Source organism: Pseudophryne corroboree, chromosome 3 (assembly GCF_028390025.1).
Source record: "Pseudophryne corroboree isolate aPseCor3 chromosome 3, aPseCor3.hap2, whole genome shotgun sequence".
Lineage (NCBI taxonomy): Eukaryota > Metazoa > Chordata > Amphibia > Anura > Myobatrachidae > Pseudophryne > Pseudophryne corroboree.
In genome coordinates this window covers 680,053,386-680,125,474 of record NC_086446.1, presented here as the reverse complement: position 1 = coordinate 680,125,474, position 72,089 = coordinate 680,053,386, and positions in this window count along the sequence as shown.

Sequence of the window (72,089 nt, the reverse complement as noted above, 5' to 3'; positions counted from 1 at the left end):
ATCTCTTTATCAACCAGTCTATATTAGCAGCAGACACAGTACAGTACGGTAGTTCACGGCTGTGGCTACCTCTGTGTCTGCACTCGGCAGGCAGTCCGTCCATAATTGTATACCACCTAACCGTGGTTTTTTTTTCTTTCTTCTTTATACATATATAGTTACATAGACATCTCTTTATCAACCAGTCTATATTAGCAGCAGACACAGTACAGTACGGTAGTTCACGGCTGTGGCTACCTCTGTGTCTGCACTCGGCAGGCAGTCCATAATTGTATACTAGTATCCATCTCCATTGTTTACCTGAGGTGCCTTTTAGTTGTGCCTATTAAAATATGGAGAACAAAAATGTTGAGGTTCCAAAATTAGGGAAAGATCAAGATCCACTTCCACCTCGTGCTGAAGCTGCTGCCACTAGTCATGGCCGAGACGATGAAATGCCAGCAACGTCGTCTGCCAAGGCCGATGCCCAATGTCATAGTACAGAGCATGTCAAATCCAAAACACCAAATATCAGAAAAAAAAGGACTCCAAAACCTAAAATAAAATTGTCGGAGGAGAAGCGTTAACTTGCCAATATGCCATTTACGACACGGAGTGGCAAGGAACGGCTGAGGCCCTGGCCTATGTTCATGGCTAGTGGTTCAGCTTCACATGAGGATGGAAGCACTCAGCCTCTCGCTAGAAAAATGAAAAGACTCAAGCTGGCAAAAGCAGCACAGCAAAGAACTGTGCATTCTTCGAAATCCCAAATCCACAAGGAGAGTCCAATTGTGTCGGTTGCGATGCCTGACCTTCCCAACACTGGACGTGAAGAGCATGCGCCTTCCACCATTTGCACGCCCCCTGCAAGTGCTGGAAGGAGCACCCGCAGTCCAGTTCCTGATAGTCAGATTGAAGATGTCAGTGTTGAAGTACACCAGGATGAGGAGGATATGGGTGTTGCTGGCGCTGGGGAGGAAATTGACCAGGAGGATTCTGATGGTGAGGTGGTTTGTTTAAGTCAGGCACCCGGGGAGACACCTGTTGTCCGTGGGAGGAATATGGCCGTTGACATGCCAGGTGAAAATACCAAAAAAATCAGCTCTTCGGTGTGGAGGTATTTCACCAGAAATGCGGACAACAGGTGTCAAGCCGTGTGTTCCCTTTGTCAAGCTGTAATAAGTAGGGGTAAGGACGTTAACCACCTCGGAACATCCTCCCTTATACGTCACCTGCAGCGCATTCATAATAAGTCAGTGACAAGTTCAAAAACTTTGGGTGACAGCGGAAGCAGTCCACTGACCAGTAAATCCCTTCCTCTTGTAACCAAGCTCACGCAAACCACCCCACCAACTCCCTCAGTGTCAATTTCCTCCTTCCCCAGGAATGCCAATAGTCCTGCAGGCCATGTCACTGGCAATTCTGACGATTCCTCTCCTGCCTGGGATTCCTCCGATGCATCCTTGCGTGTAACGCCTACTGCTGCTGGCGCTGCTGTTGTTGCTGCTGGGAGTCGATGGTCATCCCAGAGGGGAAGTCGTAAGCCCACTTGTACTACTTCCAGTAAGCAATTGACTGTTCAACAGTCCTTTGCGAGGAAGATGAAATATCACAGCAGTCATCCTGCTGCAAAGCGGATAACTGAGGCCTTGACAACTATGTTGGTGTTAGACGTGCGTCCGGTATCCGCCGTTAGTTCACAGGGAACTAGACAATTTATTGAGGCAGTGTGCCCCCGTTACCAAATACCATCTAGGTTCCACTTCTCTAGGCAGGCGATACCGAGAATGTACACGGACGTCAGAAAAAGACTCACCAGTGTCCTAAAAAATGCAGTTGTACCCAATGTCCACTTAACCACGGACATGTGGACAAGTGGAGCAGGGCAGGGTCAGGACTATATGACTGTGACAGCCCACTGGGTAGATGTATGGACTCCCGCCGCAAGAACAGCAGCGGCGGCACCAGTAGCAGCATCTCGCAAACGCCAACTCTTTCCTAGGCAGGCTACGCTTTGTATCACCGCTTTCCAGAATACGCACACAGCTGAAAACCTCTTACGGCAACTGAGGAAGATCATCGCGGAATGGCTTACCCCAATTGGACTCTCCTGTGGATTTGTGGCATCGGACAACGCCAGCAATATTGTGTGTGCATTAAATATGGGCAAATTCCAGCACGTCCCATGTTTTGCACATACCTTGAATTTGGTGGTGCAGAATTTTTTAAAAAACGACAGGGGCGTGCAAGAGATGCTGTCGGTGGCCAGAAGAATTGCGGGACACTTTCGGCGTACAGGCACCACGTACAGAAGACTGGAGCACCACCAAAAACTACTGAACCTGCCCTGCCATCATCTGAAGCAAGAAGTGGTAACGAGGTGGAATTCAACCCTCTATATGCTTCAGAGGTTGGAGGAGCAGCAAAAGGCCATTCAAGCCTATACAATTGAGCACGATATAGTAGGTGGAATGCACCTGTCTCAAGCGCAGTGGAGAATGATTTCAACGTTGTGCAAGGTTCTGATGCCCTTTGAACTTGCCACACGTGAAGTCAGTTCAGACACTGCCAGCCTGAGTCAGGTCATTCCCCTCATCAGGCTTTTGCAGAAGAAGCTGGAGACATTGAAGGAGGAGCTAACACGGAGCGATTCCGCTAGGCATGTGGGACTTGTGGATGGAGCCCTTAATTCGCTTAACAAGGATTCACGGGTGGTCAATCTGTTGAAATCAGAGCACTACATTTTGGCCACCGTGCTCGATCCTAGATTTAAAGCCTACCTTGGATCTCTCTTTCCGGCAGACACAAGTCTGCTGGGGTTGAAAGACCTGCTGGTGACAAAATTGTCAAGTCAAGCGGAACGCGACCTGTCAACATCTCCTCCTTCACATTCTCCCGCAACTGGGGGTGCGAGGAAAAGGCTCAGAATTCCGAGCCCACCCGCTGGCGGTGATGCAGGGCAGTCTGGAGCGACTGCTGATGCTGACATCTGGTCCGGACTGAAGGACCTGACAACGATTACGGACATGTCGTCTACTGTCACTGCATATGATTCTCTCAACATTGATAGAATGGTGGAGGATTATATGAGTGACCGCATCCAAGTAGGCACGTCACACAGTCCGTACTTATACTGGCAGGAAAAAGAGGCAATTTGGAGGCCCTTGCACAAACTGGCTTTATTCTACCTAAGTTGCCCTCCCACAAGTGTGTACTCCGAAAGAGTGTTTAGTGCCGCCGCTCACCTTGTCAGCAATCGGCGTACGAGGTTACATCCAGAAAATGTGGAGAAGATGATGTTCATTAAAATGAATTATAATCAATTCCTCCGCGGAGACATTGACCAGCAGCAATTGCCTCCACAAAGTACACAGGGAGCTGAGATGGTGGATTCCAGTGGGGACGAATTGATAATCTGTGAGGAGGGGGATGTACACGGTGATATATCGGAGGGTGATGATGAGGTGGACATCTTGCCTCTGTAGAGCCAGTTTGTGCAAGGAGAGATTAATTGCTTCTTTTTTGGGGGGGTCCAAACCAACCCGTCATATCAGTCACAGTCGTGTGGCAGACCCTGTCACTGAAATGATGGGTTGGTTAAAGTGTGCATGTCCTGTTTTGTTTATACAACATAAGGGTGGGTGGGAGGGCCCAAGGACAATTCCATCTTGCACCTCTTTTTTCTTTTCTTTTTCTTTGCATCATGTGCTGATTGGGGAGGGTTTTTTGGAAGGGACATCCTGCGTGACACTGCAGTGCCACTCCTAAATGGGCCCGGTGTTTGTGTCGGCCACTAGGGTCGCTAATCTTACTCACACAGTCAGCTACCTCATTGCGCCTCTTTTTTTCTTTGCGTCATGTGCTGTTTGGGGAGGGTTTTTTGGAAGGGACATCCTGCGTGACACTGCAGTGCCACTCCTAGATGGGCCCGGTGTTTGTGTCGGCCACTAGGGTCGCTAATCTTGCTCACACAGCTACCTCATTGCGCCTCTTTTTTTCTTTGCGTCATGTGCTGTTTGGGGAGGGTTTTTTGGAAGGGACATCCTGCGTGACACTGCAGTGCCACTCCTAGATGGGCCCGGTGTTTGTGTCGGCCACTAGGGTCGCTAATCTTACTCACACAGCTACCTCATTGCGCCTCTTTTTTTCTTTGCGTCATGTGCTGTTTGGGGAGGGTTTTTTGGAAGGGACATCCTGCGTGACACTGCAGTGCCACTCCTAGATGGGCCCGGTGTTTGTGTCGGCCACTAGGGTCGCTTATCTTACTCACACAGCGACCTCGGTGCAAATTTTAGGACTAAAAATAATATTGTGAGGTGTGAGGTATTCAGAATAGACTGAAAATGAGTGTAAATTATGGTTTTTGAGGTTAATAATACTTTGGGATCAAAATGACCCCCAAATTCTATGATTTAAGCTGTTTTTTAGTGTTTTTTGAAAAAAACACCCGAATCCAAAACACACCCGAATCCGACAAAAAAAATTCGGTGAGGTTTTGCCAAAATGCGTTCGAACCCAAAACACGGCCGCGGAACCGAACCCAAAACCAAAACACAAAACCCGAAAAATTTCAGGCGCTCATCTCTACATCACAGTACAGGGAGGGAGCACACACTAAATACAGCACAGTACAGGAAGGGAGCACACACTACATACAGCACAGTACAGGGAGGGGGAGCACACACTACATACAGCACAGTACAGGGAGGGGGAGCACACACTACATACATCACAGTACAGGGAGGGAGCACACTACATACAGCACAGTACAGGGAGGGGGAGCTCACACTGCATACAGCACAGTACAGGGAGGGGGAGCACACACTACATACAGCACAGTACAGGGAGGGGGAGCACACACTACATACAGCACAGTACAGGGAGGGAGCACACACTACATACAGCACAGTATAGGGAGGGGGAGCATACACTACATACAGCACAGTACAGGGAGGGAGCACACACTACATACAGCACAGTATAGGGAGGGGGAGCATACACTACATACAGCACAGTACAGGGAGGGGGAGCACACACTACATACAGCACAGTACAGGGAGGGAGCACACACTACATACAGCACAGTACAGGAAGGGAGCACACACTACATACAGTACAGTACAGGGAGGGGGAGCACACACTACATACAGCACAGTACAGGGAGGGAGCACACAGAAATAGTGAAACACAGACACGGGACCAGTGCAGCTGAATCTGTCCCAGTGGCCAATCCGCCCCTGATTACATACATAGCCACCACATTACACGAATAGCACCATATTGCACGTATAGCACTGCATATGTATCGCACTGCATTACACAAATAGCACCACATAACACGAATAGCACCACAGTACATGTATAGCACTACAAGTATCGCACTGCATTACACAAATAGCACCACATAACACGAATAGCACCACAATAGCACCCGGCACCCGGAAGTGCTCGCTAGCCTAACTTCAGGATTGCCTTCCAATGAACCGCAAGTACTGGAAGCAGTGTGAGCCAGCCCAGCCTGAGTGTGAATTGGCCTGGCTGAGGGGGATATGAGACCGGCCCATCGGAATCTGTCATGGTGTCCTGGTGGGCCAATCCGACCCTGGTACTACATAACCTGTTTCTTAACTAACACTGTCAACAGACATGTAGAATACTGGTGTCCTGTAAAATGCACAGCGCTGATAATGCAGGCGGCTTTACAGAGGAGGCTCTGCCCAAACAGTCCCAAGATCAGCTCAGCATGTGAAGATGGCGCCCAAGCGCTGACAGGGAGTGAGGGAGAGAGAGATGCAGCTCCAGGACGGGAACATTTACTCTAAATGGCGCCCTGGGGCTGGGGGATGGGCTACAGGTCAGAGCCTTATCTTCTTGCTGGACTTCACCACCAGGTACTGTGGGCCATATGAAAACAGTTTTTAGTTAAACCGACCTGTGCCCCTGCCCTGGTAGTCTAGTGGGGTCCCTGTACTGACACAGTCTCCATGCCAGCGCACGTGGCCGCCTCCTAATGGCCGCACCTTATCGCGATTTCCAGCGGGTCCCGCCTGGGGGACCCTCTTACCTCCTCCCTGAATGCGGCCACACGATCCCAGAGAGCTGCAGCTGGTGTGTGTGCCTGAAGTAGAGAATCGGAACCTCCGCTGTAATTACCCGGCAACCAGGGACACGGGAGTATACAGCGCCGCTGGGGGAGGTGAGGCAGCTGCAGCAGATGTCAGAATGACATCTAGCACGGACAGTGCCTCTGCTGCAGCCCTTGAAGTCTTCTATCTTCACTTTTAAAAGCTCTTTTCAGGGCTGCCGGAGCAGCCCTTCCTGTTAGCTGCCTGCACTGCAGGCACCAACTTACAAACTGAGCTCCTGTGCACGGAGGTGGGGTTATAGAGGAGGCGGCGCTGAGCATCTTGGGAACAGTCAAAGCTTTAGCGATGTTATTCCTGTGGAACCCAGTGTACCCTGCTGCAGAAAGCAGGAAGCTGTGCATAGTTTTTAAATAATAAAAGCAGCTGCACCTGAAATTAACACATTGTTTTGTTATATTTTTTGATAGTTTTCACCATCTTAAACCAGATGCAACGTGCAGAAACAATATGGTAGCCTCCAGGGCCGTAACTAGGTGTGGGCGGATGGTGCTTGGCACACAGAGCATTTGCGGTGTGGGCGCACCATCCGCATCCACCCCGACTGGCCGCCGCCAGCTGCAGCGTTGCCCGCTACAGTTTATAACAGTAGCACTGCACTTGGCTTCCTCTCTGCTGGGCACATCGCTGCTGATATACAATAGCCGGCAGCGCTGGGCAGCAGTCTCCCAATGTGATCCGCCCCGCTCCTCCACCACTCGTGCAGCAGCCCATTGTATTTCCAGCATACAGGCTGGTCCAGGGACAAGCCTCCTCCTGGCAGGGAGCTGCACAGTGCACAGGGGATGCTGGGAGGTCGAGTTTGAACCGGGACATCCCCGCCACCACCATGGCCACCTGCACTCCCAGGAAGAGGAAGCTCAGCTCCGCCACCACCGGATGAGTGCACTGCTGCCACCATTATATAGGAGCCTGTGCGCGTGTCTCTCCCCCATGTGCTCAGGCTAGGCTCATGTAAATTAAGCCACACATCTCTATCCCTCTCCCACCCCTTTCTCTCTCTGTCTCCTTCCCATCACTCTCTCTCTGTTTCTCTACCTGCCACCTACCTTTCTTTCTTTCTCCCAACCATATCTCTCCCCCCTCTCTCTATCTCGTGACTCTACCTGCCGTAATTTTTAAAAGGGGACGCTACCTGCTATAATGTGTAAAAGGGGACTCTACCTGGCTTTATGTGTAAAAAGTAGTGGAAATTTTTCGGGGTTTTGTGTTTTGGTTTTGTGTTCGGTTCCGCGGCCGTGTTTTGGATTCGGACGCGTTTTGGCAAAACCTCACCGAAAATGTTTTGTCGGATTCGGGTGTGTTTTGGATCCGGGTGTTTTTTTACAAAAAAACCCTCAAAAACAGCTTAAATCATAGAATTTGGGGGTCATTTTGATCCCATAGTATTATTAACCTCAATAACCATAATTTCCACTCAATTCCAGTCTATTCTGACACCTCACACCTCATAATATTATTTTTAGTCCTAAAATTTGCACCGAGGTCGCTGGATGGCTAAGCTAAGCGACACAAGTGGCCGACACAAACACCTGGCCCATCTAGGAGTGGCACTGCAGTGTCAGGCAGGATGGCCCTTCAAAAAAATTGTCCCCAAACAGCACATGATGCAAAGAAAAAAAGAGGCGCACCAAGGTCGCTGTGTGACTAAGCTAAGCGACACAAGTGGCCGACACAAACACCTGGCCCATCTAGGAGTGGCACTGCAGTGTCAGGCAGGATGGCCCTTCAAAAAAAAAGTCCCCAAACAGCACGTGATGCAAAGAAAAAAAGAGGCGCACCAAGGTCGCTGTGTGACTAAGCTAAGCGACATAAGTGGCCGACACAAACACCTGGCCCATCTAGGAGTGGCACTGCAGTGTCAGGCAGGATGGCCCTTCAAAAAAATTGTCCCCAAACAGCACATGATGCAAAGAAAAAAAGAGGCGCACCAAGGTCGCTGTGTGACTAAGCTAAGCGACACAAGTGGCCGACACAAACACCTGGCCCATCTAGGAGTGGCACTGCAGTGTCAGGCAGGATGGCACTTCCAAAAAATTGTCCCCAAACAGCACATGATGCAAAGAAAAAAAGAGGCGCACCAAGGTGGCTGTTTGACTAAGCTAAGCAACACAAGTGGCCGACACAAACACCTGGCCCATCTAGGAGTGGCACTGCAGTGTCAATCAAGACAGGAAGGCACTTCCAAAAAATTGTCCCCAAACAGCACATGATGCAAAGAAAAATGAAAGAAAAAAGAGGTGCAAGATGGAATTGTCCTTGGGCCCTCCCCCCCACCCTTATGTTGTATAAACAGGACATGCACACTTTAACGAACCCATCATTTCAGCGACAGGGTCTGCCACATGACTGTGACTGAAATGACTGGTTGGTTTGGGCCCCCACCAAAAAAGAAGCAATCAATCTCTCCTTTCACAAACTGGCTCTACAGAGGCAAGATGTCCACCTCATCATCACCCTCCGATTCCTCACCCCTTTCACTGTGTACATCCCCCTCCTCACAGATTATTAATTCGTCCCCACTGGAATCCACCATCTCAGGTCCCCGTGTACTTTCTGCAGGCAATTGCTGCTGGTGAATGTCTCCACGGAGGAATTGATTATAATTCATTTTGATGAACATCATCTTCTCCACATTTTCTGGAAGTAACCTCGTACGCCAATTGCTGACAAGGTGAGCGGCTGCACTAAACACTCTTTCGGAGTACACACTGGAGGGAGGGCAACTTAGGTAGAATAAAGCCAGTTTGTGCAAGGGCCTCCAAATTGCCTCTTTTTCCTGCCAGTATACGTACGGACTGTCTGACGTGCCTACTTGGATGCGGTCACTCATATAATCCTCCACCATTCTTTCCATGGTGAGAGAATCATATGCAGTGACAGTAGACGACATGTCAGTAATCGTTGGCAGGTCCTTCAGTCCGGACCAGATGTCAGCAGTGGCACTCGCTCCAGACTGCCCTGCATCACCGCCAGCGGGTGGGCTAGGAATTCTTAGCCTTTTCCTCGCACCCCCAGTTGCGGGAGAATGTGAAGGAGGAGATGTTGACGGGTCACGTTCCGCTTGACTTGACAATTTTCTCACCAGCAGGTCTTTGAACCTCTGCAGACTTGTGTCTGCTGGAAAGAGAGATACAACGTAGGTTTTAAATCTAGGATCGAGCACGGTGGCCAAAATGTAGTGCTCTGATTTCAACAGATTGACCACCCGTGAATCCTGGTTAAGCGAATTAAGGGCTCCATCCACAAGTCCCACATGCCTAGCGGAATCGCTCTGTTTTAGCTCCTCCTTCAATGTCTCCAGCTTCTTCTGCAAAAGCCTGATGAGGGGAATGACCTGACTCAGGCTGGCAGTGTCTGAACTGACTTCACGTGTGGCAAGTTCAAAAGGTTGCAGAACCTTGCACAACGTTGAAATCATTCTCCACTGCGCTTGAGTCAGGTGCATTCCCCCTCCTTTGCCTATATCGTGGGCAGATGTATAGGCTTGAATGGCCTTTTGCTGCTCCTCCATCCTCTGAAGCATATAGAGGGTTGAATTCCACCTCGTTACCACCTCTTGCTTCAGATGATGGCAGGGCAGGTTCAGGAATGTTTGGTGGTGCTCCAGTCTTCTGTACGCAGTGCCTGAATGCCGAAAGTGGCCCGCAATTCTTCGGGCCACCGACAGCATCTCTTGCACGCCCCTGTCGTTTTTTTAAATAATTCTGCACCACCAAATTCAATGTATGTGCAAAACATGGGACGTGCTGAAATTTGCCCAGATGTAATGCACGCACAATATTGCTGGCGTTGTCCGATGTCACATATCCCCAGGAGAGTCCAATTGGGGTAAGCCATTCTGCGATGATCTTCCTCAGTTGCCGTAAGAGGTTGACAGCTGTGTGCCTATTCTGGAAAGCGGTGTTACAAAGCGTAGCCTGCCTAGGAACGAGTTGGCGTTTGCGAGATGCTGCTACTGATGCCGCCGCTGCTGTTCTTGCTGCGGGAGGCAATACATCTACCCAGTGGGCTGTCATAGTCATATAGTCCTGAGTCTGCCCTGCTCCACTTGTCCACATGTCCGTGGTTAAGTGGACATTGGGTACAACTGCATTTTTTAGGACACTGGTGAGTCTTTTTCTGAGGTCTGTGTACATTTTTGGTATCGCCTGCCTAGAGAAATGGAACCTAGATGGTATTTGGTACCGGGGACACAGTACCTCAATCAAGTCTATAGTTGCCTCTGAATTAACGATGGATACCGGAACCACGTTTCTCACCGCCCAGGCTGCCAAGGCCTGAGTTATCTGCTTTGCAGCAGGATGACTGCTGTCATATTTCATCTTCCTCGCAAAGGACTGTTGGACAGTCAATTGCTTACTGGAAGTAGTACAAGTGGTCTTCCGACTTCCCCTCTTGGATGACGATCAACTCCCAGCAGCAACAACAGCAGCGCCAGCAGCAGTAGGCGTTACACTCAAGGATGCATCGGAGGAATCCCAGGCAGGAGAGGACTCGTCAGACTTGACAGTGACATGGCCTGCAGGACTATTGGCTTTCCTGGGTAAGGAGGAAATTGACACTGAGGGAGTTGGTGGTGTGGTTTGCAGGAGCTTGGTTACAAGAGGAAGCGATTTAGTGGTCAGTGGACTGCTTCCGCTGTCACCCAAAGTTTTTGAACTTGTCACTGACTTATGATGAATGCGCTGAAGGTGACGTATAAGGGAGGATGTTCCGAGGTGGTTAACGTCCTTACCCCTACTTATTACAGCTTGACAAAGGCAACACACGGCTTGACACCTGTTGTCCTTATTTGTGTTGAAATAATTCCACACCGAAGAGCTGATTATTTTTGTATTTTGACCAGGCATGTCAATGGCCATATTCTTCCCACAGACAACAAGTGTCTCCCCGGGTGCCTGACTTAAACAAACCACCTCACCATCAGAATCCTCCTTGTCAATTTCCTCCCCAGCGCCAGCAACACCCAAATCCTCATCCTGGTGTACTTCAACAGTGACATCTTCAATTTGACTATCAGGAACTGGACTGCGGGTGCTCCTTCCAGCACTTGCAGGGGGCGTGCAAATGGTGGAAGGCGCAAGCTCTTCCCGTCCAGTGTTGGGAAGGTCAGGCATCGCAACCGACACAATTGGACTCTCCTTGGGGATTTGTGATTTTAAAGAACGCACAGTTCTTTGCTGTGCTTTTGCCAGCTTGTCTTTTTTTTTTTCTAGCGAGAGGATGAGTGCTTCCATCCTCATGTGAAGCTGAACCACTAGCCATGAAAATAGGCCAGGGCCTCAGCCGTTCCTTGCCACTCCGTGTCGTAAATGGCATATTGGCAAGTTTACGCTTCTCCTCAGACGCTTTTAATTTTGATTTTTGGGTCATTTTACTAAACTTTTGTGTTTTGGATTTTACATGCTCTCTACTATGACATTGGGCATCGGCCTTGGCAGACGACGTTGATGGCATTTCATCGTCTCAGCCATGACTAGTGGCAGCAGCTTCAGCACTAGGTGGAAGTGGATCTTGATCTTTCCCTTTAACCTCCATTAGACTCTCCCCGACCTTGCAAAGCTTCAAACGGGCATTGAAAACCCACCTATTCATCAAAGCGTACCCCTCCAATGCATAACCTAGTCCTTAGGCTGCTCCTCCATCCCCCTGCCCCATGCCTTGGACATCTCTGCTTTGCTCGCATACCACCATCAGGCTTCTACCTGCTTGCACCTCATGTCATCTGTCTGTTGCCCCTCCCCACTAGATTGTTAGCTCTTCAGAGCAGGGCCCTCTTTCCTCTTGTCTAAACCCTCTTCTTGACACATTTCACTCAGCGACCATCTTTACCTGCTTTCTGTCCTGCTGGTTAAGGCTCATCTCTATTTATGGCCGCCAGCCCCAAGTAGTACAATGATTACTCCTTCGCTACTTGCATCTAAGCTGTATTATGTTTTGAGAATTGTGTTGCTCTTTGTTACCTGCACTCCATTTTTGTTATTTATTTACTGTTATGCTAAGTTTTGTCTCCCTGTACTGTCCTTTGTACGGCGCTGCGAAACACTTGTGGCGCCCTATAAATAAAATGTAATAATAATAATAATAATAATAATAATAATAATAATAATAATAACCTCCACATTTTTGTTCTCCATTTTTTAATGTGTGGAATTATATGCCAGTATCAATAGCAATGGCCTACTACTATATTTACTGCGCAAAACTAAAATGCACCACAGGTATAGAATGTAGATGGATAGTATACTTAATGGATGACGAGTGACGACACAGAGGTAGGTACAGCAGTGGCCTACCGTACTGCTATAAGTATATATATAGTATACAGGTGGACACTGTCAGCAAACTGCAAAACGGTCTAAAATGCACCACAGGTATAGAATGTAGATGGATAGTATACTTAATGGATGACGAGTGACGACACAGAGGTAGGTACAGCAGTGGCCTACCGTACTGCTATAAGTATATATATAGTATACTGGTGGACACTGTCAGCAAACTGCAAAACTGTCTAAAATGCACCACAGGTATAGAATGTAGATGGATAGTATACTTAATGGATGACGACACAGAGGTAGGTACAGCAGTGGCCTACCGTACTGCTATAAGTATATATATAGTATACTGGTGGACACTGTCAGCAAACTGCAAAACTGTCTAAAATGCACCACAGGTATAGAATGTAGATGGATAGTATACTTAATGGATGACGACACAGAGGTAGGTACAGCAGTGCACTCTGCACTGTACTCCTCCTATATAATATTAATTATACTGGTGGTCCCCAGTCCCCACAATAAAGCAGCACACTGAGCACAGATATGGAGTGTTTTTCAGGCAGACAACGTATACTGGTGGTCACTGTCAGCAAAACTCTGCACTGTACTCCTGCTATAGCTGCTCCCCAGTCCCCACAATTAAGCAGTGTGAGCACTCAGCACAGATATATTATGCAGCACACTGAGCACAGATATGGTATGGAGCGTTTTTTTCAGGCAGAGAACGGATAAAAAATCTGGTGGTCACTTATCAGCAAAACTCTGCACTGTACTCCTCCTCCTAACAGCTGCTCCCCAATCCTCCCCACAATTAAGCAAAAGCAATAAACCAATCAACTTCTCTAGTTCTACAATAAACGGAGAGGACGCCAGCCACGTCCTCTCCCTATCATCTCCAATGCACGAGTGAGAAAATGGCGGCGACGCGCGGCTGCTTATATAGAATCCGAATCTCGCGAGAATCCGACAGCGGGATGATGACGTTCGGGCGCGCTCGGGTTAGCCGAGCAAGGCGGGAAGGTTCGAACCTGCCTCGGACCCGTGTAAACAAGGTGAAGTTCGGGGGGGTTCGGTTTCCGAGAAACCGAACCCGCTCATCACTAGTAAAAAGTGGACTCTACCTAGCGTTATGTGTAAAAAGGGGTCTCTGTCTGCCATAAAAGGGGACGCTACCTGACGTAATGTGTAAAAGGGGACTCTACCTATCGTAATGTGTAAAAGGGGACTTTACCTGGCGTTATGTGTAAAAAGTAGACTTTACCTGGCGTTATGTGTAAAATGGAATCTATTTCTGCCATAATGTGTAAAAGGAGACTCTACCTGGCGTTATGTGTAAAAAGTGGACTCTACCTGGCGTAATGTTTAAAAGGGGGTCTGTGTCTGCCATAATGTGTAAAAGGGGACTCTACCTGGCGTTACATGTAAAAGGTGACTCTACCTGCGTAATGTGTAAGATGGGGCTCTACCTGGTGTAATGTGTAAAAGGGGACTCTACCTGGCATAATGTGTATAACAGGCTCTACCAGGAATAATGTGTGACATGGGCTCTAGCTGGCGTAATGTATAAAAGGGGCTTTACCTGGTGGCTTGTGTATAAGTGACGCTACTGTGCGGTGTAATTTGAATAATGAATTGGTATTATTTTGTGACCATGCCCCTTCCTCATGAAGTCACGTCCCTATATTTTCAATGCACTTACGGCGCACAAAAGCCCTATTTTAGATATTGGGGGTGGGAACCAATTCTATTTCTGGCACAGGGCACCAAAATGTCTAGTTACGGCTCTGGTAGCCTCACAAGACACCGTTTTTGAAACAAAAAATATGTATGAAATGATGGAATGCCTGTTTTTTTTTTTTAGTATGATGGGAGATCTATTAGATCCTCACCATCTGCATGAAATATTTTGTGCAGTGGCAGCTGCAGCGTCTGGGCTGCAGCTAACAACACATCATGCAGGGGTGTATGTAACATATGTGCTGGCTGCAGGTCTCCGGGGATCGGCAGCGCTGAATGTCTTACAGCCGCTGCTGAACCCTGGACTCAGCATTCAGCATAACTCCTCCTTCTTTAACTTTCCTTCTTGTAGGTTTTGTTGAGAACAAGCCATCCAAAATGCCTGAACTAAGGTCACATTGAGGATTGTGTCAACAGCAGAAATGTAATTCACTGGTCACAGGAAATGAAAACCCAGCATTTGTTTTCTTTGTTCCCCCCCCAACTAATTAACTGTAGATGACAGTTATAAAAAAACATTTTGTTGCTGGATTTCGGTCCAGTTCCCTTGAAAAAGTAAAATTCCTTTCTGCATCCTCTGTAGCAGAGCCGTAACTAGACATACACTAATAGTGGCCCTGGGCGAGAAAGAGTATCACCCCTTCCCCTACATCTTGAAATTTGTCATAGTTTGCACCACTAAACGGACCATGTGTGTGTGTGTGTGTGTGTGTGTGTGTGTGTGTGTGTGTGTGTGTGTGTGTGTGTGTATATATATATATATATTAGAGATGTGCGGCGGAAACTTTTCGTGTTTTGTCGTGTTTTGGTTCTAATTCCCCGCTCATGTTTTGGTTTTGGATTAATTTGGCCAAAACCACCCTTTCGTGTTTTGGTTTTGGTTTTGGATCTGGATGATTTGTGAAAGAAAAAAAAAAGATTTTACTTACCGGTAAATCTATTTCTCGCAGTCCGTAGTGGATGCTGGGGACTCCGTAAGGACCATGGGGAATAGACGGGCTCCGCAGGAGACAGGGCACTTTAAGAAAGAATTAGGATACTGGTGTGCACTGGCTCCTCCCTCTATGTCCCTCCTCCAGACCTCAGTTAAGGAAACTGTGCCCGGAAGAGCTGACAGTACAAGGAAAGGATTTTGGAATCCAGGGCAAGACTCATACCAGCCACACCAATCACACCGTATAACTTGTGATAAACTACCCAGTTAACAGTATGAACAACAACAGAGCATCAGATAACCCTGATGCAACCATAACATAACCCTTATTTAAGCAATAACTATATACAAGTATTGCAGAAGAAGTCCGCACTTGGGACGGGCGCCCAGCATCCACTACGGACTATGAGAAATAGATTTACCGGTAAGTAAAATCTTATTTTCTCTAACGTCCTAGTGGATGCTGGGGACTCCGTAAGGACCATGGGGATTATACCAAAGCTCCCAAACGGGCGGGAGAGTGCGGATGACTCTGCAGCACCGAATGAGCAAACACAAGGTCCTCCTCAGCCAGGATATCAAACTTGTAGAACTTTGCAAAAGTGTTTGAACCTGACCAAGTAGCCGCTCGGCAAAGCTGTAATGCCGAGACCCCTCGGGCAGCCGCCCAAGAAAAGCCCACCTTCCTTGTGGAGTGGGCTTTTACTGATTTTGGAAGCGGCAATCCAGCTGCAGAATGAGCCTGCTGAATCGTGTTACAGATCCAGCGAGCAATAGTTTGCTTTGAAGCAGGAGCACCCAGCTTGTTGGATGCATACAGGATAAACAGCGACTCAGTTTTCCTGACTCTAGCCGTTCTGGCTACATAAATCTTCAAAGCCCTGACTACATCCAGTAACTCGGAATCCTCCAAGTCACGAGTAGCCACAGGCACCACAATAGGTTGGTTCATATGAAAAGATGACACCACTTTTGGCAGAAATTGCGGACGAGTCCGCAATTCTGCCCTGTCCATATGGAAAACCAGATAGGGGCTTTTATATGACAAAGCCGCCAATTCTGACACACGCCTAGCCGAAGCCAAGGCTAATAGCATGACCACCTTCCACATGAGATATTTTAACTCCACGGTTTTAAGTGGCTCAAACCAGTGTGATTTCAGGAAACTCAACACCACGTTAAGATCCCAAGGTGCCACTGGAGGCACAAACGTGGGCTGAATATACAGTACTCCCTTTACAAACGTCTGAGCTTCAGGAAGAGAAGCCAGTTCTTTTTGAAAGAAAATGGATAGGGCCGAAATCTGGACCTTAATGGACCCCCATTTTAGGCCCAAAGTCACTCCTGACTGTAGGAAGAGAAGGAAACGGCCCAGCTGGAATTCCTCCGTAGGGGCATTCCTGGCCTCACACCAAGCAACATATTTTCGCCATATACGGTGATAATGTTTAGCCGTCACGTCCTTCCTAGCCTTTATCAGCGTAGGAATAACCTCATCCGGAATGCCTTTTTCTGCTAGGATCCGGCGTTCAACCGCCATGCCGTCAAACGCAGCCGCGGTAAGTCTTGGAACAGACAGGGCCCCTGTTGTAACAGATCCTGTCTTAGAGGTAGAGGCCATGGGTCCTCTGTGAGCATTTCTTGTAGCTCTGGATACCAAGTCCTTCTTAACCAATCCAGAACAATGAGTATTGTTCTCACTCCTCTTTTTCTTATGATTCTCAGCACCTTGGGTATGAGAGGAAGAGGAGGAAACACTTAAACCGACTGGAACACCCACGGTGTCACTAGTGCGTCTACAGCTATCGCCGGAGGATCTTTTGACCTGGCACAATACTTCTGTAGCTTTTTGTTGAGGCGGGATGCCATCATGTCCACCTGTGGCAGTTCCCATCGCCTTGCAATCTGCGTGAAGACTTCTTGATGAAGTCCCCACTCTCCCGGGTGGAGGTCGTGTCTGCTGAGGAAGTCTGCTTCCCAGTTGTCCACTCCCGGAATGAACACTGCTGACAGTGCTCGTACGCGATTCTCCGCCCATCAAAGCATTCTGGTGGCTTCCGCCATCGCCACCCTGCTCCTTGTGCCGCCTTGGCGGTTTACATGAGCCACTGCGGTGATGTGGTCTGGTTGCGAAGCAGGGTCTCCGCTTGACTTAGGGCGTTGTATATGGCCCTTAGTTCCAGGATATTGATGTGAAGGCAAGTCTCCTGACTTGACCACAGACCCTGGAAATTTCTTCCCTGTGTGACTGCCCCCCACCCTCGGAGACTTGCGTCCGTGGTCACCAGGACCCAGTCCTGAATGCCGAATCTGTGGCCCTCGAGAAGGTGAGCACTCTGCAGCCACCACATAAGAGACACCCTGGCCCTGGGGGATAGGGTGATCAGCCGATGCATCTGTAGATGCGATCCGGACCACTTGTCCAACAGATCCCATTGAAAGGTCCTCGCATGGAACCTGCCGAAGGGAATGGCCTCGTATGACGCCACCATCTTTCCCAGGACTCGCGTGCAGTGATGCACCGACACCTGTTTTGGTTTTAAGAGGTCTCTGACCAGTGTCATGAGTTCCTGAGCCTTCTCCGTCGGGAGAAAAACCTTCTTCTGGTCTGTGTCCAAAATCATGCCCAGGAAGGGCAGACGCGTCGCAGGAATCAGCTGCGACTTTGGAATATTCAGAATCCAGCCGTACTGTTGTAACACTTCCAGAGAGCGTGCTACGCTGATCAGCAACTGCTCTCTGGACCTCGCCTTTATGAGGAGATCGTCCAAGTATGGGATAATTGTGACTCCCTGCTTTCGCAGGAGCACCATCATTTCTGCCATTACCTTTGTAAATATTCTCGGTGCCGTGGATAGACCAAACGGCAACGTCTGGAATTGGTAATGACAATCCTGTACCACAAATCTGAGGTACTCCTGAGGAGGTGGATAAATGGGGACATGAAGGTAAGCATCCTTTATGTCCAGAGACACCATAAAATCCCCTTCCTCCAGACTTGCGATGACCGCTCTTAGCGATTCCATCTTGAACTTGAACCTTTTCAGGTATATGTTCAGGGATTTTAAATTCAATATGGGTCTGACCGAACCGTCCGGTTTCGGTACCACAAACATTGTCGAATAGTAACCCCTTCCCTGTTGAAGGAGGGGAACCTTTACCACCACCTGCTGGAGATACAATTTTTGAATTGCTGCTAACACTATTTCCCTCTCTATGGGGGAAGCTGGCAGGGCCGATTTGAGGTAACGGTGAGGGGGCATCACTTCGAATTCCAGCTTGTATCCCTGAGACACAATCTCTATAGCCCAGGGATCCACCTGTGAGTGAACCCACTTGTGGCTGAAATTTCGGAGACACGCCCCCACCGGGACTGGCTCCGCCTGTGGAGCCCCAGCGTCATGCGGCGGATTTAGAGGAAGCCGTGGAGGACTTCTGTTCCTGGGAACTAGCTGTATTGTGCAGCTTCTTTCCTCTACCCCTGCCTCTGGCAAGAAAGGACGCACCTCGGACTTTCTTGCCTCTATGTGATCGAAAGGACTGCATTTGGTAATACGGTGCTCTCTTAGGTTGTGAGGGAATATATGGCAAAAAATTTTACTTTCCAGCCGTAGCTGTGGAGACCAGGTCCGAGAGACCGTCCCCAAACAACTCCTCACCTCTGTAAGGTAAAACCTCCATGTGCCTTTTTGAGTCGGCATCGCCTGTCCATTGCCGAGTCCACAGGACCCTTCTGGCGGAAATCGACATTGCATTTATTCTAGAGCCCAGTAGGCTAATGTCTCTTTGGGCATCTCTCATATATAGGACAGCGTCTTTTATATGCCCCAGGGTCAGTACTATAGTATCCTTGTCCAGGGTATCAAGTTCCTCAGATAAGGTATCTGTCCATGCTGCTACAGCACTACACATCCAGGCCGACGCAATCGCCGGCCTTAGTAGGGTACCTGAATGTGTATAAATGGACTTCAGGATACCCTCCTGCTTTCTATCCCCAGCATCTTTTAGGGTGGCCGTATCCTGTGACGGCAGGGCTACCCTCTTGGATAAGCGTGTTAAAGCTTTGTCTACCCTAGGGGAGGATTCCCAGCGTAACCTGTCCGTTGGCGGGAAAGGATACGCCATAAGCATCCGTTTGGAAATCTGCAGTTTTCTATCTGGAGATTCCCAAGCCTTTTCACATAACTCATTTAACTCATGTGAAGGGGGAAAGGTCACCTCTTGCCTTTTCTCCCCATACATATAAACCCTCTTGTCAGGGACTGGGGTTTCCTCTGTGATGTGTAACACATCTTTCATTGCTATAATCACGTAGCGGATGGCTTTAGCCATTTTAGGCTGCAACTTTGCATCATCGCCATCGACACTGGAGTCGGAATCCGTGTCGATATCTGTGTCAACAACTTGGGATAGTGGGCGCTTCTGAGACCCTGACGGCCTCTGCGCTGTAGGATCAGGCATGGGTTGAGACCCTGACTGTCCCAAGGCTTCAGCTTTATCCAACCTTTTATGCAAGGAATTAACATTATCATTTAAGACCTTCCACATATCCATCCAATCGGGTGTCGGCGGCGACCCCACATTCATTTGTACCCGCTCTGTTTCCACATAGCCTTCCTCGTCAAACATGCCGACACAAGCGTACCGACACACCACACACACAGGGGATGATCTATTTGAAGACAGTTCCCCCACAAGGCCTTTTGGAGAGACAGAGAGAGGGTATGGCAGCACACACCCCAGCGCTATATTACCCAGGAGTCACACAGTAACTTAGTGTTAACCCAGTAGCTGCTGTATAACTGTTTTTGCGCCAAATTTATGTGCCCCCCCTCTCTTTTTACCCTCTTTCTACCGTGATTCTGCAGAGGAGAGCCTGGGGAGCGTCCTCTCAGCGGAGCTGTGGAGAGAAAATGGCGCTGGTGAGTGCTGAGGAAGAAGCCCCGCCCCCTCAGCGGCGGGCTTCTGTCCCGCGTTTTGTGTAAAAATAATGGCGGGGGCTCATGCATATATACAGTGCCCAACTGTATATATGCTGCTTTTGCCAAGAGGTACCTAATTGCTGCCCAGGGCGCCCCCCCCCTGCGCCCTGCACCCTACAGTGACCGGAGTGTGTGGGTTTAGTGTGGGAGCAATGGCGCACAGCTGCAGTGCTGTGCGCTACCTCATATGAAGACTGGAGTCTTCTGCCGCCGATTTCGAAGTCTTCTTGCTTCTCACGCCGGCTTCTGTCTTCTGGCTCTGCGAGGGGGACGGCGGCGCGGCTCCGGGATCGGACGACCAAGGGTGCGTTCCTGTGTACGATCCCTCTGGAGCCAATGGTGTCCAGTAGCCTAAGAAGCAGGACCTATCTTCTAGTGAGTAGGGCTGCTTCTCTCCCCTCAGTCCCACGTAGCAGAGAGTCTGTTGCCAGCAGATCTCTCTGAAAATAAAAAATCCTAACAAAATACTTTCTTTTTTAGCAAGCTCAGGAGAGCTCACTAAGGTGCACCCAGCTCGTCCGGGCACAGATTCAAACTGAGGTCTGGAGGAGGGACATAGAGGGAGGAGCCAGTGCACACCAGTATCCTAATTCTTTCTTAAAGTGCCCTGTCTCCTGCGGAGCCCGTCTATTCCCATGGTCCTTACGGAGTCCCCAGCATCCACTAGGACGTTAGAGAAACATACAAACGGCTAAAATCACAGAATTTGGGGGTAATTTTGATCCTACTGTATTATTAACCTCAATAACATTCATTTCCACTCATTTCCAGTCTATTCTGAACACCTCACACCTCACAATATTGTTTTTAGGCCAAAAGGTTGCACTGAGGTGGCTGTATGACTAAGCTAAGCGACACAAGTGTGCAGCACAAACACCTGGCCCATCTAGGAGTGGCACTGCAGTGGCAGACAGGATGGTAGATATAAAAAAGGCCCAAAAACAGCACATCATGCAAAGATGTAAAAGAGGTGCAATGAGGTAGCTGTATGACTAAGCTTAGCGACACAAACAATTTGCCCATCTAGGAGTGGCACTGCAGTGTCAGACAGGATGGCACTTAAAAAACTAGGCCCCAAACAGCACATGATGCAAAGAAGAAATAGAAGTGCAATGAGGTTGCTGTATGACTAAGCTAACCGACACAAGTGTGCGGCATAAACACCTGGACAAAAGGTTGCACTGAGGTGGCTGTATGACTAAGCTAAGCGACACAAGTATGCAGCACAAACACCTGGCCCATCTAGGAGTGGCACTGCAGTGGCAGAGAGGATGGCAGATATAAAAAAAAGTCCCAAAACAGCTGTCACAACTGAGGGCTGGTGCTGACCAGGGGGAAGCCTCAGTTGTAGGGGCTGAGGTATATGTGTACCTGGGAGGCAGTACAGGGTTCTTAGACATGCAGGGAACCTTTAGAACAAATGCCCGAAGGCGTGACCAAGACAACGAAGGAAAGTTCAAAGGTTTATTAAACACAGTTCAGAGGAATACTGATGACTTGGTACAGGTAACAGGAATCACAGTTCAGATAAATACTTGGGATCGATGGCGGAACACCGATGGTGACTTGGGATCGATGGCGGAACACCGATGGTGACTTGGGATCGATGGCGGAACACCGATGGTGACTTGGGATCGATGGCGGAACACCGATGGATACTTGGGATCGATGGCGGAACACCGATGGAGACTTGGGATCGATGGCGGAACACCGATGGAGACTTGGGATCGATGGCGGAACACCGATGGATACTTGGGATCGATGGCGGAACACCGATGGAGACTTGGGATCGATGGCGGAACACCGATGGAGACTTGGGATCGATGGCGGAACACCGATGGTTACTGGGGATCGATGTTGGAACACCGATGGTTACTGGGGATCGATGGCGGAACACCGATGGTTACTGGGGATCGATGGCGGAACACCGATGGTTACTGGGGATCGATGTTGGAACACCGATGGTGACTTGGGATCGATGGCGGAACACCGATGGTCACTGGGGATCGATGGCGGAACACCGATGGTCACTGGGGATCGATGGCGGAACACCGATGGTTACTGGCAGGGCAGAGCACTGCTGGAAGCTGGTGTCGGTAACTGCCAGTCACAGGATGCAATGATGAGACACTGCAGAGTCAGGCTGCACTGCAGAGAAAGTCCATGGGAGGACTACACACTGGGATCACTGAAGACAATTGAAGCACTGACCAACTTTCCAGCCCAGGAACAAGATATTTATACCAGCTGGGAAACAGGGATTGGCTGGCTGATTAAGCAGAGTCTAGAGTGCAGCTGCTGGGTAATTAGGCTGAGAGCAGAGTACAGCTGATAGGCTGAAAGGTAACATGTGATTAGGAAAACATGGCTGCGCCCATGTTAGCTTTTGGAGGGAAAGATTGTTTGTAACTTGCATGTGAAACTTAACCCTGATGCTGCCAGAATCACAGTAAAGAGATTATAAACAATGAGATGCAGCGTGCTGCACACAGACAGTGCAGATGGAATCCAGGCTTGGAACGCTGGGACAGTCTCAGGAGACATTTGGAAGGTAAATACTGATAAGGAATTACCTGGATCGTGACAGCACCCCCTCCTTTAGGAGTGGCCCCAGGACACTTCTTATAAATTCTTTACCTGAACAAATGGAAGAATCTAGATTGAATCCTGATGAACTTGAACTGGCTGGAACCAGAGGAGACTGTACTGGACCTATGGACGAGACCAGATTGAGTCCAGACAAACTTGAACCGGCTGAGACCGGCGGAGACTTTGGGCCGACGGATAGGACAGGATTGAGTTTGGAGACCGTTGAATCAGCTGGAACTGAAGGAGTCTTTGGACCTACGGATGGAACCGGATTGGGTCCAGAGATATTGGAATCGGCTGGAACCGAAGGAGTCTTTGGACCAGGGCCGTAACTATGTGTGTGCAAAGGGGGCTTGGCACACAGCGCAGTTGCCCTGAGGGCGCAACGGCCAGCGGCATGTAATGAGTCAAATTGACTCATTACTAGAGATGTGCACTTGAAATTTTTCGGGTTTTGTGTTTTGGTTTTGGGTTCGGTTCCGCGGCCGTGTTTTGGGTTCGACCGCGTTTTGGCAAAACCTCACCGAATTTTTTTTGTCGGATTCGGGTGTTTTTTTAAAAAAACACTAAAAAACAGCTTAAATCATAGAATTTGGGGGTCATTTTGATCCCAAAGTATTATTAACCTCAAAAACCATAATTTACACTCATTTTCAGTCTATTCTGAATACCTCACACCTCACAATATTATTTTTAGTCCTAAAATTTGCACCTAGGTCGCTGGATGACTAAGCTAAGCGACCCTAGTGGCCGACACAAACACCGGGCCCATCTAGGAGTGGCACTGCAGTGTCACGCAGGATGGCCCTTCCAAAAAACCCTCCCCAAACAGCACATGACGCAAAGAAAAAAAGAGGCGCAATGAGGTAGCGGTGTGAGTAAGATAAGCGACCCTAGTGGCCGACACAAACACCGGGCCCATCTAGGAGTGGCACTGCAGTGTCACGCAGGATGGCCCTTCCAAAAAACCCTCCCCAAACAGCACATGACGCAAAGAAAAAAAGAGGCGCAATGAGGTAGCTGTGTGAGTAAGATAAGCGACCCTAGTGGCCTACACAAACACCGGGCCCATCTAGGAGTGGCACTGCAGTGTCACGCAGGATGTCCCTTCCAAAAAACCCTCCCCAAACAGCACATGACGCAAAGAAAAAAAGAGGCGCAATGAGGTAGCTGTGTGAGTAAGATAAGCGACCCTAGTGGCCGACACAAACACCGGGCCCATCTAGGAGTGGCACTGCAGTGTCACGCAGGATGTCCCTTCCAAAAAACCCTCCCCAAACAGCACATGACGCAAAGAAAAAAAGAGGCGCAATGAGGTAGCTGTGTGAGTAAGATAAGCGACCCTAGTGGCCGACACAAACACCGGGCCCATCTAGGAGTGGCACTGCAGTGTCACGCAGGATGTCCCTTCCAAAAAACCCTCCCCAAACAGCACATGACGCAAAGAAAAAAAGAGGCGCAATGAGGTAGCTGTGTGAGTAAGATAAGCGACCCTAGTGGCCGACACAAACACCGGGCCCATCTAGGAGTGGCACTGCAGTGTCACGCAGGATGGCCCTTCCAAAAAACCCTCCCCAAACAGCACATGACGCAAAGAAAAAAAGAGGCGCAATGAGGTAGCTGTGTGAGTAAGATAAGCGACCCTAGTGGCCGACACAAACACCGGGCCCATCTAGGAGTGGCACTGCAGTGTCACGCAGGATGGCCCTTCCAAAAAACCCTCCCCAAACAGCACATGACGCAAAGAAAAAAAGAGGCGCAATGAGGTAGCTGTGTGAGTAAGATAAGCGACCCTAGTGGCCGACACAAACACCGGGCCCATCTAGGAGTGGCACTGCAGTGTCACGCAGGATGTCCCTTCCAAAAAACCCTCCCCAAACAGCACATGACGCAAAGAAAAAAAGAGGCGCAATGAGGTAGCTGTGTGAGTAAGATAAGCGACCCTAGTGGCCGACACAAACACCGGGCCCATCTAGGAGTTGCACTGCAGTGTCACGCAGGATGGCCCTTCCAAAAAACATTCCACAAACAGCACATGACGCAAAGAAAAATTAAAGAAAAAAGAGGTGCAAGATGGAATTGTCCTTGGGCCCTCCCACCCACCCTTATGTTGTATAAACAGGACATGCACACTTTAACCAACCCATCATTTCAGTGACAGGGTCTGCCACACGACTGTGACTGAAATGACGGGTTGGTTTGGACCCCCACCAAAAAAGAAGCAATTAATCTCTCCTTGCACAAACTGGCTCTACAGAGGCAAGATGTCCACCTCATCATCATCCTCCGATATATCATCGTGTACATCCCCCTCCTCACAGATTATCAATTCATCCCCACTGGAATCCACCATCTCAGCTCCCTGTGTACTTTGTGGAGGCAATTGCTGCTGGTCAATGTCTCCGCGGAGGAATTGATTATAATTCATTTTAATGAACATCATCTTCTCCACATTTTCTGGATGTAACCTCGTACGCCGATTGCTGACAAGGTGAGCGGCGGCACTAAACACTCTTTCGGAGTACACACTTGTGGGAGGGCAACTTAGGTAGAATAAAGCCAGTTTGTGCAAGGGCCTCCAAATTGCCTCTTTTTCCTGCCAGTATAAGTACGGACTGTGTGACGTGCCTACTTGGATGCGGTCACTCATATAATCCTCCACCATTCTTTCAATGTTGAGAGAATCATATGCAGTGACAGTAGACGACATGTCCGTAATCGTTGTCAGGTCCTTCAGTCCGGACCAGATGTCAGCATCAGCAGTCGCTCCAGACTGCCCTGCATCACCGCCAGCGGGTGGGCTCGGAATTCTGAGCCTTTTCCTCGCACCCCCAGTTGCGGGAGAATGTGAAGGAGGAGATGTTGACAGGTCGCGTTCCGCTTGACTTGACAATTTTGTCACCAGCAGGTCTTTCAACCCCAGCAGACTTGTGTGTGCCGGAAAGAGAGATCCAAGGTAGGTTTTAAATCTAGGATCGAGCACGGTGGCCAAAATGTAGTGCTCTGATTTCAACAGATTGACCACCCGTGAATCCTTGTTAAGCGAATTAAGGGCTCCATCCACAAGTCCCACATGCCTAGCGGAATCGCTCCGTGTTAGCTCCTCCTTCAATGTCTCCAGCTTCTTCTGCAAAAGCCTGATGAGGGGAATGACCTGACTCAGGCTGGCAGTGTCTGAACTGACTTCACGTGTGGCAAGTTCAAAGGGCATCAGAACCTTGCACAACGTTGAAATCATTCTCCACTGCGCTTGAGACAGGTGCATTCCACCTCCTATATCGTGCTCAATTGTATAGGCTTGAATGGCCTTTTGCTGCTCCTCCAACCTCTGAAGCATATAGAGGGTTGAATTCCACCTCGTTACCACTTCTTGCTTCAGATGATGGCAGGGCAGGTTCAGTAGTTTTTGGTGGTGCTCCAGTCTTCTGTACGTGGTGCCTGTACGCCGAAAGTGTCCCGCAATTCTTCTGGCCACCGACAGCATCTCTTGCACGCCCCTGTCGTTTTTTAAATAATTCTGCACCACCAAATTCAAGGTATGTGCAAAACATGGGACGTGCTGGAATTTGCCCATATTTAATGCACACACAATATTGCTGGCGTTGTCCGATGCCACAAATCCACAGGAGAGTCCAATTGGGGTAAGCCATTCCGCGGTGATCTTCCTCAGTTGCCGTAAGAGGTTTTCAGCTGTGTGCGTATTCTGGAAACCGGTGATACAAAGCGTAGCCTGCCTAGGAAAGAGTTGGCGTTTGCGAGATGCTGCTACTGGTGCCGCCGCTGCTGTTCTTGCGGCGGGAGTCCATACATCTACCCAGTGGGCTGTCACAGTCATATAGTCCTGACCCTGCCCTGCTCCACTTGTCCACATGTCCGTGGTTAAGTGGACATTGGGTACAGCTGCATTTTTTAGGACACTGGTGACTCTTTTTCTGAGGTCTGTGTACATTTTCGGTATCGCCTGCCTAGAGAAATGGAACCTAGATGGTATTTGGTACCGGGGACACAGTACCTCCATCAAGTCTCTAGTTGGCTCTGCAGTAATGATGGATACCGGAACCACGTTTCTCACCACCCAGGATGCCAAGGCCTCAGTTATCCGCTTTGCAGTAGGATGACTGCTGTGATATTTCATCTTCCTCGCAAAGGACTGTTGGACAGTCAATTGCTTGGTGGAAGTAGTAAAAGTGGTCTTACGACTTCCCCTCTGGGATGACCATCGACTCCCAGCAGCAACAACAGCAGCGCCATCAGCAGTAGGCGTTACACGCAAGGATGCATCGGAGGAATCCCAGGCAGGAGAGGAATCGTCAGAATTGCCAGTGACATGGCCTGCAGGACTATTGGCATTCCTGGGGAAGGAGGAAATTGACACTGAGGGAGTTGGTGGGGTGGTTTGCGTGAGCTTGGTTACAAGAGGAAGGGATTTACTGGTCAGTGGACTGCTTCCGCTGTCACCCAAAGTTTTTGAACTTGTCACTGACTTATTATGAATGCGCTGCAGGTGACGTATAAGGGAGGATGTTCCGAGGTGGTTAACGTCCTTACCCCTACTTATTACAGCTTGACAAAGGCAACACACGGCTTGACACCTGTTGTCCGCATTTCTGTTGAAATACTTCCACACCGAAGAGCTGATTTTTTTGGTATTTTCACCAGGCATGTCAGTGGCCATATTCCTCCCACGGACAACAGGTGTCTCCCCGGGTGCCTGACTTAAACAAACCACCTCACCATCAGAATCCTCCTGGTCAATTTCCTCCCCAGCGCCAGCAACACCCATATCCTCCTCATCCTGGTGTACTTCAACACTGACATCTTCAATCTGACTATCAGGAACTGGACTGCGGGTGCTCCTTCCAGCACTTGCAGGGGGCGTGCAAATGGTGGAAGGCGCATGCTCTTCACGTCCAGTGTTGGGAAGGTCAGGCATCGCAACCGACACAATTGGAGTCGGACTCTCCTTGTGGATTTGGGATTTCGAAGAACGCACAGTTCTTTGCGGTGCTACTGCTTTTGCCAGCTTGAGTCTTTTCATTTTTCTAGCGAGAGGCTGAGTGCTTCCATCCTCATGTGAAGCTGAACCACTAGCCATGAACATAGGCCAGGGCCTCAGCCGTTCCTTGCCACTCCGTGTGGTAAATGGCATATTGGCAAGTTTACGCTTCTCCTCCGACAATTTTATTTTAGGTTTTGGAGTCCTTTTTTTACTGATATTTGGTGTTTTGGATTTGACATGCTCTGTACTATGACATTGGGCATCGGCCTTGGCAGACGACGTTGCTAGCATTTCATCGTCTCGGCCATGACTAGTGGCAGCAGCTTCAGCACGAGGTGGAAGTGGATCTTGATCTTTCCCTAATTTTGGAACCTCAACATTTTTGTTCTCCATATTTTAATAGGCACAACTAAAAGGCACCTCAGGTAAACAATGGAGATGGATGGATACTAGTATACTTATGGATGGACTGCCGAGTGCCGACACAGAGGTAGCTACAGCCGTGGACTACCGTACTGTGTCTGCTGCTAATATAGACTGGATGATAATGAGATGAAATCAATATATATGTATATATAATATCACTAGTACTGCAGCCGGACAGGTATATATTATATATTTATTATGTAATGACTGATGACGGACCTGCTGGACACTGTCAGCTCAGCAGCACCGCAGACTGCTACAGTAAGCTACTATAGTAGTATGTATAAAGAAGAAAGAAAAAAACAACAACCACGGGTAGGTGGTATACAATTATGGATGGACTGCCGAGTGCCGACACAGAGGTAGCTACAGCCGTGGACTAACGTACTGTGTCTGCTGCTAATATAGACTGGATGATAATGATATGAAATCAATATATATATGTATGTATATATAATATCACTAGTACTGCAGCCGGACAGGTAGATAATATATTTATTAGGTAATGATGACTGATGACGGACCTGCTGGACACTGTCAGCTCAGCAGCACCGCAGACTGCTACAGTAAGCTACTATACTATAGTAGTATGTACAAAGAAGAAAGAAAAAAAAAAAAACCACGGGTAGGTGGTATACAATTATGGATGGACTGCCGAGTGCCGACACAGAGGTAGCTACAGCCGTGGACTACCGTACTGTGTCTGCTGCTAATATAGACTGGATGATAATGATATGAAATCAATATATATATGTATGTATATATAATATCACTAGTACTGCAGCCGGACAGGTAGATAATATATTTATTAGGTAATGATGACTGATGACGGACCTGCTGGACACTGTCAGCTCAGCAGCACCGCAGACTGCTACAGTAAGCTACTATACTATAGTAGTATGTACAAAGAAGAAAGAAAAAAAAAAAACACGGGTAGGTGGTATACAATTATGGATGGACTGCCGAGTGCCGACACAGAGGTAGCTACAGCCGTGGACTAACGTACTGTGTCTGCTGCTAATATAGACTGGATGATAATGATATGAAATCAATATATATATGTATGTATATATAATATCACTAGTACTGCAGCCGGACAGGTAGATAATATATTTATTAGGTAATGATGACTGATGACGGACCTGCTGGACACTGTCAGCTCAGCAGCACCGCAGACTGCTACAGTAAGCTACTATACTATAGTAGTATGTACAAAGAAGAAAGAAAAAAAAAAAACACGGGTAGGTGGTATACAATTATGGATGGACTGCCGAGTGCCGATAGCTACAGCCGTGGACTACCGTACTGTGTCTGCTGCTAATATAGACTGGATGATAATGATATGAAATCAATATATATATGTATGTATATATAATATCACTAGTACTGCAGCCGGACAGGTAGATAATATATTTATTAGGTAATGATGACTGATGACGGACCTGCTGGACACTGTCAGCTCAGCAGCACCGCAGACTGCTACAGTAAGCTACTATACTATAGTAGTATGTACAAAGAAGAAAGAAAAAAACAAACACGGGTAGGTGGTATACAATTATGGATGGACTGCCGAGTGCCGACACAGAGGTAGCTACAGCCGTGGACTAACGTACTGTGTCTGCTGCTAATATAGACTGGATGATAATGATATGAAATCAATATATATATGTATGTATATATAATATCACTAGTACTGCAGCCGGACAGGTAGATAATATATTTATTAGGTAATGATGACTGATGACGGACCTGCTGGACACTGTCAGCTCAGCAGCACCGCAGACTGCTACAGTAAGCTACTATACTATAGTAGTATGTACAAAGAAGAAAGAAAAAAAAAAAACCACGGGTAGGTGGTATACAATTATGGATGGACTGCCGAGTGCCGACACAGAGGTAGCTACAGCCGTGGACTAACGTACTGTGTCTGCTGCTAATATAGACTGGATGATAATGATATGAAATCAATATATATATGTATGTATATATAATATCACTAGTACTGCAGCCGGACAGGTAGATAATATATTTATTAGGTAATGATGACTGATGACGGACCTGCTGGACACTGTCAGCTCAGCAGCACCGCAGACTGCTACAGTAAGCTACTATACTATAGTAGTATGTACAAAGAAGAAAAAAAAAAAAACCACGGGTAGGTGGTATACAATTATGGATGGACTGCCGAGTGCCGACACAGAGGTAGCTACAGCCGTGGACTAACGTACTGTGTCTGCTGCTAATATAGACTGGATGATAATGATATGAAATCAATATATATATGTATGTATATATAATATCACTAGTACTGCAGCCGGACAGGTAGATAATATATTTATTAGGTAATGATGACTGATGACGGACCTGCTGGACACTGTCAGCTCAGCAGCACCGCAGACTGCTACAGTAAGCTACTATACTATAGTAGTATGTACAAAGAAGAAAGAAAAAAAAAACCACGGGTAGGTGGTATACAATTATGGATGGACTGCCGAGTGCCGACACAGAGGTAGCTACAGCCGTGGACTAACGTACTGTGTCTGCTGCTAATATAGAGTCTAGACTGGATGATAAATTATTGATAATGAGATGAAATCAATATAATATCACTAGTACTGCAGCCGGACAGGTACTATATATATTTATTATGTAATGACTGATGACGGACCTGCTGGACACTGTCAGGTCAGCAGCACCGCAGACTGCTACAGTAAGCTACTATAGTAGTATGTATAAAGAAGAATGAAAAAAAAAAAACCACGGGTAGGTGGTATACAATATTATATATATATATATTATATACAATTATATATATATATATATATATATATATTAAACTGGTGGTGATTGATTTTTAAACTGGTGGTCAGGTCACTCACGTTGCAACTTGCAACTAGTACTCCGAGTCCTAAGCAGACAATCACAAAATATATTATTATACTGGTGGTCAGTGTGGTCACAACAATGGCAGTGTGGCACTGACTCTGGCAGCAAAAGTGTGCACTGTACGTTATATGTACTCCTGAGTCCTGCTCTCAGACTCTAACTGCTCCCCACTGTCAGTGTCTCCCCCACAAGTCAGATAATACAATACACTTACAGTCACACTATCTAATCTATAATTCTATATCACTTCAGCAAGTAGTATAGTAGTATAGTAGTACTCCTCCTAATAATGCTCCCCAAAATTACTACTACTGTGTCTCTCTCGTCTCTACTGTGTCTCTCTCTTCTCTAAACGGAGAGGACGCCAGCCACGTCCTCTCCCTATGACTCTCAATGCACGTGTGAAAATGGCGGCGACGCGCGGCTCCTTATATAGAATCCGAGTCTCGCGATAGAATCCGAGCCTCGCGAGAATCCGACCGCGGGATGATGACCTTCGGGCGCGCTCGGGTTAACCGAGCAAGGCGGGAAGATCCGAGTCGCTCGGACCCGTGAAAAAAAACATGAAGTTCGGGCGGGTTCGGATTCAGAGGAACCGAACCCGCTCATCTCTACTCATTACATGCCGCCGAAGTCTGCGCCGTGCGCCCCGCTGTGTAGGGAGAAGAGGACCAGCGCCGGGCAGCGGAGAGAAGGAGGAGGAGGAGGGAGGGGGAGCAGGGAGCAGCAGCAGCGCTATTTGATTGGTAGTAAGCGCCACTGCAGCATCCCCCTCTCCTCCTGTATTGGCTGCCCGGCGCTGCTAAGGATGCTGGGATGCGGTTCCCCAGCATCCACAGCAGCGCCAGGCAACCAATACAGGAGGAGAGGGGGATGCTGCAGCGGCGCTTACTACCAATCAAATAGCGCTGCTGCTGCTCCATGCTCCCCGTCCCTCCTCCTCCTTCTCACCTCACACAGCCTGCACCGAGAGGAAGCTGCACGAGGAGCCTGTCAGCGGGGAGAAGGTAAGTATATCCTCCCTCTCTCTCTCTCTCTCTCTCTCTCTCTCACCGTCTGCCGCAATGTGTAAAATGGGGTCTCGTCTGCCGCAATGTGTAAAATGGGGTCCCGGCTGCCGCAATGTGTAAAATGGGGTCCCGGCTGCCGCAATGTGTAAAAAGGGGTCCTGGATGCCGCAATGTGTAAAAATGGGGACTGGCTGCCGCAATGTGTAAAAAGGGGGACTGGATGCCGCAATGTGTAAAGAGGGGGACTGGCTGCCGCAATGTGTAAAAATGGGGACTGGCTGCCGTAATGTGTAAAAAGGGGGCCTGGATGCCGCAATGTGTAAAAATGGGGACTGGCTGCCGCAATGTGTAAAAAGGGGGACTGGCTGCCGTAATGTGTAAAAAGGGGGCCTGGATGCCGCAATGTGTAAAAAGGGGGCCTGGCTGCCGCAATGTGTAAAAAGGGGGACTGGCTGCTGTAATGTGTAAAAAGGGGGATGCTGTCTATTGTAATGTATAAAAGGGGCTCTACCTGGTGTAGTGGCGCTACTGTGCAGCGTAATTTGAATAATGTAGACTACTGTGCACCGTAGTATGAATTGCTATTATTTTGTGGCCACGCCCCTTCCCCATTAAGCCACGCCCCTATAAAAAAATTTACGCGCCTACGGCGCGCACTGCCCCTATCTTACATTGGGGGGGGGGGGCGCCACTATTGTTTCTTGCACACAGCACTAAAATGCCTAGTTACGGCACTGCTTTGGACCTACGGATGGAACCGGATTGAGTCTGGAGACAGTTGAATCAGCTGGAACTGAAGGAGTCAGAATCCGGTTAGAACCGGAATGAATGGTATCTGAGTGTTCAGTTAGACCATCCTGGACCTGGTCCATGCTGGATGCCAACAGGGTGGTGCTCTCTGAAGACGGCAAACAGGAGTTCATAACTGCATCTGTAGCACAAAAAATTCCATCTGGGAACTTGGCTCTGGATACTTCCCTTGGGGCTGAAACTTTGGTGACCCCTCCTGGGGTTGACGAATCAGACACCTCTCTCAGGGTTGTTTTCTCCAGCACCCCTCCTGGGGCTGACAGATCAGAAACTCCTTTTTGAGAAGACTCATATGCCCCTACTAGAGCTTGAACATTGGATACCCCTCCTGGGGTTGCAGAAACGAACGCCCCTTCTTGGGCTGTAGACACAGACGTCCCTTCTTGGGCTGTAGACACAGACGCCCCTTCTTGGGCTGTAGACACAGACGCCCCTTCTTGGGCTGTAGACACAGACGCCCCTTCTTGGGCTGTAGACACAGACGCCTTTCCTTGGGCTGAGGAAAGTTCGGACACTAGGATCTGGTACTGTACCAGATATTTACCGACTGTTTGTGTCCCCTGACGTAGCCGGAGGATATCAGAGGAGGCTGAGGTCACACGACCTGGTTCATCAAAGATGCACCTGAAGGTTGCCACGAAGTCTGCATATGAAGAGAGCAGGGCATCAGACTTCTCCCATAGAGGTGATACCCAATCGAGGGCGGAGCCACTGAGGAGGGAGATGATGTAAGCAACCTTTGTGCGGTCAGTTGGGAAACTGCCAGGCTGTAACTCGAAATATATCTCACACTGATTTAGGAAACCCCGACAGGCTTTTGGGGAACCATCAAACTTGGCAGGTGTCTGTAAATGGAGACAAGGAGCAGAAACGGGAATGGTGGGTGGGGATACCACCAAAGGTACTGCAGTCGGCACACTGGACGCCCCTGAACCACGGAGGGTTACTTGTATTCCATCCAGCCGAGAGGAGAGGTCCTGGAGACAGCGGATCACATGGCCCTGTGCAGTCTCCTGACGTTCAAGGCAGGCTGCAAGTTCTTGCATCGGCCTGGTCGCTTGGACCTGGTCTCCGGCCGGATCCATTTGGTCAGTGCTTACTGTCACAACTGAGGGCTGGTGCTGACCAGGGGGAAGCCTCAGTTGTAGGGGCTGAGGTATATGTGTACCTGGGAGGCAGTACAGGGTTCTTAGACATGCAGGGAACCTTTAGAACAAATGCCCGAAGGCGTGACCAAGACAACGAAGGAAAGTTCAAAGGTTTATTAAACACAGTTCAGAGGAATACTGATGACTTGGTACAGGTAACAGGAATCACAGTTCAGATAAATACTTGGGATCGATGACGGAACACCGATGGTGACTTGGGATCGATGGCGGAACACCGATGGAGACTTGGGATCGATGGCGGAACACCGATGGAGACTTGGGATCGATGGCGGAACACCGATGGAGACTTGGGATCGATGGCGGAACACCGATGGAGACTTGGGATCGATGGCGGAACACCGATGGAGACTTGGGATCGATGGCGGAACACCGATGGAGACTTGGGATCGATGGCGGAACACCGATGGAGACTTGGGATCGATGGCGGAACACCGATGGTTACTGGGGATCGATGGCGGAACACCGATGGTTACTGGGGATCGATGGCAGAACACCGATGGTTACTGGGGATCGATGGCGGAACACCAATGGAGACTTGGGATCGATGTTGAAACACCGATGGTGACTTGGGATCGATGGCGGAACACCGATGGTCACTGGGGATCGATGGCGGAACACCGATGGTCACTGGGGATCGATGGCGGAACACCGATGGTTACTGGCAGGGCAGAGCACTGCTGGAAGCTGGTGTCGGTAACTGCCAGTCACAGGATGCAATGATGAGACACTGCAGAGTCAGGCTGCACTGCAGAGAAAGTCCATGGGAGGACTACACACTGGGATCACTGAAGACAATTGAAGCACTGACCAACTTTCCAGCCCAGGAACAAGATATTTATACCAGCTGGGAAACAGGGATTGGCTGGCTGATTAAGCAGAGTCTAGAGTGCAGCTGCTGGGTAATTAGGCTGAGAGCAGAGTACAGCTGATAGGCTGAAAGGTAACATGTGATTAGGAAAACATGGCTGCGCCCATGTTAGCTTTTGGAGGGAAAGATTGTTTGTAACTTGCATGTGAAACTTAACCTTGAGGCTGCCAGAATCACAGTAAAGAGATTAGAAACAATGAGATGCAGCGTGCTGCACACAGACAGTGCAGATGGAATCCAGGCTTGGAACGCTGGGACAGTCTCAGGAGACATTTGGAAGGTAAAATAAGAATTTACTTACCGATAATTCTATTTCTCGGAGTCCGTAGTGGATGCTGGGGTTCCTGAAAGGACCATGGGGAATAGCGGCTCCGCAGGAGACAGGGCACAAAAAGTAAAGCTTTAGGATCAGGTGGTGTGCACTGGCTCCTCCCCCTATGACCCTCCTCCAAGCCTCAGTTAGGATACTGTGCCCGGACGAGCGTACACAATAAGGAAGGATTTATGAATCCCGGGTAAGACTCATACCAGCCACACCAATCACACTGTACAACCTGTGATCTGAACCCAGTTAACAGTATGATAACAGCGGAGCCTCTGAAAAGATGGCTCACAACAAATAATAACCCGATTTTTGTAACTATGTACAAGTAATGCAGATAATCCGCACTTGGGATGGGCGCCCAGCATCCACTACGGACTCCGAGAAATAGAATTATCGGTAAGTAAATTCTTATTTTCTCTATCGTCCTAGTGGATGCTGGGGTTCCTGAAAGGACCATGGGGATTATACCAAAGCTCCCAAACGGGCGGGAGAGTGCGGATGACTCTGCAGCACCGAATGAGAGAACTCCAGGTCCTCCTTAGCCAGGGTATCAAATTTGTAGGATTTTACAAACGTGTTTGCCCCTGACTAAATAGCCGCTCGGCAAAGTTGTAAAGCCGAGACTCCTCGGGCAGCCGCCCAAGATGAGCCCACCTTCCTTGTGGAATGGGCATTTACATATTTTGGCTGTGGCAGGCCTGCCACAGAATGTGCAAGCTGAATTGTATTACACATCCAACTAGCAAAAGTCTGCTTAGAAGCAAGAGCACCCAGTTTGTTGGGTGCATACAGGATAACAGCAAGTCAGTTTTCCTGACTCCAGCCGTCCTGGAACCTATATTTTCAGGGCCCTGACCACATCTAGCAACTTGGAGTCCTCCAAGTCCCTAGTAGGCGCAAGACACCACAATAAGCTGGTTCAGGTGAAACACTGACACCACCTTAGGGAGAGAACTGGGGACGAGTCCGCAGCTCTGCCCTGTCCGAATGGACAAACAGATATGGGCTTTTTTGAGAAAAAAACCACCAATTTGACACTCGCCTGGTCCAGGCCAGGTCCAAGAGCATGTTCACTTTTCATGTGAGATGCTTCAAATCCACAGATTTGACTGGTTTTAAACCAATGTGTTTTGAGGAATCCCAGAACTACGTTGAGATCCCACAGTGCCACTGGAGGCACAAAAGGGGGTTGTATATGCAATACTCCCTTGACAAACTTCTGGACTTCAGGAACTGAAGCCAATTCTTTCTGGAAGAAAAATCGACAGGGCCGAAATTTGAACCTTAATGGACCCCAATTTGAGGCCCATAGACACTCCTGTTTGCAGGAAATGCAGGAATCGACCGAGTTGAAATTTCTTCGTGGGGCCTTCCTGGCCTCACACCACGCAACATATTTTCGCCACATGTGGTGATAATGTTGTGCGGTCACCTCCTTTCTGGCTTTGACCAGGGTAGGAATGACCTCTTCCTGAATGCCTTTTCCCTTAGGATCCGGCGTTCCACCGCCATGCCGTCAAACGCAGCTGCGGTAAGTCTTGGAACAGACATGGTACTTGCTGAAACAAGTCCCTTCTTAGCGGCAGAGGCCATAAGTCCTCTGTGAGCATCTCTTGAAGTTCCGGGTACCAAGTCCTTCTTGGCCAATCCGGAGCCATGAGTATAGTTCTTACTCCTCTACGTCTTATAATTCTCAGTACCTTAGGTATGAAAAGCAGAGGATGGAACACATACACCGACTGGTACACCCACGGTGTTACCAGAACGTCCACAGCTATTGCCTGAGGGTCTCTTAACCTGGCGCAATACCTGTCCCGTTTTTTGTTCAGACGGGACGCCATCATGTCCACCTTTGGTAATTCCCAACGGTTTACAATCATGTGGAAAACTTCCCCATGAAGTTCCCACTCTGCCGGGCGGAGGTCGTGCCTACTGAGGAAGTCTGCTTCCCAGTTTCCATTCCCGGAATGAAACACTGCTGACAGTGCTATCACATGATTTTCCGCCCAGCGAAAAGTCCTTGCAGTTTTTGCCACTGCCCTCCTGCTTCTTGTGCCGCCCTGTCTATTTACGTGGGCGACTGCCGTGATGTTTTATCCCACTGGATCAATACCGGCTGACCTTGAAGCAGAGGTCTTGCTAAGCTTAGAGCATTATAAATTTACCCTTAGCTATATTTATGTGGAGAAAAGTCTCCAGACTTGATCACACTCCCTGGAAATTTTTTCCTTGTGTGACTGCTCCCCAGCCTCTCGGGCTGGCCTCCGTGGTCACCAACATCCAAAACTGAATGCCGAATCTGCGGCCCTCTAGAAGATGAGCACTCTGTAACCACCACAGGAGAGACACCCTTGTCCTTGGATATAGGGTTATCCGCTGATGCATCTGAAGATGCGATCCGGACCATTTGTCCAGCAGATCCCACTGAAAAGTTCTTGCATGAAATCTGCCGACTGGAATTGCTTCGAAGGAAGTCACCATTTTTTTACCATGGCCCTTGTGCAATGATGCACTGATTTTAGGAGGTTCCTGACTAGCTCGGATAACTCCCTGGCTTTCTCTTCCGGGAGAAACACCTTTTTCTGGACTGTGTCCAGAATCATCCCTAAGCACAGGAGACTTGTTGTCGGGATCAGCTGCGATTTTGGAATATTTAGAATCCACCCCTGCTGTTGTAACAGTATCCGAGATAGTGCTACTCCGACCTCCAACTGTTCCCTGGACTTTGCCCTTATCAGGAGATCGTCCAAGTAAGGGATAATTAAGACGCCTTTTCTTCGAAGAAGAACCATCATTTCGGCCATTACCTTGGTAAAGACCCGGGGTGCCGTGGACAATCCAAACGGCAGCGTCTGAAACTGATAGTGACAGTTCTGTACCACGAACCTGAGGTACCCTTAGTGATAAGGGCAAATTTGGGACATGGAGGTAAGCATCCCTGATGTCTCGGGACACCATATAGTCCCCTTCTTCCCGGTTCGTTATCACTGCTCTGAGTGACTCCATCTTGATTTGAACCTTTGTAAGTGTTCAAATTTTTTTAGATTTAGAATAGGTCTCACCTAGCCTTCTGGCTTCAGTACCACAATATAGTGTGGAATAATACCCCTTTTCTTGTTGTAGGAGGGGTAATTTAATTATCACCTGCTGGGAATACAGCTCGTGAATTGTTTCCCATACTGCCTCCTTGTCGGAGGGAGACCTTGGTAAAGCAGACTTCAGGAGCCTGCGCAGGGGAAACGTCTCGACATTCCAATCTGTACCCCTGGGATACTACTTGTAGGATCCAGGGGTCCTGTACGGTCTCAGCGTCATGCTGAGAGCTTGTCAGAAGCGGTGGAACGCTTCTGTTCCTGGGAATGGGCTGCCTGCTGCAGTCTTCTTCCCTTTCCTCTATCCCTGGGCAGATATGACTCTTATAGGGACGAAAGGACTGAAGCTGAAAAGACGGTGTCTTTTTCTGCAGAGATGTGACTTAGGGTAAAAACGGTGGATTTTCCAGCAGTTGCCGTGGCCACCAGGTCCGATGGACCGACCCCAAATAACTCCTCTTCCTTTATACGGCAATACACCTTTGTGCCGTTTGGAATCTGCATCACCTGACCACTGTCGTGTCCATAAACATCTTCTGGCAGATATGGACATCGCACTTACTCTTGATGCCAGAGTGCAAATATCCCTCTGTGCATCTCGCATATATAGAAATGCATCCTTTAAATGCTCTATAGTCAATAAAATACTGTCCCTGTCAAGGGTATCAATATTTTTAGTCAGGGAATCCGACCAAGCCACCCCAGCTCTGCACATCCAGGCTGAGGCGATCGCTGGTCGCAGTATAACACCAGTATGTGTGTATATACTTTTTATGATATTTTCCAGCCTCCTGTCAGCTGGCTCCTTGAGGACGGCCCTATCTATAGACGGTACCGCCACTTGTTCTGATAAGCGTGTGAGCGCCTTATCCACCCTAAGGGGTGTTTCCCAACGCGCCCTAACTTCTGGCGGGAAAGGGTATACCGCCCATATTTTCTATCGGGGGGAACCCACGCATCATCACACACTTCATTTAATTTATCTGATTCAGGAAAAACTACGGTAGTTTTTTCACATCCCACATAATACCCTCTTTTGTGGTACTTGTAGTATCAGAAATATGTAACACCTCCTTCATTGCCCTTAACGTGTGGCCCTAATAAGGAATACGTTTGTTTATTCACCGTCGACACTGGATTCAGTGTCCCTGTCTGTGTCTGTGTCGACCGACTAAAGTAAACGGGCATTTTAAAACCCCTGACGGTGTTTTTGAGACGTCTGGACCGGTACTAATTGTTTGTCGGCCGTCTCATGTCGTCAACCGACCTTGGCGCGTGTTGACATTATCACGTAATTCCCTAAATAAGCCATCCATTCCGGTTTCGACTCCCTAGAGAGTGACATCACCATTACAGGCAATTGCTCCGCCTCCTCACCAACATCGTCCTCATACATGTCGACACACACGTACCGACACACAGCACACACACAGGGAATGCTCTGATAGAGGACAGGACCTACTAGCCCTTTGGAGAGACAGAGGGAGAGTTTGCCAGCACACACCAAAAACGCTATAATTATATAGGGACAACCTTATATAAGTGTTTTCCCTTATAGCATCTTTTTTATATATTTCTAACGCCAAATTAGTGCCCCTCCTCTCTGTTTTAACCCTGTTTCTGTAGTGCAGTGCAGGGGAGAGCCTGGGAGCCTTCCCTCCAGCCTTTCTGTGAGGGAAAATGGCGCTGTGTGCTGAGGAGATAGGCCCCGCCCCTTTTTCGGCGGCCTCGTCTCCCGCTCTTAACGGATTCTGGCAGGGGTTAAATATCTCCATATAGCCCCCGGAGGCTATATGTGAGGTATTTTTAGCCAAAAATAGGTTTTCATTGCCTCCCAGGGCGCCCCCCTCCCAGCGCCCTGCACCCTCAGTGACTGCCGTGTGAAGTGTGCTGAGAGGAAATGGCGCACAGCTGCAGTGCTGTGCGCTACCTTAAGAAGACTGAGGAGTCTTCATGCCGCCGATTCTGGACCTTCTTCTTGTTTCAGCATCTGCAAGGGGGCCGGCGGCGAGGCTCCGGTGACCATCCAGGCTGTACCTGTGATCGTCCCTCTGGAGCTAATGTCCAGTAGCCAAAGAAGCCAATCCATCCTGCACGCAGGTGAGTTCACTTCTTCTCCCCTAAGTCCCTCGTTGCAGTGATCCTGTTGCCAGCAGGACTCACTGTAAAATAAAAAACCTAAGCTAAACTTTTCTAAGCAGCTCTTTAGGAGAGCCACCTAGATTGCACCCTTCTCGGCCGGGCACAAAAATCTAACTGAGGCTTGGAGGAGGGTCATAGGGGGAGGAGCCAGTGCACACCACCTGATCCTAAAGCTTTACTTTTTGTGCCCTGTCTCCTGCGGAGCCGCTATTCCCCATGGTCCTTTCAGGAACCCCAGCATCCACTAGGACGATAGAGAAATACTGATAAGGAATTACCTGGATCATGACAACAGCACATCATGCAAAGATGTAAAAGAGGTGCAATGAGGTTGCTGTAAGCGACACAACCACCTGGCCCATCTAGTAGTGTCATGCAGTGGCTGAATGTCGAAAGTGGCCAGCAATTTTTCAGTCCACTGACAGCATCTCCTGCACGCCTGTCATTTTTCAAAAATTCTGCAATTGGTGGACTAATACGGCAGTACCCCATGACTAATACAGCAGTACCCCTGGACTTATACGGCAGTGGCCCTCATTCCGAGTTGATCGCTCGCTAGCTAGCTGCTTTTAGCAGCAGTACAAACGCTAAGCTGCCACCCTCTGGGAGTGTATCTTAGCTTAGGAGAAGTGCGATCGAAAGGATCGCAGCGCTGCTACAAAAATAGAGTGTGCAGTTTAAGAGTAGCTCGAGACTTACTCCTAGCTAGCGATCACTTCAGTCAGTTTAGTTCCTGTTTTGACGTCACAAACACGCCCTGCGTTCGGCCAGCCACGCCTACGTTTCCCCAGCCACTCCTGCGTTTTTATCCGACATGCCTGCGTTTTTACACACACTCCCCGAAAACGGTCAGTTACCACCCAGAAACACCCACTTCCTGTCAATCACTGCGGGCAGCAGTGTGATTGAAAAGCATCGCTAGACCTTGTGTGAAACTGCATCGGCTTTTGTGAAAGTACGTCGCGCGCTGCGAACAACGGCAGCTAGCGATCAACTCGGAATGACCCGTAGTGTCAGTCAGGATGACACTTTAAAAAACCATGCCCCAAACAGCACATGATGCAAAGATGCAAAAGAGTTGTACCAAAGTTGCTGTATGACTAAGCTAAGCGACACAAGTGTGCGGCAAAAACACCTGGCCCATCTAGGATTGGCACTGCAGTGGCAGACAGGATGGCACTTAAAAAAACTAGGCCTCAAACAGCAAATCATGCAAAGAAAAAAAGAGATGCAATGAGGTAGCTGTATGACTAAGCGACGCAAGTGTGCGGCACAAACACCTGGCTCATCTAGGGTTGGCACTGCAGTACCACTGCACTAATGGCGGATACTGGATGCACGTCTAACAACAGCATAGTTGTTATGGCCTCAGTAATCCGCTTTGCAACAATATATATATATATACTGCTCAAAAAAATAAAGGGAACACTAAAATAACATATCCTAGATCTGAATGAATGAAATATTCTTATTAAATACTTTGTTCTTTACATAGTTGAATTTGCTGACAACAAAATCACACAAAAATTATCAATGGAAATCAAAATGGGGTCTGAGGATCTCATCTCGGTACCTAATGGCAGTCAGGCTACCTCTGGCGAGCACATGGAGGGCTGTGCGGTCCCCCAAAGAAATTCCACCCCACACCATTACTGACCCACTGCCAAACCGGTCATGCTGGAGGATGTTGCAGGCAGCAGAACGTTCTCCTTGTCGTCTCCAGACTCTGTCACGTCTGTCACATGTGCTCAGTGAGAACCTGCTTTCATCTGTGAAGAGCACAGGGCGCCAGTGGCAAATTTGCCAATCTTGGTGTTCTCTGGCAAATGCCAAACGTCCTGCACGGTGTTGGGCTGTAAGCACAACCCGCACCTGTGGACGTCGGGCCCTCACTCATACCATTACCACCCTCATGGAGTCTGTTTCTGATCGTTTGAGTAGACACATGCACATTTGTGGCTTGCTGGAGGTCATTTTGCAGGGCTCTGGCAGTGCTCCTCCTGTTCCTCCATGCACAAAGGCGGAGGTAGCGGTCCTGCTGCTGGGTTGTTGCCCTCCTATGGCCTCCTCCACGTCTCCTGATGTACTGGCCTGTCTCCTGGTAGCGCCTCCATGCTCTGAACACTACGCTGACAGACACAGCAAACCTTCTTGCCACAGCTCCCATTGATGTGCAATCAATGATGAGCTGCACTACCTGAGCCACTTGTGTGGGTTGTAGACTCCGCCAGCTTTCAAAAGTGACCAAAACATCAGCCAGAAAGCATAGGAGCTGAGAAGTGGTCTGCGGTCACCATCTGCAGAACAACTCCTTTATTGGGGGTGTCTTGCTAATTGCCTATAATTTCCACCTGTTGTCTATTCCATTTGCACAACAGCATGTGAAATTGATTGTCAATCAGTGTTGCTTCCTAAGTGGACAGTTTGATTTCACAGAAGTGTGATTGGCTTGGAGTTACATTGTGTTGTTTAAGTGCTCCCTTTATTTTTTTGAGCAGTGTGTGTATGTATATATATATATATATATATATATATATATATATATATGGCAGAATCACTGGAATTACATGACAGTACCACTGGACATATACGGCAGGATCACTGGAATTATACGGCAGGATCACTGGAATTATACATCAGGATCACTGGAATTATACGCCAGTACCACTAGAATTATACGCCAGTACCACTAGAATTATACGCCAGTACCACTAGAATTATACGGCAGGATCACTGGACTCATACGGCAGGATCACTGGACTCATACGGCAGGATCACTGGACTCATACGGCAGGATCACTGGACTTATACGGCAGGATCACTGGACTTATACGGCAGGATCACTGGACTTATACGGCAGGATCACTGGACTTATACGGCAGGATCACTGGAATTATACAGCAGGATCACTGGAATTATACAGCAGGATCACTGGAATTATATGCCAGTACCACTGGAATTACACAGCAGGATCACTGGATTTATACGGCAGGATCACTGGATTTATACGGCAGGATCACTGTAATTATACGGCAGGATCGCTGGATTTATACGGCAGTACTGCTGGACATATATGGCAGTATCACTGGACATATCGGCAGTGTCACTGGACTGGATTTATACGCCAGTACCACTGGAATTATACGGCAGAATCACTGGAGTTATACGGCAGGATCACTGGATTTATACGGCAGTACCGCTGGACATATACGGCAATATCAATGGACATATATGGCAGTATCACTGGACATATACAGCAGTATCACTGGACTGGATATATACGCCAGTACCACTGGAATTATACGGCAGAATCACTGGACTTATACCGCAGGATCACTGGACTTATACCGCAGGATCACTGTAATTATACGGCAGGATCACTGGATTTATACAACAGTACCGCTGGACAGAGGTGTATCTAGGGGTCTGAGCGCCCACGGCAAAGTAAAGGACTGGTGCCCCACACCCGCATATATTTGAAATATCGAAGTCGCATGCGCCAAAAAAGGGGCGTGGCCACTCAATAGTACCCAAATACAACAGCACAGCAATGTCCGTTGTTCACGTTATGCTACACAGTGGTACCCCTTATACACATTATGTCACATAGTAGTGCCTTTATACTGTATCTCCAAAAAATGCTAACTCAGTATATCACATCCGGCTATACAAAATATATCCATTCCAATAAGAAGAGGTGCACTCACCAGGGACTTTTCAGCAGGTTTTATTTACTCACATCACCAGTGTAGACAAAAACATAATGTAACCATTCTCAAGACATGCCACCAGTAGAAGAGACAGAGACATGTTTCTGTCTCTTCTACTGGTGGGATATCTTGAGAAAGGTTACGTTACGGAACCGAAACATTGACACTGGTGATGTGAGTAAATGAGATATATAAATAATATTATACACACACACACATGTATATATTCATATATAATATACATATGCATATGCACACACTCACAATCTTCCCCAGCACTTCAGGATCCCCTCAGGGTAACGTGTACCAAGGCTATCCAACGGGGTATGTGCCCCTGAATATACAGGCACTTGCAGTGACGTGCGGTGGGGTGAAGCAGGTGACGCAGAGCCTTTCCTGTCATACTTACATTTAAACCAGAGTTTTGACTGAATAAAATATATGAAAAATATTGATAATTTGTTTGAAATATCTTCTTTGCATTATTCTAATAATTTTTATAGCCTAAACTCTGGAGTAAAAAGTCTATGGCAGGTGAGGCAAAAAGTTAGTGCGCTCAAAAAAAATAGGGGCGTGGCTTCATAGGGGAGGGGCGTGGCCACGGTTATGCTCCCAGTAGCTGTGCCCCCAGATTTTCCCCAGTAGATATGCCCCCTGTAGCTGTGCCCCCAGTAGATATGCCCCCTGTAGCTATGCACCCTGTAGATATGCCCCCTGTAGCTGTGCCCCCCAGTAGATTTGCCCCCAGTAGTTGTGCCCCGTTGCTGTGCCCCCTGTCGCTGTGCCCCCTGTAGTTGTGCCCCCAGTAGTTGTGACCCCTCTTTCTTTGCCCCCAGTAGTTGTGCCCCCTGTTGCTTTGCCCCCTGTCGCCACTTACAAACACACATACACAAATAAAAAAAACAATACTTACCACTGTCCCACTCCTGCTTCCCGACCGCTGCCGCTCCATCTGGCCGCCGGCTCCTCTCTATGGGAGAGACGTCATGACGTCTCTCCCATAGCAGCGCCGCACAGACACTAGAGGTCAATACAGACCTCTAGTGTCTGTCCCTGGATCCGGCTGCAGCAGACGCCCACACAGCCCACGGCGTCTGCTGCAGCCGTGGAGCGGAGAGCGGGGTGCGGGTAGGCGGTGGTGCCTGCGGGGTGACTGCGGCCGCGCCCCCAGGCCGCAGCGCCCCGGGCGAAGGCACTGCTTGCTCGCACCAAGAACTACTCCTGTCTCTACCACACTCTTATCGTAATGCTTGAGGATGAAGCCCAAAATAAATTAATAAGGGCTGATCCATATTGCTTTCTAAAAAACTGTATCACATCCACATTAGGTTAATCTATAGTGGTCTGTCCAGGGCTGTCATCAGAAATTGTGGGGCCCGGGACTGACAAAATAGGCAGGGCCCCCAGCCTTCTCTTCACACCCTACCCCCCACCCACCCCTCCCAAAAAAGGTGGGTGGAGTTATAGCGGGTGTGGGGCATCAGTTGGTGCAAAAAACTATTTTATTTTATTTTAAATATAAAGTTTGGGCTGTGGGGTTGGGTGTTATTTTAACACGTTAAGCTGTATCCACAGAAAACCACATTAATGATAAAGTCCTGCAGTGACACCAGTCAGGAATGGTGTCCCTACTCCCGGCACCCATCATAAGAGTCCCCCTGGGAACCATGTGTCAAAGGTCACATTCTTATCTAACATACTTAAGTCTACACACTGACTGACACAACCCCAGCTCTACATGTACTACTATACACACCCCTCTGCACATCACATAGAAACCCTGCAGCTACAGGTGGCTGGGACCTGTCGTTCCACAAGAAACAGATGTTACATACCTGGGAATGAGCAGGAGTACCAATCTCCCATGTACTTGTCACATGTCCTCTCAGTACTACCCGCTGTGACGTCACCACCAATCAGCTGCTCTCCTGGTCTGTAGTGTTAGGGTCACTTACTAAACTAATTCTCCTGATCTGCAGGTGGCCGCCGCTGCTTCCACTCCTAGGACTTCCCCCTCTCACCCCTTCCCTGCTTCTAGTCAGACATAGCAAGCCGATCGTGACTCTGTAACCAAGCATGAAGAGGAAGCGCAGCGGTATTTCCAGTTTGCAGCTGTGCGTGAGCCAATCACAACTCGCAGACTGGCAGGCTGCCCCTGATTGGCTGCCAGTCCGCGAGCTGCGATTAGCTCCAGGACAGCGGCAAATTTGAAATGCTGCAGCGCTGCCTCAGTCAGTGCCTCTGTACTGTCGAAGTAAAAAATATTACATACAGAAAACATACAAACCCCACACGGATGAGTCGCTATGCTGGGGAATACGTGCAGCGAGCACAGCAATATATGGTAGCCTACGCACTCACACAGACATGCCACAAAGATATATTCAACACATATTTAATACAGCACATAAATTAAACATGTCAAGCACCAGACATTATAAGGTTTTAAATTATATAATGGAGTATAACACCATGTGTATGTATTAATGGAACGAAACAAGATAAACATGTCATGCTTGGTGTCAAAATGATCAAGGGGATGAGTGGATTAGTTTGGTGCATGTGGTTAAGTTGTAGCACATTGCAATGAGTAGTTATGATTAAATGTAGAAATATAAAGTCACAATTCTGAAGTGAACAAAAGGATTTCCGGAAGACACATGGGCCAGCAACCTAGAACAAAAGCCCTCACACTGACCAATGACTCATCATGAATGAGAAAGTTCCCTCCCCTGGACCAATAACAGAAGACATGTACTCCCCCAACATACACAATGTATAGCTGATTGCAGACTCACAAGAAGTTCTGTTTTGTTGTCTTTCTGCTACTGTGAGCATTGAGAGAGAGGGAGAGATGGAGGAAATGGAGCTGAGGGTGCATTAAGCAAATATGGTGATGTATTGCTGGCTGAATGGATTATTTTGTAACAACTGCTTCCTGTGTAAATTGTAACCATGTAACCATATATATATACTGTACATGTGATATATTGTATACATATCCTTTTTATATCAAATATATACATCAATGAGCTTTGGAACTCAGACAATATGTGTGCGTGTACTTGTTTTCTCTTAAGGGATGTAGTGTTTGCGATGTATAGCGCACTTTTATCGTATATGGTAATAAGATGCGCCTTGCGTCCGCAACATATACATGCAGCATGCATTTTAAATAATTATTAGAAATATGCAAACTGGAGGGCGGGAGTAGCAAGTCTGCGCTGTATAGGACTGAGACAGCTGGCCGTGTGGAGAGTGCCAGAGCTCCCTAAGGGCTCAGTACAAAAGTGCAAAATGAAAAAGGGGGTGTGCTCTCTCTACAATGGCGCTGGTCTCTCTTACGGTCACCTATGTATGTGGATAATACCAAGGTGTGAAAGTGTATGTTGAAACACACTGGTATGGTAAATAAAATGGAATTTAATACAATACTAGCATACAATGTCTAAAAACAAGCAATACATAAAAAAACAAGTGGACTAGGAACAGGCCATGGGGGTAATGTGATCCTACCAATGCAGGTGGAGGAGCCGCAGGTGTCAAATAAAGGCAGGGTACCCCGGGAAATACCCTGCTGGTGGCTCCTCTGATCGAATTCCCTTCCAGGCAATCAGGAAAACAGTCCGCCAAATGTCCAGGGGGTGGGCAGCGCCACAAGGTATCTCCAATGCGTTTTGGGACAGCCTGGTCCCTTCTTCAAGGCAAGATACCTTTGTGGCTTGATGGGGATCCTTTTAAATGTCTTTTAGCCAGTTAAAAACGGCTGAAAATGGCGGGAAAATGTCACTTCCTGTCCAGACCGGAAGTGACGTTTGCGGTCCATTAAAAGGATGTTTTGACTGAAAATGATGTCAGAAATGCTTCCACATTGTCCATTGCTCTCTCCTGAGAAGATATCAGCTTCTATGAGTGGGAAAAGTGGTGGACAATCGTTCTTGATGGTCATTAGACAGCATTTTGATTGTTTCCAATACAAATAAACAGAAATTATAAGCGGAATTAATATTCAAATATGTCCCATGATGTCATTTATTAGTTTGAAGGAGAGGTAAACTTATATAGATGTCCGGTGAAAGGGATGGATCACAGTTCTTTCGTAGTGGTCATAGAATGGCATTCTCATGTAGAAACAATGTAGTTCCCCATTGACATGAAAAAAAGGAAATACAACAATAAATGAATAATGGGAATAAATGATTCTAAAAACTACGACATTGGAGTCGCTACATTGACGACATCCTGTTCTTTTGGAATGGAAGTATAGACGATTTGGAGAATTTTTGCCATAATCTTAATGAGAATTCAGTTAATCTCAACTTTGTCTTCACTATAAATCAGAATGAAGTGAATTTCCTAGATCTTTCCATATATATTAAAGATGGAATCATTCATACCAAAACTTTCCATAAACCCACGGACACACAAAATTATATATCTACAGATAGTGAACACCATCAGAACTGGCTCCAAGGGATACCAAAGAGTCAATTCATCCGTATAAGAAGGAATTGCAGTGAACAAATGGAATGTGAAACACAAATTGATCATCTGAAGAACATCTTCCTAAAGAAAGGATACCATTCCGAAAAGATTGAAAAAACGGCTCAAGAAATCAAATCCAGTGAAAGAGAACCGCTCATTCAAGACCAGAAGAAGACCAAAAAGGAATCCACATCAGAAAGTCAATGGGCCTTTCTCACAGGCTTCAACTCAGATTACAAATATTTTGAAAGAATCATTCACAAACATTGGCACATCCTCCAAGGAGACCCGATATTAAGAAACATTCTTCCCAGCAAACCTAAGTTCATATACCGTAAGGCGGCCAATCTAAAGAGCAAACTGGTACGAAGTGCCCTACCTGTGAAAAACACCAATCCGATAAGAACTGCTGGCTTTCACAGATGCGGTCTATGTGTGGGGTGCAGAAGCATCAAAACGGAGAAAACTAAATACACAGAAGTTATCATTAATGGTAATAAATTGAAGATTCATGACTTCATCACATGCAATACTTCCAGTGTCATCTACCTCATCATGTGCAAATGCGGTAAATCCTATGTGGGTAGAACTTCAAGGGCCTTGAAAACACGCATAGGGAAACATTTGCGCAACATCCGTAAAGGCCTTGCCACCCACCACCTCTCAGACCACTTCTGGAAGGAACATCAGTGTTCCACCAATTCAATTGCCTACTTTGTAGGTCTCCGGAATATCAGGTCCACATGGAAAGATAGGAATCTAGAAGCCAACCTAGCAAAAGCAGAAATGAGGATGATATTCAATTTACAAACGCTTTCCCCCAATGGTCTTAATCAAGACTTTGAAATCAAATGGTTTCTTTAACATCATACCAGCCACATCTTCTATCCATCACCACTTAGTCATGCTTAACGGCCCTTCTTTTTTCAGGTGTATACCTTACTTAGAATCATTTATTCCCATTATTCATTTATTGTTGTATTTCCTTTTTTTCATGTCAATGGGGAACTACATTGTTTCTACTAGAGATGAGCGGGTTCGGTTTCTCTGAATCCGAACCCGCCCGAACTTCATGTTTTTTTACACGGGTCCGAGCGACTCGGATCTTCCCGCCTTGCTCGGTTAACCCGAGCGCGCCCGAACGTCATCATCACGCTGTCGGATTCTCGCGAGGCTCGGATTCTATCGTGAGACTCGGATTCTATATAAGGAGCCGCGCGTCGCGGCCATTTTCACACGTGCATTGAGATTGATAGGGAGAGGACGTGGCTGGCGTCCTCTCCGTTTAGTAATTAAAATAGATAGGAGAGTGAGAGACTTCATTTACTTACTGGAGCTTAGGAGGAGTTATACTAGTGACTGATGACCAGTGACCTGACCACCAGTGCAGTTTTATAATTTATTATTATTTAATAATCCGTTCTGTTCTTGTTCTCTGCCTGAAAAAAACGATACACAGTGACTCAGTCACACTCACATACCATATCTGTGCTCAGCCCAGTGTGCTGCATCATCTATGTATAATATCTGACTGTGCTCACACAGCTTAATTGTGGGGGAGTCTGGGGAGCAGTTATAGGTTATAGCAGGAGCCAGGAGTACATATTAAACAGTGCACACTTTTGCTGCCAGAGTGCCACTGCCAGTGTGACTGACCACTGACCACTGTGACCAGTGACCTGACCACACTGACCACCAGTATAGTATATTGTGATTGAATGTCTGCCTGAAAAAGTACACTCGTCGTGTGACTTGTGTGGTGTTTTTTTATTCTATAAAAATTAAAAAACTCATTCTGCTGACAGACAGTGTCCACTCCAGCAGGTCCGTCATTATATAATATATACCTGTCCGGCTGCAGTAGTGATATATATATATTTTTTATATCATTATTTATCATCCAGTCTACTAGCAGCAGACACAGTACGGTAGTTCACGGCTGTAGCTACCTCTGTGTCGGCACTCGGCAGTCCATCCATAATTGTATACCACCTACCCGTGGTTTTTTTTTTCTTTCTTCTTTATACATACTACATCTCATTATCATCCAGTCTATATTAGCAGCAGACACAGTACAGTACGGTAGTCCACGGCTGTAGCTACCTCTGTGTCGGCACTTGGCAGTCCATCCATAATTGTATACCACCTACCCGTGGTTTTTTTTTCTTTCTTCTTTATACATACTACATCTCATTATCAACCAGTCTATATTAGCAGCAGACACAGTACGGTAGTTCACGGCTGTAGCTACCTCTGTGTCGGCACTCGTCAGTCCATCCATAATTGTATACCACCTACCCGTGGTTTTTTTTTTCTTTTTTCTTTATACATACATACTACATCTCATTATCATCCAGTCTATATTAGCAGCAGACACAGTACAGTACGGTAGTCCACGGCTGTAGCTACCTCTGTGTCGGCACTCGGCAGTCCATCCATAATTGTATACCACCTACCCGTGGCTTTTTTTTTCTTTCTTCTTTATACATACTACATCTCATTATCATCCAGTCTATATTAGCAGCAGACACAGTACAGTACGGTAGTCCACGGCTGTAGCTACCTCTGTGTCGGCACTCGGCAGTCCATCCATAATTGTATACCACCTACCCGTGTTTTTTTTTTCTTTCTTCTTTATACATACTACATCTCATTATCAACCAGTCTATATTAGCAGTAGACACAGTACAGTACGGTAGTCCACGGCTGTAGCTACCTCTGTGTCGGCACTCGGCAGTCCATCCATAATTGTATACCACCTACCCGTGGTTTTTTTTTTCTTTCTTCTTTATACATACTACATCTCATTATCATCCAGTCTATATTAGCAGCAGACACAGTACAGTACGGTAGTCCACGGCTGTAGCTACCTCTGTGTCGGCACTCGGCAGTCCATCCATAATTGTATACCACCTACCCGTGGTTTTTTTTTTCTTTCTTCTTTATACATACTACATCTCATTATCAACCAGTCTATATTAGCAGCAGACACAGTACAGTACGGTAGTCCACGGCTGTAGCTACCTCTGTGTCGGCACTCGGCAGTCCATCCATAATTGTATACCACCTACCCGTGGTTTTTTTTTCTTTCTTCTTTATACATACTACATCTCATTATCATCCAGTCTATATTAGCAGCAGACACAGTACAGTACGGTAGTCCACGGCTGTAGCTACCTCTGTGTCGGCACTCGGCAGTCCATCCATAATTGTATACCACCTACCCGTGGTTTTTTTTTCTTTCTTCTTTATACATACTACATCTCATTATCATCCAGTCTATATTAGCAGCAGACACAGTACAGTACGGTAGTCCACGGCTGTAGCTACCTCTGTGTCGGCACTCGGCAGTCCATCCATAATTGTATACCACCTACCCGTGTTTTTTTTTTCTTTCTTCTTTATACATACTACATCTCATTATCAACCAGTCTATATTAGCAGCAGACACAGTACAGTACGGTAGTCCACGGCTGTAGCTACCTCTGTGTCGGCACTCGGCAGTCCATCCATAATTGTATACCACCTACCCGTGGTTTTTTTTTTCTTTCTTCTTTATACATACTACATCTCATTATCAACCAGTCTATATTAGCAGCAGACACAGTACAGTACGGTAGTCCACGGCTGTAGCTACCTCTGTGTCGGCACTCGGCAGTCCATCCATAAGTATACTAGTATCCATCCATCTCCATTGTTTACCTGAGGTGCCTTTTAGTTGTGCCTATTAAAATATGGAGAACAAAAATGTTGAGGTTCCAAAATTAGGGAAAGATCAAGATCCACTTCCACCTCGTGCTGAAGCTGCTGCAACTAGTCATGGCCGAGACGATGAAATGCCAGCAACGTCGTCTGCCAAGGCCGATGCCCAATGTCATAGTACAGAGCATGTCAAATCCAAAACACCAAATATCAGTAAAAAAAGGACTCCAAAACCTAAAATAAAATTGTCGGAGGAGAAGCGTAAACTTGCCAATATGCCATTTACCACACGGAGTGGCAAGGAACGGCTGAGGCCCTGGCCTATGTTCATGGCTAGTGGTTAAGCTTCACATGAGGATGGAAGCACTCAGCCTCTCGCTAGAAAACTGAAAAGACTCAAGCTGGCAAAAGCACCGCAAAGAACTGTGCGTTCTTCGAAATCCCAAATCCACAAGGAGAGTCCAATTGTGTCGGTTGCGATGCCTGACCTTCCCAGCACTGGACGTGAAGAGCATGCGCCTTCCACCATTTGCACGCCCCCTGCAAGTGCTGGAAGGAGCACCCGCAGTCCAGTTCCTGATAGTCAGATTGAAGATGTCAGTGTTGAAGTACACCAGGATGAGGAGGATATGGGTGTTGCTGGCGCTGGGGAGGAAATTGACCAGGAGGATTCTGATGGTGAGGTGGTTTGTTTAAGTCAGGCACCCGGGGAGACACCTGTTGTCCGTGGGAGGAATATGGCCGTTGACATGCCTGGTGAAAATACCAAAAAAATCAGCTCTTCAGTGTGGAGGTATTTCAACAGAAAAGCGGACAACAGGTGTCAAGCCGTGTGTTGCCTTTGTCAAGCTGTAATAAGTAGGGGTAAGGACGTTAACCACCTCGGAACATCCTCCCTTATACGTCACCTGCAGCGCATTCATAATAAGTCAGTGACAAGTTCAAAAACTTTGGGCGACAGCGGAAGCAGTCCACTGACCAGTAAATCCCTTCCTCTTGTAACCAAGCTCACGCAAACCACCCCACCAACTCCCTCAGTGTCAATTTCCTCCTTCCCCAGGAATGCCAATAGTCCTGCAGGCCATGTCACTGGCAATTCTGACGAGTCCTCTCCTGCCTGGGATTCCTCCGATGCATCCTTGCGTGTAACGCCTACTGCTGCTGGCGCTGCTGTTGTTGCTGCTGGGAGTCGATGGTCATCCCAGAGGGGAAGTCGTAAGCCCACTTGTACTACTTCCAGTAAGCAATTGACTGTCCAACAGTCCTTTGCGAGGAAGATGAAATATCACAGCAGTCATCCTGCTGCAAAGCGGATAACTGAGGCCTTGACAACTATGTTGGTGTTAGACGTGCGTCCGGTATCCGCCGTTAGTTCACAGGGAACTAGACAATTTATTGAGGCAGTGTGCCCCCGTTACCAAATACCATCTAGGTTCCACTTCTCTAGGCAGGCGATACCGAGAATGTACACGGACGTCAGAAAAAGACTCACCAGTGTCCTAAAAAATGCAGTTGTACCCAATGTCCACTTAACCACGGACATGTGGACAAGTGGAGCAGGGCAGGGTCAGGACTATATGACTGTGACAGCCCACTGGGTAGATGTATGGACTCCCGCCGCAAGAACAGCAGCGGCGGCACCAGTAGCAGCATCTCGCAAACGCCAACTCTTTCCTAGGCAGGCTACGCTTTGTATCACCGCTTTCCAGAATACGCACACAGCTGAAAACCTCTTACGGCAACTGAGGAAGATCATCGCGGAATGGCTTACCCCAATTGGACTCTCCTGTGGATTTGTGGCATCGGACAACGCCAGCAATATTGTGTGTGCATTAAATATGGGCAAATTCCAGCACGTCACATGTTTTGCACATACCTTGAATTTGGTGGTGCAGAATTTTTTAAAAAACGACAGGGGCGTGCAAGAGATGCTGTCGGTGGCCAGAAGAATTGCGGGACACTTTCGGCATACAGGCACCACGTACAGAAGACTGGAGCACCACCAAAAACTACTGAACCTGCCCTGCCATCATCTGAAGCAAGAAGTGGTAACGAGGTGGAATTCAACCCTCTATATGCTTCAGAGGTTGGAGGAGCAGCAAAAGGCCATTCAAGCCTATACAATTGAGCACGATATAGGAGGTGGAATGCACCTGTCTCAAGTGCAGTGGAGAATGATTTCAACGTTGTGCAAGGTTCTGATGCCCTTTGAACTTGCCACACGTGAAGTCAGTTCAGACACTGCCAGCCTGAGTCAGGTCATTCCCCTCATCAGGCTTTTGCAGAAGAAGCTGGAGACATTGAAGGAGGAGCTAACACGGAGCGATTCCGCTAGGCATGTGGGACTTGTGGATGGAGCCCTTAATTCGCTTAACAAGGATTCACGGGTGGTCAATCTGTTGAAATCAGAGCACTACATTTTGGCCACCGTGCTCGATCCTAGATTTAAAGCCTACCTTGGATCTCTCTTTCCGGCAGACACAAGTCTGCTGGGGTTGAAAGACCTGCTGGTGAGAAAATTGTCAAGTCAAGCGGAACGCGACCTGTCAACATCTCCTCCTTCACATTCTCCCGCAACTGGGGGTGCGAGGAAAAGGCTCAGAATTCCGAGCCCACCCGCTGGCGGTGATGCAGGGCAGTCTGGAGCGACTGCTGATGCTGACATCTGGTCCGGACTGAAGGACCTGACAACGATTACGGACATGTCGTCTACTGTCACTGCATATGATTCTCTCACCATTGAAAGAATGGTGGAGGATTATATGAGTGACCGCATCCAAGTAGGCACGTCACACAGTCCGTACTTATACTGGCAGGAAAAAGAGGCAATTTGGAGGCCCTTGCACAAACTGGCTTTATTCTACCTAAGTTACCCTCCCACAAGTGTGTACTCCGAAAGAGTGTTTAGTGCCGCCGCTCACCTTGTCAGCAATCGGCGTACGAGGTTACATCCAGAAAATGTGGAGAAGATGATGTTCATTAAAATGAATTATAATCAATTCCTCCGTGGAGACATTGACCAGCAGCAATTGCCTCCACAAAGTACACAGGGAGCTGAGATGGTGGATTCCAGTGGGGACGAATTGATAATCTGTGAGGAGGGGGATGTACACGGTGATATATCGGAGGATGATGATGAGGTGGACATCTTGCCTCTGTAGAGCCAGTTTGTGCAAGGAGAGATTAATTGCTTCTTTTTTGGTGGGGGTCCAAACCAACCCGTCATTTCAGTCACAGTCGTGTGGCAGACCCTGTCACTGAAATGATGGGTTGGTTAAAGTGTGCATGTCCTGTTTATACAACATAAGGGTGGGTGGGAGGGCCCAAGGACAATTCCATCTTGCACCTCTTTTTTCTTTAATTTTTCTTTGCGTCATGTGCTGTTTGGGGAGGGTTTTTTGGAAGGGACATCCTGCGTGACACTGCAGTGCCACTCCTAGATGGGCCCGGTGTTTGTGTCGGCCACTAGGGTCGCTTATCTTACTCACACAGCTACCTCATTGCGCCTCTTTTTTTCTTTGCGTCATGTGCTGTTTGGGGAGGGTTTTTTGGAAGGGACATCCTGCGTGACACTGCAGTGACACTCCTAGATGGGCCCGGTGTTTGTGTCGGCCACTAGGGTCGCTTATCTTACTCACACAGCTACCTCATTGCGCCTCTTTTTTTCTTTGCGTCATGTGCTGTTTGGGGAGGGTTTTTTGGAAGGGACATCCTGCGTGACACTGCAGTGACACTCCTAGATGGGCCCGGTGTTTGTGTCGGCCACTAGGGTCGCTTATCTTACTCACACAGCTACCTCATTGCGCCTCTTTTTTTCTTTGCGTCATGTGCTGTTTGGGGAGGGTTTTTTGGAAGGGACATCCTGCGTGACACTGCAGTGACACTCCTAGATGGGCCCGGTGTTTGTGTCGGCCACTAGGGTCGCTTATCTTACTCACACAGCTACCTCATTGCGCCTCTTTTTTTCTTTGCGTCATGTGCTGTTTGGGGAGGGTTTTTTGGAAGGGACATCCTGCGTGACACTGCAGTGACACTCCTAGATGGGCCCGGTGTTTGTGTCGGCCACTAGGGTCGCTTATCTTACTCACACAGCTACCTCATTGCGCCTCTTTTTTTCTTTGCGTCATGTGCTGTTTGGGGAGGGTTTTTTGGAAGGGACATCCTGCGTGACACTGCAGTGACACTCCTAGATGGGCCCGGTGTTTGTGTCGGCCACTAGGGTCGCTTATCTTACTCACACAGCTACCTCATTGCGCCTCTTTTTTTCTTTGCGTCATGTGCTGTTTGGGGAGGGTTTTTTGGAAGGGACATCCTGCGTGACACTGCAGTGACACTCCTAGATGGGCCCGGTGTTTGTGTCGGCCACTAGGGTCGCTTATCTTACTCACACAGCTACCTCATTGCGCCTCTTTTTTTCTTTGCGTCATGTGCTGTTTGGGGAGGGTTTTTTGGAAGGGACATCCTGCGTGACACTGCAGTGACACTCCTAGATGGGCCCGGTGTTTGTGTCGGCCACTAGGGTCGCTTATCTTACTCACACAGCTACCTCATTGCGCCTCTTTTTTTCTTTGCGTCATGTGCTGTTTGGGGAGGGTTTTTTGGAAGGGACATCCTGCGTGACACTGCAGTGACACTCCTAGATGGGCCCGGTGTTTGTGTCGGCCACTAGGGTCGCTTAGCTTAGTCATCCAGCGACCTAGGTGCAAATTTTAGGACTAAAAATAATATTGTGAGGTGTGAGGTATTCAGAATAGACTGAAAATGAGTGTAAATTATGGTTTTTGAGGTTAATAATTCTTTGGGATCAAAATGACCCCCAAATTCTATGATTTAAGCTGTTTTTTAGTGTTTTTTGAAAAAAACACCCGAATCCAAAACACACCCGAATCCGACAAAAAAAATTCGGTGAGGTTTTGCCAAAACGCGGTCGAACCCAAAACACGGCCGCGGAACCGAACCCAAAACCAAAACACAAAACCCGAAAAATTTCCGGCGCTCATCTCTAGTTTCTACATGAGAATGCCATTCTACGACCACTACGAAAGAACTGTGATCCATCCCTTTCACCGGACATCTATATAAGTTTACCTCTCCTTCAAACTAATAAATGACATCATGGGACATATTTGAATATTAATTCCGGTTATAATTTCTGTTTATTTGTATTGGAAACAATCAAAATGCTGTCTAATGACCATCAAGAACGATTGTCCACCACTTTTCCCACTCATAGAAGCTGATATCTTCTCAGGAGAGAGCAATGGACACTGTGGAACGCATTTCTGACATCATTTCCGGTCAAAACATCCTTTGAATGGACCGCAAACGTCACTTCCTGTCTGGACAGGAAGTTCAATTTTCCCGCCATTTTCGGCCGTTTTTCACTGGCTAAAAGACATTTAAAAGGATCCCCATCAAGCCACAAAGGTATCTTGCCTTGAAGAAGGGACCAGGCTGTCCCGAAACGCGTTGGAGATACCTAGTGGCGCTGCCCACCCCCTGGACATTTGGCGGACTGTTTTCCTGATTGCCTGGAAGGGAATTTGATCAGAGGAGCCACCAGAAGGGTATTTCCCGGGGTACCCTGCCTTTATTTGACACCTGCGGCTCCTCCACCTGCATCGGTAGGATCACATTCCCCCCATGGCCTGTTCCTAGTCCACTTGTTTTTTTATGTATTGCTTGTTTTTAGACATTGTATGCTAGTATTGTATTAAATTCCATTTTATTTACCATACCAGTGTGTTTCAACATACACTTTCACACCTTGGTATTATCCACATACATAGGTGACCGTAAGAGAGACCAGCGCCATTGTAGAGAGAGCACACCCCCTTTTTCAATTATTAGAAATATATTTGAATCTCACAGTACCCATGGCTGGCTGGTGGTCCAAGATGTCCTTTCAAGCCCCCCTGTCTCTCCGGGCCTGGGACACCAGTACCCACAAAACCCCCCTTGAAGGCGGCTCTGGCAGCCACTGTAATTGGTAACGGGGTCTAAGGTCCGCGGTGCGCTCTACAATCAAGAAACTACATAAACTACACCTCCGAGCAGCACTTGCTGCAGTGAGTTCCCGTCAGCAAGGGCTGCTGGGAGGTGTCGTTTATATAGTTTCTTGATTGTAGCGCGCACCGTGGACCCCATCGCCTATTAAAATGGCTGACAATGCTGTCTGCTATGGTCATCAGTGCGGGTGACGAACTGCCGGGGAGACAGACGTGGGGGGTGGAGACGGGAGTAGACAGCTGCTGCGGCTGCTGCCATTAATATTAAATCTACGTACTGGCCGCGGGTGGCACCGCTGGGTGGCACCCCTCCTCTGCTGGCGCCCCTAGCGAGTGCCATCCTGGCCAATAGGTAGATACGCCCCTGCAGAGGACAAAAGCCTGTACTTTCTCTTACGTCCTAGAGGATACTGGGGTCCACATTAGTACCATGGGGTATGGACAGGTCCACTAGGAGCCTTGGGCACTTTAAGAAATCAATAGTGTGCACTGGCTCCTCCCCCTATGCCCCTCCTACCAGACTCAGTTTAGAAAATGTGCCCGGAGGAGCCGGTTACACTTAGGGAAGCTCCTGAAGAGTTTTCTGCATTTATTTTCTGTTTGTTGTTTTCAGGCAGGGCTGCATGGCACCAGCCTGCCTGCTTTGTGGGACTTAGGAGGGAGAACGGCCCAACTTCCTGGAGAGTTAATGGTCCCGTTTCTCTGCTGACAGGACACTGAGCTCCTGAGTGAGATATTCGTAAGCCACACCACGGTGCAGTGTACCCTCTCGCAGCACGCCGCTACCCCTAACAGAGCCAGAAAAGAGAAGAGTGGTGAGTACAGCGCCGGCGTCCCGGTTAGCGGGATCGCTGGGGAGAATGGCGGCACAAGTGTAAGAGTGCAGCACTGAGTACAGGCTGCACTCCAGATGGCTCAGAAGGACATGCGGCGGCGTGTGTCCCGCTGTGAGGGGCGCGCTGAGCCACCAATGATACCCACACTGGCACCCATGACTGACAAGGGTTTTAACTAGAGATGAGCGGGTGCGGTTCCTCGGAATCCGAACCCGCCCGAACTTCAGGTTTTTTTACATGGGCCGAGCGACTCGGATCTTCCCGCCTTGCTCGGTTAACCCGAGCGCGCCCGAACGTCATCATCCCGCTGTCGGATTCTCGCGAGGCTCGTATTCTATCGCGAGACTCGGATTCTATATAAGGAGCTGCGCGTCGCCGCCATTTTCACACGTGCATTGAGATTGATAGGGAGAGGACGTGGCTGGCGTCCTCTCCGTTTAGACTAGAGTACTAGAGAGAGACACAAATTTTGGGGAGCATATTATTAGGAGGAGTACTACTTGCTGCTGATAGTGTGACCAGTGACCACCAGTTTAATTAATCCGTTCTCTGCCTGAAAAAAAACGATACACAGTGTGACACAGTCACATACCATATCTGTGCTCAGCCCTGTGTGCTGCATCATATGTAATACTGTATATCATTATCTGACTGTGCTGAGTGCTCACTGCTCACACAGCTTAATTGTGGGGGAGACTGGGGAGCAGTTATAGCAGGAGTACATATTTTAAGTACAGTGCACACTTTTGCTGCCAGAGTGCCACTGCCAGTGTGACTGACCAGTGACCACTGACCACCAGTATTGTGATTGTCTGCTGACCACCAGTATATTGTGATTGTCTGCCTGAAAAAGTTAAACACTCGTCGTGTGGTGGTTTTATAAACGCATTCTGCAGACAGTGTCCAGCAGGTCCGTCATAACATAATATATACCTGTCCGGCTGCAGTACTAGTGTGATATATATATATATATATATATATATATATATATTTTAATTTTATCTCATTATCATCCAGTCTATATTAGCAGCAGTCACAGTACGGTAGTCCACGGCTGTAGCTACCTCTGTGTCGGCAGTCGCTCGTCATCCATAAGTATACTAGTATCCATCTCCATTGTTTACCTGAAGTGCCTTTTAGTTGTGCCTATTAAAATATGGAGAACAAAAATGTTGAGGTTCCAAAAATAGGGAAAGATCAAGATCGACTTCCACCTCGTGCTGAAGCTGCTGCCACTAGTCATGGCCAAGACGATGAAATGCCATCAACGTCGTCTGCCAAGGCCGATGCCCAATGTCATAGTACAGAGCATGTAAAATCCAAAACACCAAATATCAGTAAAAAAAGGACTCAAAAATCTAAAATAAAATTGTCGGAGGAGAAGCGTAAACTTGCCAATATGCCATTTACGACACGGAGTGGCAAGGAACGGCTGAGGCCCTGGCCTATGTTCATGGCTAGTGGTTCAGCTTCACATGAGGATGGAAGCACTCAGCCTCTCGCTAGAAAAATGAAAAGACTCAAGCTGGCAAAAGCACAGCAAAGAACTGTGCGTTCTTCGAAATCCCAAATCCACAAGGAGAGTCCAATTGTGTCGGTTGCGATGCCTGACCTTCCCAACACTGGACGTGAAGAGCATGCGCCTTCCACCATTTGCACGCCCCCTGCAAGTGCTGGAAGGAGCACCCGCAGTCCAGTTCCTGATAGTCAGATTGAAGATGTCAGTGTTGAAGTACACCAGGATGAGGAGGATATGGGTGTTGCTGGCGCTGGGGAGGAAATTGACAAGGAGGATTCTGATGGTGAAGTGGTTTGTTTAAGTCAGGCACCCGGGGAGACACCTGTTGTCCGTGGGAGGAATATGGCCATTGACATGCCTGGTGAAAATACCAAAAAAATCAGCTCTTCGGTGTGGAGGTATTTCACCAGAAATGCGGACAACAGGTGTCAAGCCGTGTGTTCCCTTTGTCAAGCTGTAATAAGTAGGGGTAAGGACGTTAACCACCTCGGAACATCCTCCCTTATACGTCACCTGCAGCGCATTCATAATAAGTCAGTGACAAGTTCAAAAACTTTGGGCGACAGCGGAAGCAGTCCACTGACCAGTAAATCCCTTCCTCTTGTAACCAAGCTCACGCAAACCACCCCACCAACTCCCTCAGTGTCAATTTCCTCCTTCCCCAGGAATGCCAATAGTCCTGCAGGCCATGTCACTGGCAATTCTGACGAGTCCTCTCCTGCCTGGGATTCCTCCGATGCATCCTTGCGTGTAACGCCTACTGCTGCTGGCGCTGCTGTTGTTGCTGCTGGGAGTCGATGGTCATCCCAGAGGGGAAGTCGTAAGCCCACTTTTACTACTTCCACCAAGCAATTGACTGTCCAACAGTCCTTTGCGAGGAAGATGAAATATCACAGCAGTCATCCTGTTGCAAAGCGGATAACTGAGGCCTTGACAACTATGTTGGTGTTAGACGTGCGTCCGGTATCCGCCGTTAGTTCACAGGGAACTAGACAATTTCTTGAGGTAGTGTGCCCCCGTTACCAAATACCATCTAGGTTCCACTTCTCTAGGCAGGCGATACCGAGAATGTACACGGACGTCAGAAAAAGACTCACCAGTGTCCTAAAAAATGCAGTTGTACCCAATGTCCACTTAACCACGGACATGTGGACAAGTGGAGCAGGGCAGGGTCAGGACTATATGACTGTGACAGCCCACTGGGTAGATGTATGGACTCCCGCCGCAAGAACAGCAGCGGCGGCACCAGTAGCAGCATCTCGCAAACGCCAACTCTTTCCTAGGCAGGCTACGCTTTGTATCACCGGTTTCCAGAATACGCACACAGCTGAAAACCTCTTACGGCAACTGAGGAAGATCATCGCGGAATGGCTTACCCCAATTGGACTCTCCTGTGGATTTGTGGCATCGGACAACGCCAGCAATATTGTGTGTGCATTAAATATGGGCAAATTCCAGCACGTCCCATGTTTTGCACATACCTTGAATTTGATGGTGCAGAATTATTTAAAAAACGAGAGGGGCGTGCAAGAGATGCTGTCGGTGGCCAGAAGAATTGCGGGACACTTTCGGCATACAGGCACCACGTACAGAAGACTGGAGCACCACCAAAAACGCCTGAACCTGCCCTGCCATCATCTGAAGCAAGAAGTGGTAACGAGGTGGAATTCAACCCTATATATGCTTCAGAGGTTGGAGGAGCAGCAAAAGGCCATTCAAGCCTATACAATTGAGCACGATATAGGAGGTGGAATGCACCTGTCTCAAGCGCAGTGGAGAATGATTTCAACGTTGTGCAAGGTTCTGCAACCTTTTGAACTTGCCACACGTGAAGTCAGTTCAGACACTGCCAGCCTGAGTCAGGTCATTCCCCTCATCAGGCTTTTGCAGAAGAAGCTGGAGACATTGAAGGAGGAGCTAACACGGAGCGATTCCGCTAGGCATGTGGGACTTGTGGATGGAGCCCTTAATTCGCTTAACAAGGATTCACGGGTGGTCAATCTGTTGAAATCAGAGCACTACATTTTGGCCACCGTGCTCGATCCTAGATTTAAAACCTACCTTGGATCTCTCTTTCCGGCACACACAAGTCTGCTGGGGTTCAAAGACCTGCTGGTGACAAAATTGTCAAGTCAAGCGGAACGCGACCTGTCAACATCTCCTCCTTCACATTCTCCCGCAACTGGGGGTGCGAGGAAAAGGCACAGAATTCCGAGCCCACCCGCTGGCGGTGATGCAGGGCAGTCTGGAGCGACTGCTGATGCTGACATCTGGTCCGGACTGAAGGACCTGACAACGATTACGGACATGTCGTCTACTGTCACTGCATATGATTCTCTCCCCGTTGAAAGAATGGTGGAGGATTATATGAGTGACCACATCCAAGTAGGCACGTCAGACAGTCCGTACTTATACTGGCAGGAAAAAGAGGCAATTTGGAGGCCCTTGCACAAACTGGCTTTATTCTACCTAAGTTGCCCTCCCACAAGTGTGTACTCCGAAAGAGTGTTTAGTGCCGCCGCTCACCTTGTCAGCAATCGGCGTACGAGGTTACTTCCAGAAAATGTGGAGAAGATGATGTTCATTAAAATGAATTATAATCAATTCCTCCGTGGAGACATTGACCAGCAGCAATTGCCTCCACAAAGTACACAGGGAGCTGAGATGGTAGATTCCAGTGGGGACGAATTGATAATCTGTGAGGAGGGGGATGTACACGGTGATATATCGGAGGATGATGATGAGGTGGACATCTTGCCTCTGTAGAGCCAGTTTGTGCAAGGAGAGATTAATTGCTTCTTTTTTGGTGGGGGTCCAAACCAACCCGTCATTTCAGTCACAGTCGTGTGGCAGACCCTGTCACTGAAATGATGGGTTGGTTAAAGTGTGCATGTCCTGTTTATACAACATAAGGGTGGGTGGGAGGGCCCAAGGACAATTCCATCTTGCACATCTTTTTTCTTTCATTTTTCTTTGCGTCATGTGCTGTTTGGGGAGTATTTTTTTGAAGGGCCATCCTTCGTGACACTGCAGTGCCACTCCTAGATGGGCCAGGTGTTTGTGTCGGCCACTAGGGTCGCTTATCTTACTCACACAGCTACCTCATTGCGCCTCTTTTTTTCTTTGCGTCATGTGCTGTTTGGGGAGTGTTTTTTGGAAGGGCCATCCTGCGTGACACTGCAGTGCCACTCCTAGATGGGCCAGGTGTTTGTGTCGGCCACTAGGGTCGCTTAGCTTACTCACACAGCTACCTCATTGCGCCTCTTTTTTTCTTTGCATCATGTGCTGTTTGGGGAGTGTTTTTTGGAAGGGCCATCCTGCGTGACACTGCAGTGCCACTCCTAGATGGGCCAGGTGTTTGTGTCGGCCACTAGGGTCGCTTAGCTTACTCACACAGCTACCTCATTGCGCCTCTTTTTTTCTTTGCGTCATGTGCTGTTTGGGGAGTGTTTTTTGGAAGGGCCATCCTGCGTGACACTGCAGTGCCACTCCTAGATGGGCCAGGTGTTTGTGTCGGCCACTAGGGTCGCTTATCTTACTCACACAGCTACCTCATTGCGCCTCTTTTTTTCTTTGCGTCATGTGCTGTTTGGGGAGTGTTTTTTGGAAGGGCCATCCTGCGTGACACTGCAGTGCCACTCCTAGATGGGCCAGGTGTTTGTGTCGGCCACTAGGGTCGCTTAGCTTAGTCATCCAGCGACCTCGGTGCAAATTTTAGGACTAAAAATAATATTGTGAGGTGTGAGGTGTTCAGAATAGACTGAAAATGAGTGGAAATTATGGTTTTTGAGGTTAATAATACTTTGGGATCAAAATGACCCCCAAATTCTATGATTTAAGCTGTTTTTTAGTGTTTTTTTGAAAAAAACACCCGAATCCAAAACACACCCGAATCCGACAAAAAAAATTCGGTGAGGTTTTGCCAAAACGCGGTCGAACCCAAAACACGGTCGCGGAACCGAACCCAAAACCAAAACACAAAACCCGAAAAATTTCAAGTGCACATCACATCACTATGAGCGGATCCGGCAGCTCACCAGCGCCATTTTCCCTCTGCAGCATGCTCTGACAGGAATCACAGGGAAGTGCAGCTCCTCTACAAAGACTCCAAGTCTCCTCAGCGGTACCAGGGAATCTTAGGTGTGTGTGTGTGTGTGTGGGGGGGGGGGGGGAGGGAATAGAGTAGTGTTATATACTAAGCCAGTGGCGTAACTAGAAGTTTTTCTCCTCCAAGCCAAGAAATTCTTCGGCGCCCCCCCCCCCCCCCAGCACTATTAAAGGGATAAATATGCGTGCACCGCAAAAAGGGGGCGTGGCTTCATTGGGATGGGCATGGCTTTGCATAAAGGGGCGTGGCATTGCAGGAAAAGACTTCTTTATACCCCAGTTTTGCAACCTGCACGCCCAGACGTTGGCCACCACAGGAAAGTAAAATAATCCTGATTCATGTCCCTTACATTATTTGTCATTTTTCCTCCTTATATTAATGGCCAGTATACATTATGCCACATACTGCAATGGCCCTTAGACATTATTTCACACACAATAATGCACATGACACAATATGCACACACCATAATGCCCCCGACACCTTATGCCACACACCGAAATGCCTGTGACACCTTATGCCACACACCGTAATGCCTGTGACACATGACGACAGGAATTCGCAATGCCCGTTATACATTATGCTACACACTTCAATGCCCCTGATACATTATAGCACATACAATGTCTGTGACACATTATGCCACACACCGTAATGTCTGTGACACATTATGCCACACACCGTAATGCCTGTGACACATGACGACAGGAATCGCAATGCCCGTTATACATTATGCTACACACTGCAATGCCCCTGATAGATTATAGCACATACAATGCCTGTGACACATTATGACACACACTGCAATGACCCTGAGACATTATACCACATACCACAATGCCCGTGATATAGTATACAACACACAGTAATGCCTGACAATACTGCAATGCCGTTATACATTATGCCACACTGCAATGACCCTGAGACATTATACCACATACCACAATGCCCGTGATATAGTATACCATACACCGTAATGCCTGTGACACATACCGCAATGCCCGTTTTACATTATGCCACACTGCAATGCCCCTGAGACATTATACCAGATACCACAATGCCCGTGATATAGTATGCCACAGACCGTAATGCCTGTGACACATTATGACACACACCGCAATGTCCGTGATACATTATGCCACACACCGTAATGCCCATTACACATTAAGTCCTACAGTAAGGCTTCTAATTACTTTTAAATTACCTGCTCGTTGCCAGGGGTTTCATGCTCTTGGTTCCATGCACGGTGCCAGGGGTTTTCATGCTCAGGGTGTCATGCTCGTTGCCAGGTGTTTCATGCACTGGGTGTCATGCTCGTTGCCAGGGGTTTCATGCACTGGGTGTCATGCTAGGGGGTAGTGCTTGTTGCTAGGGCTGTGCTCCCAGTGCCACATATGTCCCCAGTGCCAGATATTCCCCCACGGTGCCAGGTACTCACATGCCCCCAGTGCCAAATATAGCCCCCCCCAGTGCCACATATGCCCCCAGTGCCAGGTGCTCACAAGCCTCCAGTGCCAAATATAGCCCCCCCTCCATGTGCCAGGTACACATACAGTGCCATATATGCCCCCTCAGTGCCCCCCAGTGCTATATATGCCCCCTCAGTGCCCCCCCAGTGCCATATATGACCCCATCAGTGGACCCCCCAGTGCCATATATGTCCCCTCAGTGCTCCCCCGCTGCTGTGAAGGAGGGACAAGGAGGGCACAGCGCGCGCCTCTCCCGTGTCCCTCCTGCATCTCCGTCGGGTCTAATAAAGGAAGTGCCGGTTCGTGAGCCAATCAGAGCTCACGAACGGCACTTCCTTTATTAGACTCGACGGAGGTGCAGGAGGGACACGGGAGAGGCGCGCGCTGTGCCCTCCGTGTCCCTCCTTACAGCAGGGAGGGTTAGTGACAACAGATTGACATGCGGACGCTTGTCCGCATGTCAATCTGCTCTAAATCAGTGGCGGCGCCCCCGCAGCCCCTCGCCCCCAAGACACCGCGAGGACTGCGGGGGCAGTAGTTACGCCACTGCACTAAGCCCTATTAAGGGACTTAGTGTGGCGACCCAGCTGATAATTTCTTGGCTATAGGGGCGCTGTGTGTGACTGGCTCCGATTTCTGTGTCTCCTTAGGGGCTCTGTGTGGGTTAAACTGTGTTTTCCCCTTCTGTGTGTGGTTGTGTCTGTCCCTCACATTACCATGTCCAGGGACTGTGTTTCCTGCACTGCTGAGTGCCTTTCTTCCCATGGAGACTCACTACCTTGTACCCAGGATAGTGCTCATTCTCATGTTAGTGGGGCAGAACCCCCACGGTTAGCTTCCATTAAAGGGATTATTTCGAAAATTTCGACTAAATTATCCAATAATGAGAACGAGACACAAATTTTAAGATAGCCTATGGATGACCTGATAAATAGAGATTCAGTTCCCATACCAGTGTCTCATACCCCCGGCCATTTGCCCACAAAAGCGTTCTCTGGCCCAGCTCATGCAAGATGACACTGATGACGATACATCTGATCCAGAGGAGGGTGAGGTGGATGCTAGCGGGGGAAATGCTGTCTTCTCATAGAGGCTATCAGAAATGTCCTGCGGAGGTGGAGGAGGTATCCTTTTTTAATGTAAAAAATAAATCCTCGGCTACTTTTCCTGAAATGAATGCCCTGTTTGAAGAAACTTGGGCTAACTCTGACAAGAAATTTCAGATCCCTAAAAGATTGATACATCATTTCCCTTTCCCCTGGATGATAGAAAAAAATGGGAAAAACCCGCAGATTGTCGACGCATCGGTATCTAGGTTGTCACGTAAGATTGTCTTACCGATGCCTGGGGCAGCATCCTTAAAGGACACAGCTGACCACAAAATTGAAAACACTCTCAAATCACTATACATGTCGGCGGGGGTGGCCAAGAGACCCACTATTGCTTGCGCATAGATCACTAGAGCCATCGCAAAATGGTCAGGTAACCTAATTGACAGTTTGGATACCTTACCCAGTGGGCACATTGTTTTACTCCTGCAACATATCCAAGATTCTGCTAATTTTATGGTGGAGGCCTTAAGGGAAATTGGTTTGCTCAACGCTTGCACCACTGCCATGACAGTGTCAGCACGCAGGGGATTGTGGCTACGCCAGTGGACTGCGGATGCGGACTCCAGGAAAGGAGTGGAAAATCTGCCTTTCACAGGAGAGGTCCTGTTCGGGGATGAACTGGATAAGCTACGGTGGGTAAGTCTACGTACCTTCCTTCCGCTACACCCCCAGCTAGAAAAACCTACACTGCTCCAACTCTGCAGTCCTTTCGGACAGCAAAATTCAAAGGCAAATCCAAGGGTTCCTCTTTTACCTTCACAGGTAATAGAGGTAAAAGCAGGAAACCAGCAGCTGCAGATTCTCAGGAACAAACCTCCAGGTCTGATTTCTCAAAGCTTTCAGCATGACGGTGGACCGCACTGCCTGGAAGACAGGCAGGTGGGAGCACGGTTACGTTATTTCAGTCACGTTTGGGCAACTTCTTGCCAGGACCCCTGGGTCACAGACCTTATCACCCAGGGATACAGGCTGGAGCTTCAAGAACTCCCACCTTACAGATTCTTCAAATCAGGCTTACCAGCTTCTCCGGAAGCAAGTGTGATTTTCCAGGCGTCAATTCAAAAACTGGTGCTGACTCAGGTCATTGTCTCAGTTCCACTTCAACTACAAAACAAGGGTTATTATTCCAACCTGTTTGTGCTACCGAAACCGGGCGGTTCGGTGAGGCCCAATCTAAACCTCAAATCTCTGAACCCGTACTTAAGGGTGTTCAAATTCAAGATGGAATCTCTGAGAGCGGTGATCTCAGATCTGGAGGAGGGGGAATTCCTGGTGTTTCTGGACATCAAGGATGCGAACCGTCACATTCCGATTTGGCCGCCTCATCAGGCGTATCTAAGGTTTGCACTACAGGACTGTCACTAGTACTACCAGTTTCAGGCCCTGCCATTTGGCCTCTCCACGGCACCAAGGGTATTCACCAAGGTAATGGCAGAGATTATGTTTATCCCCGCAAACAGGGAGTGAACATAATACCATACCTGGACGACCTGCTGGTAAAAGCGCCTTCCAGTGAGAGGTTGTTGGACAGCATTGCCCTCTCAACAAGACTTCTCCATGATCACGGGTGGATTCTAAACCTGCCGAAATCCCATCTGGAACCAACATGGAGGCTTCCGTTCCTAGGAATGATCCTGGATACGTAGGAACAAAGGGTGTTCCTTCCATTGGAAAAGGCATTGGTAATCCAGTCGATGGTGCGGGATGTTCTAAAACCAACCCGGATATCGGTGCATCTCTGCATTCGCCTTCTGGGGAAGATAGTAGCCTCTTATGAGGCTCTGCAGTACGGAAGGTTTCATGCCAGGCCATTCCAGCTGGATCTGTTGGACAAATGGTCCGGATTGCCTCTTCACATGCACCAGAGGATACGTCTGTCGCCAAAAGCCAGGATTTTTCTTCTGTGGTGGCTCCAGACTTCTCACCTGACCGAGGGTCGATTGTTCGGGATTCGAAATTGGATTCTGCTAACCACGGACGCAAGCCTCAGAGGTTGGGGAGCAGTCACCCAAGGGGAAACAGTTCCAAGGAAAATGGTCAAGTCAGGAAGCCATTCTTCCGATCAACATTTTGGAACTAAGGGCCATATACAACGCCCTCCTACAGGCGATGCATCTTCTTCAAGATCAAGCCACTCAGGTTCAGTCGGACAATGTGACGGCAGTAACGTACATAAACTGACAGGGCGGAATGAAGAGCAGAGCTGAAATGTCAGAGGTAACAAAAATTCTCCTCTGGGCAGAAAGACACGCGGTGGCGATGTCGGCAATCTTTATTCCAGGAGTAGACAACTGGGAAGCAGACTTTCTCAGCAGACACGACCTCTACCCAGGAGAGTGGAAGCTTCACCCGCAGGTGTTCAAGTCCTTGACAAGTCGGTGGGGGATTCCACAGATAGACATGATGGCCTCTCATCTCAACAAGAAGCTAAAGCGCTATTGTTCCAGATAGAGGGACCCACAAGCAGTGGCGGAGGATGCTCTGGTGACTCCGTGGGTTTACCAGATGGTTTACATGTTCCCACCTCTTCCACTGATCCCAATAATTCTCAAAAGAATAAAAAGGGAAAAAGTTCAAGCAATTCTCATTGCTCCAGATTGGCCGAGAAGGGCCTGGTACGCGGATCTACTGGAGTTGCTCCTGGAGGACTTGTGTCCTCTGCGAGAGGATCTTATGCAACAGGGGCCATTCGTCTATCAAGCCTTACCGTGGCTACGTTTGCCGACATGGAAGTTGAGCGTCAGATTTTAGCTCGGAAAGGCATTCCGAACAAGGTTATTCCAACCCTGATCCAAGCTAGGAAAAGGGTAACGTCTAAACATTACCACTGCATTCGGAAAAAATATGTCTCGTGGTGTGAAAAAATAAATTTCCTATAGTGGAATTTCAACTGGGACGTTTTCTCCTTTTTCTACAGTCAGGTGTGGATGTGGGCCTACGTTTGGGCTCCTTGAAAGTCCAGATTTTGGCCTTGTCCATTTTCTTCCAGAAAAGATTGTCTTCCCTCCCTGAGGTTCAGATGTTCTTGAAGGGTGTTATGCACATCCGGCCACCCTTTGTGCCTCCCACGGCACCTTGTGATCTTAACGTGGTGTTGCAGTTTCTGCAATCGGACTGGCTTGAACCTTTACAGGAGGTTGACGTTAAGTTTCTTATGTGGAAGACTGTTACACTGTTGGCCTTGACTTCCACAAGGCGTGTGTCCGAATTGGGGGCATTGTCTCACAAAAGCACCTATTTGATTTTTCATGAGGATAGAGCTGAACTCAGAACTCGTCAGCAATTTCTACCTAAGGTGGTGTCTGCGTTTCATATCAACCAACCTATTGTGGTTCCGGTGCTTACTGACACCTCTGCTACCTCAAAGTCCCTGGATGTTGTGAGGGCTTTGAAGATCTACGTGAAGAGGACAGCTCGTCACAGAAAATCTGACTCGCTGTTTGTTCTCTATGATCCCAAGAAAATTGGGTGTCCTGCTTAGATCACAAACAGCGAGTCCGATTTTCTGTGATGCACTGTCCACTTCACATAGATTTTCAAAGCCCTCACAACATCCAGGGACTTTGAGGTAGCAGAGGTGTCGGTAACCACCGGGACCACAATAGGTTGGTTGATGTAAAATGCAGACACGACCTTAGGAAGAAATTGTTGACGAGTTCTGAGTTCAGTTCTATCTTTATGAAAAATCAAATAGGGGCTCTTTTGAGACAATGCCCCCAATTCCGACACACGCCTAGCAGAAGCCAAGGCCAACAGTGTGACGGTCTTCCACATAAGAAACTTCATGTCAACTTCTTGTAAAGGCTCAAACAATTCAGACTGTAGAAACTGCAACACCACGTTGAGATCCCAAGGTGTCGTGGAAAGTAGAAAGGGCGGTTGGATGTGCAGAACACCTTTCAAGAACGTTTGAACCTCAGGGAGGGAAGCCAACTGTTTCTGGAAATCTGCACTTTTATGGAGCCCAGGTGTAGACCCACACCAACACCAGACTGCAGTAAAAACAGAAAACATCCCAGTTGCAACTCCACAGCAGGAAATTTCCTGTTTTACCACCAAGAGACATATTTTCTCCAAATATGGTGGTAATGTTTAGACGTTACCCCTTTTCTGGCTTGGATTAAGGTAGGAATTACCCTGTCTGGAATGCCTTTCCGGGCTAGAATTTGACGCTCAACCTCCATGCCATCAAACGTAGCCATGGTATGTCTTGATAGACGATTGCAGAAGATCCTCTCGAAGAGGTAGAGGCCACTGATCCTCCAGGAGCAATTCCAATAGATCCGCGTACCAAGCCCTTCTTGGCCAACCCAGAGCAATGAGAATTGCTTAATCATTTTCCCTTTTTATTCTTTTGAGAATTCTTGGGATCAATGGAAGTGGTGGAAACACATACACCATCTGATAGACCCATGGAGTCTCCAAAGCGCCCACCGCCACTGCCTGTAGGTCTCTTGACCTGGAACAATACCGCCTGAGCTTCTTGTTGAGACGAGAGGCTATTATGTCTATCTGTGGAATTCCCCACCGACGTGTCAAGCACCCGAAGACCTCCGGGTGAAGGCCTCACTTTCCTGGGTGGAGGTCGTGTCTACTGAGGAAGTCTGCTTCCTAGTTGTCTACTCCCGGAATAAAGATTGCGGACAACGCCACAGCGTGTCTTTCTGCCCAGAGGAGAATCCTTGTTACCTCTGACATTGCAGCTCTGCTCTTCGTTCCGCCCTGTCAGTTTATGTACGTTACTGCCGTCACATTGTCCGACTGAACC